Here is a 72089-nt window from a genome sequence, read left to right as displayed (position 1 = left end):
GATACTCCTTCTCTTTTCAATATTGCAGACTCTAAATAAGATTTTCCTTATATTATTTTTGTATGTAACATTTATGCAGCTTCAATTACTTACATGGCTAAATACGTTATTCTTCATAATGTTTTATCAAGCCAAACACAGAAAATAAAACTGTTTCTCTTTTTAAACCTATGTATACATGAAAAGCACAGCAGTGATCCTCAGATCATCTTAAAAATAGTTTCTTTTCATTTGGAATACAAAGATAAACAATTTTAAATGCCATATCCAGACTGTGGTGGGAATCAGGTATTTGCTATAATTACAATATTTTAAGCATTTAAACAATCTTTAATAAAATATTTAAAATATCAAATATATTATGGCTCTCATAAGCTTGTGATCATACACAATATGCATATTTGAGACATACAATTTCAGGTGAGACTGCTAATTTTTCAGTGAACAGATGTACGGAAATGAGGAGTACATTCTGGGTACATTTTTGCATTCAAATAAGTATTTCGAGTAATAATTTGAACAATAACAATTTTTTAAAATAGTACCTTGAACTGCATATATTTCATCTGACTTCTAAAACCAAATAAATATGATTTCATTCAAGTGAAATATGAGGCTCGGAGTTTAAGTTACATAGCCAGATTAAAAAAGACAGAATCAGGATTTTAATCTCCTTAAACTATTACTTCATACTTTTGGAAAGACTTGATGATTTTTCTTGCTGGACTTTTAGTAAGATGTGCGTTAAAATAACAGCCAAACGATACCATAAAAAATATTCAAAATTGTTCAAATTCTCTTTCAATTCATATTTACCATTTGCTTAGAGTAGCATACAATAATGGCATTCAAATTAAGTTATTGCTGTGCAGCTTGTTTATAGCACACCACATGTTCCCATAGCAACAACCGTATTCCGTTTCTCTGGTAACAGACACAGTAATGTAAACTGTGATACCAAAAAGCGGAAGTTACTAAGCAGAAGTTACTAATTCTAAGAAAAACTTGACTTAGTTAAATATTTCCTGTAACAAAAATCTATTTTATGTAACTGGGCAATTTTTATAAATCCCAGTTTCAACCTCAAATTTTCTGCAGGATCCAAGTTATTCACACAGGGAGTTTTGTTGATGTCAACAGTGCTGTATGTGTGGGGTGAGCATTGCCTCTGATCTCAGGGGCTGTGCTTGATTCACAAGTCACTAAGCACAGTTTGCGCACATCAGTCCACAAAGAAGTCCTGCTAAAGCAAAGAGTTTTATTTTACAATGTTGTGTAAGAAATACACAAAATTACTGCAGTTTTTTTCCTACATTTTACCCTCTCACTGAAAATTATTACAACACTTGAAAAAACTATGTATCACTGTAGAAGATATACTTAGATTAAATATTCTCTAAAGATATTCAGACAGGCCCCCTGGAGATATTGATTTGTTTCAATTAACAATAGGAAGAACTTAATTTTGTCAGTTTTGAGAATCTGAACCACATAAGTGCTTAAAATAGCCATTAAAAATACCATCTTCAAACCATTCAAAACCAGCACGCAATCTGAACACAAATTGAAATTTATTTTAGATTATTAAAAAACAACCAAAGAAAAATAAATATAACATACCTAGAACATTCCCTTATAAAAATACTTTTCTGGGCACTGATGGAGTTCAAGAATTCATGGGCTTTTTCTCCGTTAAGTTTTCCGCTGATGCATCCTGATCACAAGACCACACTGGAAAACTGATTACAGAAAGAAGATATAAAGGTCAAATTTTTGTTTTTGTGTGTAAATAAATAGTCTATATACTTTTATAAATGTCAGAAATATATTTATCCACAACTGACAACAATAAATGTGTTAGAACAAATAATGCATTTTGTGTTCAGACAATCTGTCAGAGATCAGTATGAGCTCTGGGGCCAAATTACTGCAGCTTTTTATCATTTCCTGTAACACTGGCTTTGATCCAAGGGAGGATAATGGCCTACATGAACTTTAGTCCATCAAAGATATGATTTTCTGTTTTCATATTTCCTGCCTAACTCCATTTTTTTTTTCTAACAAACTTTCAGTTTTCCAGCCTTAATTTTGGCAGTTGTAAATCTGGTGGCAACATACAGGATAAAAGATGGCAGGTTGAAAAAATATGGCTCTGAATTTACCTCTGGCTAAAAGCAGAATCCCTCCAGAGGTGCAGACTTTGGCTTTTTTTCTTACAGGAAAGCTTCAAAGAGGTGCTTGTATATCACTATATCACTCGATAAAGTTTGTGGACTCTTGACCATTCATATCAAACTAGATTGCCTCTCAGGGCACATTCCGCTCGTCTACAACAGGTAGTGAGAACAAACTCACATTTTTATTGGATGAAGAACATAAGGCCTTCAGCAAGTTTTGATTATAAAGGAATTATTTCAAAGTCTTAAAAAGTAGTTGTAAAGTTCCTTGCCTATGCCACAGACTAGGTGACTTTCAGGAAAAGTTTTGTTTTTGATTAACTTCAATACTGTGGGCAAAAAGAGTGAAATCATAACACAATTTTCCATTCTCTGTGATGCCATTGAATTTATTGAAGTACAATTCCCTAACAATTCAAAATTAGCTTATATTAGCACTAAAAAGTACTTTTACTATATGGAAGCACTGCTATCAGGGTAGCATTACAAACTCCTGCAATCTTTGAGAAGTTTTCTAGTTAACAGACTGGAAGTATGCATTGGATACCATTTTTTTTCACAGAATTTTCATTAACTATATGGATGAACACATCAGTTAAAGCTGAAGATATATTAAGATGTATTGCCAGACTCCAAAAGGACAGAAAAAAAAGAAAAATAATCCAAATAAAATTTCTGAATAAAGAGTTATGCATCCAAATGATACCAAGACAAGAAAACGTTTGGGGCTGGTAAAGTAAAAATAAGTCAGAAATGACATTGAAATGTTAGGTGCAAAATGTTTGGTTTTTTTTTCCCCACAGTTTCCATGCTTTTGTTTTGGTTTGTGTTATTTTACTTCTTTTGTGTTTTGGTTTTATTCTATGTGTATTTGGTTTGATTGCTACATCAAACATTAACAGATTCCAGAAAAAGTACATTTTGTTTTTGTTTCTGGGCATCACATTAAATCTGGCTCACCATCTATATTAGAGTTCCTTGACTTGTAGCGAATGACATATCTAATCAAAATGTTCATGAAGAAATGATACTTTTTTACTCTAGAAATATTTGATGAATAGTTTGGACAAATGATATGCAGCTGATGAGGTGTTTGCAAACTAACCATTCCAGTTGTTCATAACTTGGTCTTTGTTATTCACAGTTGGTCACTCACCTCACACTCTAAATTGTGATAACTGCTTTTGGAGTGAGAGAACAGTTTTGATGCTTTTTATTACCTGCTTGCATGGGATGATCAGAACAACAAATATTTTGTGCAATAAAAAATGATTTTCCATTTCTAAATGTTTATGGTTCCTGACTAGATGAACAAAAATGTTTTGTGAGTAAAAAAAGTGAATGAAATATGATATGTATTCAGTTCATTCGGAAGTCTTTGGAGTAAAATCTGTGAGTAGTTATTGAGGAAGAAGACATTTGTATCACTGTAGAATGAAGTTGGATTCTTATTTTGATCATACGGCAAGAAAATCATAATTAGAGTGTTTTAAGTCTAGAAAAAAATAAAAATAAAAAAAATCAAACAATGCATCTGAAGCATTTCAGTGAATAATCACTTGTTTGTATGAAAGTTTATGTATTAAAAAAAAAGATGAAGAGGATTTTTTCTTATTTTTTCTTATTTTTTTCTTATGATTTTTAATAACAAACCTCAAAATGCACATTCTTATAGTATGTTCTGAGATCTGTGATTGGAGAAGTCCATTTTTATCAGGACTATGCCTAATTTCATCTATGCATTTGTACTGTAACTGATCAAATGACTACAGCTTTATGAGTAACAACTGTTAATTAGCTATGTGTAGTTCTGTGAGCATATGTGTGCTGCTGTCCCGCTTCAGCTCCAAAGTGAAATACATTAGCTTTAAACACTGTTTGAAACACTCATCCATTGCTAAAGGTTAGGAGCACTTACATCACCAACTGCTATGGTTCAAATTCTAAACAGTAATTCTTTCAGCCATTATAGCCTGTTCACTTACAGCTATTATAAATAATTCTACATACTGAGGCGAGAATAAAATTATCCTTGTCTTCATTCATTTGTTCTTAATAGTTAAATGGGGACAGACTAGAAGACTGGTTTTTCCAGGTAACTACAGGAGTTAAGAAATTTGTTGAAATTGTTTTTCTTGTACTCCTCATCTGCTAAAAACAGTAAATATAACTGCTAATTTTTAAAGAGAAAAGTACCTGTTTCATTTTATTCTGAAAAAGGTATTTTATACAATAATTTTTCACTTCCCATTTGATGACACTGTTATCTTCCTCTGGTCTGCATCTCAAAATGCTTGTTTAAGACCTTGTGAATGAATATTTGATATGTTACAAATTATTTTTTAAAAGATGATTTGGGATAATGAATTTTGAGTAATAAACTTAATTTTAGGTTTGGACTTTTTAAAAGGGTTGTAAACATTAATAACTAATTAAAAATAGCAGAGTATTTTATATGCTGTCTAGAGAACATCAGCATTATGAAGTTTCATGTTAACACTTCCTTGCTTGTGCTTTAATCCAAAAATAGAAGAGGGAAGAACAGAATATGGACATCACGATTAATGAGGGATTTCAGCTCCAGGTTGACTGTGTTGTGCAGAGGGAGAACAAAGGAAAGGAGAAGAAAGAGTGGGTTTTGAAGTACTGCAGTGTTGAAAATGAAGAAATAAAAACTTGTCTTTATGGGTATTGAAAGGCACAAAATGCTGAATCTTCAAGATTTTTTTGTCAGCAGAGGTTGTTCCCAGGGGAGAACTGAAATGAGGGGATAGAGACTTCGGGATAGAAGAACAAATATCATAAATTACAGTATTCGATATTTGTATTAAGCTTTTCTTGGAAGTGATTGTGAAATCTGATTCTCACAGTTTTTGTTTTTGTTTTTTTTTCTTTCTATCATTTCATAGAAGAAGAAAAACAATAGATTACAATAAGGGTGGGAAATCTGAAAATTCTGATTTTATGTTACTTGGTGAAGAAGTTCAAATTCATCTAGACAAAGTTAGGAAGATAGAATACTTTTCGTGACTTTCAGATACACCAACCAATATACTATCATACATTAAGTGCATACAGACTTATCATTCCATTCGGTTGTACTGTGAGGCTGAGGAACTAAACATGTCAGTTACCTCCTTCTGAACTTAGTCAGAAATGGCACACACCTTATAGACATTTAATAATTCTGTTTAACAACATAACCCCTCAAAAAAAGACAAATTTATCCTCTATTTATTTTATTTTTTAAATTTAGCCTAATGTAGTTACGCACACAAAGAAAAATCTTTCTTCTTTGTTAAATGCTCCAAACAGACAAAAAGTTATATGAAACTTTTTATTTACTGAGTAAAAAACAAATAAATACATTAATAGATAAACAAACAAATAATAACGTCACATATTTTTTTACAAAATCAGAATGTTTGGTTGTATAGTCAGCACAAGCTGATACAGTGGCTCCTGTTAGTGACCTCCCGGTTCATTTATTTGGTAAATTTATTTTGCTGCTTTTGCAGGTAATAATAAATACACTTATATTATAAATGTAAGGACAAGGCTTTACCTGGTGTAAGCATGTATTTCCTCCAGACAAGCTTGAGATTGTTATAGCAATCATGGAATTTGTTTTTTTTTAAATGCAAAACACAAAACAAATCTCTACTGAGATTTGACTCATGGTCCGAGAAAGTGCGTCCTTTAATATCTCACAGTGTGATTTGACATGAGACACATAGATGTGTCTTTTTTTTTTGTGCTCTTTGTTTTCCTCTTTTATTTTTTTTTACAAAATCAAGAATCCCATGTCTTCATCTGAGCTATAATGCAAATACTTAATATGGCAAGATCTGCATTAAAATCACAGAAGCTGCTGACAGTGAAATTTAATTCAGCTTACAGTTTGGACTGATTATTATTTTTTCTTCCTTGAAAGATAATTCAGTTTCAAAATGCAGTCTCTTCTGTTGGTATATTTTTGTTTACTTTTTGTGAGAGATCTATTTTAAGATTTTAGTAATAAACATAGGAAGCAAGAAGCCATTTGGTTTGCTTTGAACAACATCTCGTGTGGAGAGACGCCTTTGTAGAACACATAGAAGAAACAATGCACTATTGTTTTCAATGTAAATTACTACATTAGAGGTTAATTATACAGATAATGCCATCAATATTTTTGAACTGTTGCTATGTTCTTACGGTGTTACAATGGAATTAAAGTGTACATCCATTGTGCAGAATTAGCTGGTTAATGAGGAGGTGGAGTTTTCCACATCATCAGTGACAGCTCAGTGTAATCTCTAATTCAGTTTCTCAAGCACGTGATGACAATGCTCACTTCTTAATAAAAGGAATAAAAATCCCATAATTAGAAACTATGATGCTGACTATAGATATCCTAAAAGCTTTAAACAAAAATGTTCTGAGATGTGGATTATCTACACTGGATGATTTTCAGAGCAGATTGGAATAACAACTGTAAGGAAGGATTTCATATTGATTATCCCATCGACAGAGAGGACAGTGAACTTGATACATTCCTGAGGTCTTTTCTAATCTTGTCACTAATAGTAGTCTACTTGCAGGTGGTCAGAGAGTAAAAGCAAACTTTTTTTTGCTTCAATGTTATCACATGTTTTTCTCCATTCTAATCTCACTTTGATCAAAATTTTATCTCAGAAACAAGAAAAAAAGGAACAGTATCTACTGAAAGAAGCACATTTCCAGAAGTTTCTTTTGATCCAAGTCAACATTTTACAGCCAAAGACAAGCAAGCCCTTAACCAAAGAATGTCAAAAACTGGAGAGACCATATTAATCTAGTAATCTGGATATTTGTACTAGTTTTGATACATACTATTTATTCAGACATGTTTTAATGAAAGTAAAAGACAGATATGTTCATTTTCTCTGAGAAAACTCAGAACTCTTACAGCCACAACTACTGTCAGTATTTTAAGGATTCAAAAAACAAACAGACAATCAAAAAACAACACAAAAAGTCGGAGTGCTATACATTGCATGGTTTAGGACACACCGTATTCTTTTTAAGTCTAGCTGTACATTGTTGTCAATGTAAAAAATAGAAACAAACAAACAAAAAATAAAAACAAACAACCAAAACCAGACAACAAAGAAATAGTGAGGGAAAAACAAAAAACAAAAACAAAAAAAAACAAACAAACAACAACAGCAACAAAATCGGCATAGATCCTGGAAATTGCTTTGGCCCAGGATAAGTAATAACTGCATCAGCTTTGACATTTTAGAAAAGTTTCCATTGTGGCTTTACACTAGAAGGGGATATAATTAGTTTTTGATGATCTTATTCTCATTTTAGAAGGAAACAAAACCTGATATAAGTTTTAAGGAGCGTATGGAGTACTCAGAAATTAAGAAGGGAAAATTGTGGATTTGTACTTGATGTAATAGTAACATGTGAAACCCAGTCTGGCTTCTGTTTCTTCAACATTTTGGAAAGGATAAGCTTTCACATGAAAAAATATCATACATAGTATGGGACATATACTCAATATCCAAATTCCACAGTCTTTCTGGGATTTGTCCCCAGCTTCTGACTTAACAAATCTATACAAAGATGAGAGCCAAGCATCTCAAGGACTTGATTCTATCCACCTGAGTTTTTCTTTTCACTGATTGTTGAGTAGAATTAATCAAACTTGGGAAATTCAGAAGGGCTCATATGAATGAGGCCTGAACTCCAATAACTGTTTTCTGTTGTATTTCAATATAATATTTTTCAAATTTATGAATGAAAGTGATAATGCAAATAGACGTATCTAGTGCCTCAAGCAAGATTTTGGTGTCAGTGCTCTTCAGAGGTTCCCTCCCATCCATGCTTCTACTCTGATTTCTGTGGTTCTGTGGAAATTTCTTCCTCCACTACCACAGCAGTGCTAAACAAGTGAATATGTAAAATTGGGTTATCACACCAAAAAGGATAATAAATATGTGTAGTTTTGAATTGTTTTAAAAATGTATCTCTTTAAAATATAATTTTAAAAAAGTTCTCCATCACAAGCAAATTTTTCTACTGTGTAGGACTTATTGTTTTTCCTCCTTTGTTCCATCTATTCTGTGCAATGGCTGTAGCAGTACTTCTGTATACTGGTGCCTGCTGGCACAAAGGCAATTTACAGCTAAGACGGCAAGGTAATATATCAGGCAGCACTTTATAATTTGCATACAACCCTTAAATTTCAGTCTGAAGATCTAATACATACTTCTGCAACTAGTTATGTGCAAATAGTCCCCATGTAGCATCTAAATCAGCATTGCATTGTTGTGACCTTTTGCCCAAGTGTTTTGCATTGGAAAAACAGACTTTGAATTGTAAGAAAGTCAGCTCATGCATTCAGTAAGAAGTCAGTTAATTGAAATAAATGTGAAAATCTTGCCTGGTAAGAGCTTTACTTTTCACAAGCATAGTCACCAAATACAGATCTTATATGTTATTTGAGCAAAGCATAGAGCAAAAGGTTATTTTGTAGCGGGGATTAAAAGCAGAAATAGAAGAGGAGAAAGCGATACTTTTTTTTTTTTTTCTGTGATGCATCTTACTGTTAGTTCTACTTTAAAAAGAATGGTTCAAAGTACTCAGGAAAAAAAAAAAAATCTGACAGAATTAAATTAGTCTCAGTACATGAAAAATCTACAAGTCAGGGGTTTGAAGAGCTGCTAGGAGTCACCATTTGACTATCAAAGAAAACACAGCATCTGCAGGGGTGAAAAGTCATTCCCTTTGGGCTCCAAGTTATTGAGAAAAAGGTTATTCCACAACAGCCTGTCAATCTTCAACCAAAACTACCACTGGTGCATTTCCCTCCTGGCATTTTTTTAGGAGATCCCATCTTCTGAGACTTCGAGAGGACTTCTAAGGCTTCTCACAGGTTTTGCCTCCAGGCATGACCACCTCACATCCTGCTAGCTCACTGCTGGTGAGAAGCTCTCATGTCTGACAGTCTGGGCAAATGAGACAAGGATTCAGTGAAACTTGACGGGAAAGCCCTAGCAGATTTCTGGTCTGTTTCTGAAATCTACACAAGCCCATCTTCCTAGGCTTTATCCTCAAGCAAAACTGAAGTTCCAGAAAGATGTCTCTGGAGTGCACTCTTATAGTCACTTTGCTCTCACAATTTCATGTGATATTCCATTGTAACATTTGAATGAATGCAATCTTGCCACCAAGGTTAAGCTCAGCAAAATTATTTCGAGCCCAGTTTTAGTCCATGACTTTCCGTTCCTTTTCTAAGCAGAGCCACAAGAGGCAAATAAAAAGCCAAGACTCAGGCTGAGCATAGAGCCTCTCTTGACAACCACTGTATTGCTGACTCATCACCCACTTCCCAATAGGAAATGGAATACCAAGAGGCCTGCACACATTCTGGAGGGCCGTACTGGCCTAAAGACTGGTCTGTGATGGAGGGAAAGGCATGGCATGAGAGCACACAAAACAAAAGCAAAGAGAAGCAAAGCAATGAATGAAGCCACTAGCTCTCAGGCAGCTGCTGACATGCACAGGAGTACAGGCTGCTGGAGATTTTCACTGCCAGGGATCTGGCAGCAATCACACTAAATGCTGTGAGCTGTTGACAGCTGAAGACGAGCAGCTTTTGCAGAAGGAGAAATCCTCTGGACTTACAGTAAATCCTGTGACACTGTATCATTTGACTCAATTAGCTCAAACAACTGGGGTATAATTGAACAAACTATAACATGAGTTGTGACTCATGCTGCGTCTCAAACTGCCCATGTCAGCGTGGTAAATTAATTCATAGTCTGCTAAGTGAAAGTTAATAGCCAACAGCAGTTCTTGGCATATCAGAGGGATATTTTGTATAAAGGCATAGTTAGGGAAGGAAAGCTCTTATGAAACTGTTGATCTGTTGACTGATTTCAAAACCAAAAGTGAATGAGAGCTAGAAACAAGAGACCAGAGTGGAGAAAAATGTTAGGTCAACAAAAATAACAGACAGGAGTTATTTCTGGCATTATATCTGGTAACCGTGTTTGAACGTTGATGATTAACGTATTAGTTATGTGTGCATGTGATGCAAGAGGCTTGGTAAGAGGTCTGCTTGCATATCCAGTCCTGTTCACTTTGTCCAGACAAAATCACAAGCATAAAGGGCTTATCACACAAATTAGCCAGCACAATCATTCCAGGATTTTATTTATTTTAAGTTGAGGGCCCCAGTGTGACAGACACACCCAGTTCAAAAATTACTGCCGTCTGCAATAGCACTTTTTTTTATCATGCTCTGAATCTTGCTCTTTTCACCCCCAGTGTGGCAAACAAATTAATGGATTCAATTTACTGGCAAGACTGACAGTAGGGGAATTTGACTCTCTTGAATACTGCTTTATGTCCAAGCAGAACTTGGCTCCAGCATTCAAATGCACAATGGTTATATGCAGGGGGAAGTATGAAGTGAAAGAAGGGCTGGAGAGAAGCTAAAGGACAACTAGAAGAACTCTGAGGATCAGAGAAGTGAAAAAACAAAGTGGTAAACAGTAGCAAAAAATCTGGAAGCTGAAAGGGAAAAGTAGAAAATAAAAGGAAATAAAAATAAGCACATTTTTGCAGGATAAGTGGTTCAAAGGAGAATAATGCAGAGTGTATTTCTGCACTTAATCCTATTAAAAATGCTTATCTGGATTCACTGTGGTGAGGTAGCAGAGTTGAGTACTGATATCCGGGGAGTTTGTAGAACAGTTGAGGCCCTGCAAGACGTGCTGATTTTTAAAGAGCTTTGCCTTTCTCAGAACTGCTTAATAACTGTAATTTTAAGTGGTCTGAAACACATGATAGTGTGAATCATGGTTCCTGTGGTAACGCTGTGGTAAAATGTTGTGGCAGAGGTAGTATAACAGCTTATTAGAAAGCGAACATACATTTTCCAACCAAACAAGGATATAGCAAAGATATTTTGAAGACTGAAAGTCAGTTATTCCAAAGAATATGTCTCTGTTTGAAACATAAAAACCTTTCACAAACCCCAAACACAAACTAGTCTACCTACTGCTTTCAGCCATTCCTATAAAACAAAGTGGTGTGTTTGTTGTTTGTTTGTTTGTTTTTTTTCTTTTTCTATATGGAGACAGAACTAGCAGTTCTGAAATACACTCAACACCAAAAATACTTTTTATTTGCATAACTGTGCCACTAAAAGGCTTTGAAACAATTTATAAGGTGACTAAGGTTTTCCTCAGATGGAGATAGAGTCACATTCCTAGCTAGTAAAAGAATGAGGTAGGTCCGGTCAGGTTATTTGAATTTGTGATTTTGATGCCTTTTTGAGATAGCATCCTGAAAGAGACTTGAGATACTTCTCCATTTGTCTTAGTTTCAGCTGGGGCAGAATTGTTGGATTTTTTTAGAGTGAATGATGCTACATTTCTAGTTCTAGGAGAAAAGCAATGTTGATAACACACTGATGTTTACAGCTGCTATTAAGCAGCATTGTGCAGAGCCAAGGCCATTCTCAGCAAAGGACCCAAGGAAATGTGAGGGAATAACATTAGGAGAGGTGACGTAAACTTGCCAAAGGGATATTCCATACCATATGATGTTGTGTGGGAGGAATTTTGAAGGGATGGGAGTTCATCTCTCTCTTCCACTGCTTGGGGGCTAAGGAGGCATCGGTTATGGGGTGGCAAGCAACTGCTTGTACACCACTTCTTATATATATACATTCATACACACACATATATATATAGTCATATCTAGTATACTTTTCTCTATCTTAGTGATTAGTTTTATCTCATCCCATGAATTCTGCTCTATTGTTTTTTTTTAATTCTCTTCCCCATCCCACTGGGAAGGAGGGCAGTGAGTGAACGACCGTGTGCTGCTAAGCCACATGCAGGGTTAAATCACAACACCATTAAAGACTTCTCTTCCAGGAAACTTAAAAATTAGTATAGATTTACTCCTTTTTTTTTTAAACTTAAAATATAAAAACAAGATTCTTAGCAGATGACTAAAAAGTAGTCTTTCACCCTAATGCATTTTCCAGTCTTAATTCAGACTTGATTTCACTTAAAAGCCCTTAGCCCTTATTCAGATTGTCTGGCTGCTGTAGTGTCCTCCAGCTTCCAGCAAGAAAACTTCAAGCTAGTAATGCCAGGCTCATGAAGAAAAACTCTCTGTTGGGAGAGCGGTAGACCAAAAGTGGAGGGGAAGTTACTGACAAGTCAGGTCAAAAAGCTGTTGTGTTCCTAGATGTTGCTGCTTCAGTTTCTAGGTGAAATACTAGAGATTTTCCTAAGTTCTGGTTGACTTAGATTTACGGATGATAGTTAATGTCTTTTGCACGGACAGCTTTCCTGGTTAGAAAGTCAGCTTGTAAATCAAGGGACAACCACCATTCTTTTCTCTTCACCAATATTCTCTTTTCTCAGTCTCTTCACAGAAATTCTGTCCTATTAAACAGTGAGTATGTACATCTAGGCCAAGGTCCAAAAGCCAAGCACCAGGTCTGTCAAGAGTGTCCTAATTATAACTTAAGATACCTTTCCATAAACAGTTTCCAAGATCTTTGGAAGAAACAGTAAGGATATAAATACTTATTTTCCTATGTGAAGAATTGCATCCACACATTGCCCGGCCAGAAATGTTTTTGTGGCAATCCTGTACTGACTCTTCTAGTGTTGTAAGTATTTGCTTTAATCTGCAATTTATCTCTCACTTCAAGGAGTCAAAATTCATTTTGCAAACTATGTAGGTATTCAGTAAAGTAGAAATGTGAACTGCAGCATGGTTTTCAGCCATAAGAGCTAAGGCATTAGCAAGGATGCCTGGATTTAAGCCTGACTTCTACATGGGGAAGGTGATTTCAACAATCAGTGAACATCAGCAGGCAAATTACTAGACTGCCTCTGGTTTGGTTTATGATCTTTAGTCCCAAGCTCTGCTCCAGTACCTCAGTTTTGGTGTCATTTTGTACCAGAGGAGTGGATAATGCAGTTGCTGAATTACTACTTTCTGATCTGGAGGGCACTTACTTGCCTGTCATGATGTAAAGCTGGCACTTAATGGCCTGCAAATAGAAGTCTACAGCACTGAATTCCCCACAGCCCTGAATCATCACAGTGCATTATTCCACTGACTGACTGGTACAAGCCAAATCACAGTGTTATCTAAAATCTCTATTTTCTGTCTGTTGTGAAAGCAGAATCCACGGCATGTGTCTGAGTAAAGAATTCTTGCTCAAAAAGATGTTTTGATATTTTTTAGCAATAATTGTACCATATAAATTGAGCAGGAGGAAGAAATAGGCCTGCTATCTAGATGCTGTGAGAGGTGTTTGTGCTATTATTACTGTAAAACAGAATTCTCATGGAAAGCTTTCTGTCTCAGAGGGTTTTACTTCTATGCAGTTCTATGTCTCTACCCAAAAGGTCTGAGCATCATCCCACAACGAATAAGATGCATGTCTTCTGGCTGCTAGAATAAGAGCCTTACCAAATCACAGACTGTACAGTCCACTTGGAAAAACAGTAGTACTGACTAAACAGGTCATAGGTATGGCTTTACCAAAACCATACAATTCACACTGACTGAAGGTTGACCTGCCATCAACAGAGTAGTGCAGCTTACACTGACTGAGGAAGGAAGAGAAACAACAATTTAAAAATCATTTCTCCCCCATGATCAGAAACAGTACACTGGAATTGTACAAGAATGTGACCACATTTAAGCATAGCTGTGGTCATTATAGCTTGAATTCTAATGTAGACAGTACCAAATTTTGGAAAGACATGGGAGAAGCTGAATGAAAATGCATGTAGGGAAATGTAAATGACTGGCAGTAGTATCACTTTCACTTTGTTATTAAAAGTAATCCCTATGCTCTGTAAGCAAACAGGCAGCAGAGTGGTAGAACTGGGCAGAGTTGCTCTCATTTTAACACTTAGTGAATGTAACATTTGAGTAAGGCACCCTGGTGGAAACTGGAAAGAAGTCTTTACATCTTGCCAACCTGGGCTGCTCCAGCTGAAATGATGCCATGTTCTGTTTTTAAGAAAGTCGCTTAGATTTTATGTCACACCAGTTCCTAGACAAAAGCCAATTTCTTCCCTGTGAGAACTGCTAGCTTTTTCACTGGGAGAAAAGCTGCAAAATGATCGCAGAACAAGTTTTAGGTGAGAGTCGTTGGCTGTTTGATGTCACTGTCATTTGCTGGAGAGCAGGAGGTTTTGGCAGTTGGTGTATTTTCACCATCATAGTATTGTACAGTGAATATTTTTCTGCCCAATGAAAAGTTGCCCAGAACATTAGGTCAGCTGTACCTTACTTACATCATTGCCTAATCCAAGGGATGGGAATCAAGCCCATGAGGCTATGTAGAACAGAGATGGACAATTCTACCTACACCTTAAACATCTCCTGCCACAGAGGGAGATGTGTCCAGAGCAGAGCGCTGCCAGTCCGCACTACACACCTCTAAGCAACCTGCATTTACTGCAGAGAGGTGATCCAGCTAAAACTGATGGTCAGGTGACGTAAAAGGCAGGTTTCATATCACAGCATTGCCTGCACTTGCCATGGATCTTTTCCAATGCAAAGACTTGGTCACATTTGTTTCTACACATAACAGTGCAATCTTTTCTTAAAATAACTAACTAACTAAATAAATAAATTACGACCTAGGCCTATTAGCAAAACGAACTCCTATGACTGTGTCATTTTTAGCATGGTGTTAGTAAGTGTACAGGTTGGCCTTGTTACTGCTTCTGAAATAAACTAGGGCTTCTTTTGTTGAAGCTTTTAATAGAACTTGGGATTGGAACAGTGCCGAGATGGTCACAAGATCACATGACTCAGAGGGCTACTGAGATTTAAAAGTGTTTTAAAAGTTTAAAACAATAAAAATAGCTCTACTGTGTCATTTTTAACAGGCACAAATATGCAATACACTATTCAGACCCAGAAACTCCTTTCGGTAATGAACAAAGATCACCATAATAGCTGACATTTCTGAAATGTCTGAGAAGTAAGTTCAAGGTCGTGTTTAAATGCAAACATGTTACACATAGTAATTATCATGAGTTTGTTATATTTACTCGTGCAAAGTATTCAGACAGTCATGCATCAAGTAAACTAATGGTCTGTTAGTGAGCAAAGTTTAACATCAAGCAATGTGCTATGAATTTTAAAACATTTTTTAATGTCAGACAGAGATTGTAATGAGAAAACTATCTCGATTATGAAAGATTTACGAAAGGGGAAAAGAGGGGAGAGGGAAAGGAGAGTAGAGAGAAATGTTTAAAAAGAATGACAAAAAAAGCCCCAACCCTTTTCTCAAAGCAGAGCATTTAGATTAATTTTCTAACAGAATGGGAACTATAGAAGTGATTCAAATCTGATAATCCATGTGCATCTCTTTAACTTCCCAAGCCAGGTGAAACTCCCCTCTTCATTTCCAAGCCTATACATTTTGACACAGAATCAGATTGGAACCGTGCAGCTGAAAGCTTGCGTGGCTTTTCCGGGAGCTCCTATGAGTAATGCATAGGTCTCATCTCCTGACACAGGATACCTGTGCTGGAGGCAGTTTCAGTATTAATCAGCCTGTTGTTGCTATGGGCTACAATCTGCTAACAAAAACCTAGGGCTCCTCATTGATTCACTGTCGCCAGTGCTGTTATTTAACAGGGTTTTAATTTAACCAATGTAATTGCCTCCAAGACTTTTTTCAGGCACTTTTTTTTTTTTTTTTTTAACAGAAGTTATTTATAGATCCCATGGTCTTTTTCTACTGCTTGATTCATATTTGCACTGTTATAAAATTTGGCTTGCCTTTCTTTGAAAATCCCTGGCAAAACATTACTGATTTCTTAGTGGGGACAAACCCTGGACATTTTTCCACAAAGACACACTGATGTTTGTGCTGGGGGCAGCCAGACCTGCAATCCAATTAATGAGGGTTGGGTTCAAGACTACACTTGTTCAAGTCACATTGACTTCATCAGTGTTTTGCAGTGTGGACCTACCACACAAAACTTAAGGTGGAAACTGATTTAAGTGCTTAGCCAAAATCACATTGCTGTGGTTATTAGAAACAAGGGCAATGGATAGGATTCAAAACTGAAGAGTTAGGAGTATTATTTATTTGGGTCTAGAAATGGAGCTCAGCAGTGAAATGCAAATCCAGCAGTGGGCTTCAGTCACTTCATCAATTAATTAGACAAAATATTAGTTTCCAATAAATATATTCAAAGTGTGTGATTCAGCAAAACATATCACTGCTACTTAAATATTTTTCTTGGCCAAGAATAGACAGAAGAGAGAGATACTCTAGCAAGCACAGGAAATGTTTCTAATTTGCAAATAAAGGGAGAAAGAGATTTGCCACCTAAGAGAAGCAACTGATACTTTTATAGCCAATGGGTGCCCATTTTGTGAAAGGATTTATTTCTGGATCAGTATCATCTTCGTTATTTCCAAAGCCATGGGAATGACTATTATAGTCATCACAACAGTCACTGCGTTTTTCCTGTGACAGTTTTAGTTGGCAGATCTCAGTGTACTTTACAAAAGAAGTCAAGATCATTCACCCCATATTACAAATAGGATATGTAAGGCACAAACAGATAGTGAGGGGACAAAATCTCTCCTGAGGTCAAACAAGGACTCAGACACAAACTTGCAGTCCCAGAGCACTGATCAGTTGTGGAAGTTGAACAGTTCAACTGCTTCTACTTGTCCTACTTGTCTGCTATGGATCTCTGTTTTTGTTATTGTTGATTGTTTGCTTGTTTTTAAGAAAACTTCAACACACGAATGTGAGACTAATAGAGAATGATTTGTGGTCTTGCAGAATCCAAAAAGTCTACAAAGTCTCATGGTTGTCACATGCCTCTCTATTTCCCTCTCCCAAATAGTAACATAATTTTGACACAACAAATTTTAATAAATTCTAGAGTCACATATGTCTTTTTATAAGTATTTCCTTCTGCAAAGCCATTCACAAGAACAGTGGGATAAATTTCATTTAAAAACAAAGCATTCAAGTTGGTGGTCACAGCCGCAATTTACTGGGGATGGCTTTTTTAGAGAAGCAGTTCCTGGAGCCATGGGAAAAGCACTGGGTCTCCACTTTATTAAACAACAGCAACAGCAACAAATTCCAGCACAGAATACTAATACGAGAAACTGGAAAATGCAAATTTGGAAGGCCTGATAATCTGTATGAATTAAGATAATAGAATACATATGAACTTTTACTTACTTATGTTTCTTTAAGACCTCCTGTTTCAGGAAAACTTGCTCATCGCTTCTGATGACTCAAGGCTAGTGATGCCATAGATTGGTGAGAGCAGGTTTTTTTCTAGACATTTTTCTCATGGGTTACTCATGCAGGATCATGGAGGGCAATAGATCTGGTAGGTAAAAATATGCTACGGACAGATTTACTGGGGAAAACACAATTAAAGTTTGATTATCTGTAGAACTTTCGTTAGCATATTTCCAGATTTCTACACCTAACTCAGGTAATAAACCCACCAAACACCTCCAAGAGATAGAACTGGATGTGAGGGAAGAAGATGGAGTACAAGGGAGTGCATTAATTTACGCACATCATAGATTTGAACAGTGAGTCACAGCTTTGTCAGAGGCAGAAGGTGGAAGTGGGGATACAATTACTTTGAAAACCAGTGGTCGAAGTATTAATCCTTAAATATATGCCATGTCTCTGAAAAGCTGTTTCTCTCATCCCTTACGTACTCATCAATACAATACGCTCTTCAGAGGAGTTAGATTGATAGCTTAATTCACTTTGCAAATCTATGGAAGCAATACTTTAATGCTTTGGCACAAGCTGTCTCTGACATTGAAAATTAGTAAAGAAAAGAAGTGGTGAAAATGTCAGGAGCAGGAGTACTTCATTTTTCTCTTGTTTAAAATGTCATCTGTTATCTGCAATCAATGCAAAGAGACAAATTCCCATACCATAATGATTTACAGTATGTTTATAGGCACAGATAGAAGTAATCACAGGGTTAGGAGAACAACTTTTGGTGAATTCCTCAAGTGTCAGAAGTGCTTAGTTCTGCATTTTCCTCTTCTTAAGAATGTGGGGGAGATAGACACACATATCTCTGTGATTTCTGTATTTCTATACACAAGCATACAAAATCCACCGCCTATTTGGCCTCAACTATTTATAAGCATATCCCCTAACTAGAAGTCTATGACTTTAAAAAAATGTTGCCTTTGCCACTAAAAATAAAATAAAATAGAATAAAAAGCAGGCAATAAATATTTTTCACTCTTTCCATATCTAAACAAACGCATATGAAAGGAAATACACTCTTGGTCGTGGTGCTAGATGTAATGTTTTAAACTTTCCATTGTTTGGAATTTCCTGTTTCAGATCTTGAAAGTAAAACTTCTATGACTGATTTTTGTCCTTTCCCAGCAAGTACATATTGTCCAAGTTTTTTAAATGGTATCAAGATGAATAAGTCTCCATTTATTCATTTCCTTTGTGTCCACCAGAATTTGGGATACTGTGGGATACAATAACTTCTCTGCCTCCAGAATTCCTGTTTAAAATTCCTTAGCAACAGAACTCTGGATTTTTGCCAGCTTTGGTGGCCATACAACTCCACTGTCATTGCTTGCACTTTTCCACCCAAAAAACTGTGTGAAGCAGGGAAGTGTTGCAGCTCAAGGGTGTAGGTGGTAAATTAAAATGAAAACAGGTCAGCTTTTAATACTTCTGGGAATTTTTTATCCTAGAGTCCAGAGCATAGAGATAGAGCACAAAATGAGTGCCAGGCCTTGCATGTCTTGGACCATTGCCCAAATAACCTTTCTTGCCCTTCCTGTCAGTGAGTGAATGATGATTTTTAATAAATGAAATGATTCCTGCATCTTGCAGCCACTCCCTGTCACATTAGCACAGTGATTCTCAGGAGTTACTCACATCATCCACACAGCTGCTGTACAGGCTCCAACATCCTACAGCAGGGAGTGAGGCCATGTTTATACAGCACTCAAAATAACATGCTCGAAAAATTTTGCATGAAGATTTGTTTGTTTGTTTAAATAAAGATGTGCTTATAAGTGCTATTTCTCGCAGAAGACATTCACCTCTAGTTATATTAGCGAAAAAGACAGAAGAAAAAAATGTTATACCTTCTAGAACAGTTCCTGAAAAGAAATCAGTTACAAAACTTCAGTCCAAATTGTATACACCTAAAAATACCTCTAGCAATGTCTCTATTTCCCTTCAGCAAGCTCTTTTGTCTGTGATGTGAGCAGTTATGCAGCACCTGAAGCGCACTGCAGGCAATTATCCCTCCACTGGCAGCCACTCTTGCAGTCAGCACATCTGCTTGGAATCCACCCCAGAGCCAGCTCCTGCCCAGCAGTTAGCAGGTAATGATCTATTCCACATCATCATTTTTCACCCAAAGCCTGGTATACTGTGAATGTTACATACACTAAGTTAGAGTGTGGATTTAATTATTCAGGTATGTCTACTCTACACATCCAGCAATTTCCTCCAAAATAAAACATATACTTTTGTCCTTGGCATTTTCTCAGAGCTCACTTGACATCTTAGTATTTATCTATTCCTGGCTTGCTACTTGCCTGCAAGGTGACCTTGAATAAGTCTCTTCATTTATCCATATTTGTATACTGTTTCTGCTGTCCTCAGACACTCCAGAACAAACATTAACCAGGAAAGTCATAAGGTGATTTTTATCTGTCTGCTAAAATTATGTTGTTGTAGTAAAATTATACATTAATTTTATTAGGGAAAAATAATATGAGCAATAAGCAGAAAATAAGTGGCATGGCCTGAGTTATAAATGGTGAGGTCCTGCTCTCTGCTTGTTTTACTACTTCAGTCTGCTTTTGAATAGATTCTCAACTGACTTCCCAAAATAGACTATATGAACACAGTGTACAAATCTAAGGGTAAAAAAGAAGAGTATACACTGATGCAATATAAAAATAAGGATATCTTCACAACTATAGATAGTATCTCAAATGTCTATGTACTTTATTCAGCATACAAATACTAATAAAATCTAGATTAGTTATTTTTTTGTGGAAATACAAAAGCTGCTCTGGAAGTAATGGCCCACGACTTTAGAGGTGAGTGTTGGTGGTATGGCTGTAGAAGATGAGCCTTCCCAATAATATTCCTTTACATTTTGTTGCTGTGTAACAGATGGCAGAAGACGAGCAATCTGACACAATGGCATCTGATATGGAAGTGTGTATGAAGCAAAGGTGTGGAACCGAATTTTCACATGCAGAAAGAATTGCACCCATTGACACTCACTGATACTTACAGAACATTTACTGTGTTGGGTGGGTGCATTTCAGTAGTGATGACAGCAACGTGAAAGACAAGCCACGTTCTGGATGGCCATGCACAGCTGTCACATCACAAAATGAAGAGTGTCTCAATCAGCTCATCTGCACAAATTGGCAGATTACAACCAGGGAACTGTGTACAGAGCTGAATATTGGCTTCAATGCATTGGAAATGATGGTGGCAATGTTGGAATATCACAAAGTTTACACCAGATGGATCCCAAGAATACTCACAGAAGAGAAGAAAGAACACTATGCAAGTTTTTCAGGATATACTGAATCAAGACGGGGCTGAAGGTGACAGTTTCCTGAACTGCATCAAGTGGTATAACCACTTAGAACTGAAGTCAAAGCAGTAGTCCATGGAGTGGCGAGATATGAATTCCCCATCAAACTAAAGTTTCAAGACATAGCTTTCAGTGGATAAAATGATGTGTGCTGTCTTTTGGGATAAGAGAGAGATAATCATTCTGGATTTTCTGGAAACTGGATAAACCATCAGTTCTGACTGCTACATTGCAATGCTGACTAAGCTGAAGGTTCAGATCTCCAGAGCCCGATTGGAGAAGAGGACTACCTTTCTCTTGCAACATAATAAGGTTTACCAGTTTGAAAGTGGAGCACACTGCCAGTCTTGGCTGGATTGTTGTACTGCACTCACTCTGTTGTCCAGATTTGACACCTTCTGACTTTTATCTGTTGTTTTCCTAGCAATAGTACTATCATAGCAGCTGTGAAACAGTGGGTGACGTCCACTGGGGCAGATTTTGACGAGTGTGGCATGCAGGTCCTTGCTCATCACTGGTGAAAATGTATAGCTGATGGTGATGAATGTGTTAAAAAGTAGTATTTTGTAGCTGATAATTCGCTCTAACAAGTATTGGTGTTGTGCTCTCTGTGTCTGGTGTAGTTTCCATATAAATCAGAAGGAGGCATTACTTTTGGAACAACATATATTGTTATGTATCTAGAAATTATTAGCTACTAACATTTTGTGGGGAAAAAAAAAACAAACGAAAAAACTGAAGTGGAGGATCATTTTCATTCTGTTACAGTAAGAGCTTCAGGCTTTCAAATGGATAAACATTTCTGCAATTTGAGCTATGTGAGTCATGTTTAACAAGGCAGAAGTGTACAAAGAATTAGCTATCTACAATGCATGTGCTTCCCTAGACTTACTGCACTAACTTAAGAAAGACAAAGCAGTCATGAAATGCAAAGACTCAAGATACAACTTGTTACTTTCTGTCCGAGGACTGAGATCACTCGAAATCATCACACACAGAAGGCTACTGTGGAAAAGAGGAGCTTTTCACTCACAGTGCAAACAGGGCACAAGAATCTTTCACAAGGACAAGGAACCAGGACTAGGTCCTGGGAGAGCCTAGAAATTGGCTCTGAGATCAGACTGAAGGCTGAGCCTGCAAATCATTGCATCTCTGAGCCACACATATGTACAGATTTCTCTGCAGTTGGTATGAAAGAAAATTAAATTAAAGAGATTACTCACCTGTGCAAAACCTACATCCAAGTGAAGGAAGGAAACAGCACTGCATGTACCAGAGAAGCAGCCCTATCCAACCATTCCTGACTTACAAAATCAAGCTTCAAGTATAGCTTTACCTCTTTGTCCTCTGCATTTCATCCTTGATTCTGAACTTTCCTCAGCTGCTATTTTTCTTCTATTAATCTGCCACCTTTGTTTAAATTCTCATATACATCACTCTTCTCTCACCTTGACTTCTGCAGTTCATTTTTCTGTGATGTTCGAAACTCCAGCATGCAGCACCTGTGCAATTATGCTGCCTTACTTCCAGAACGTCCAGAAAGCTCCGCTTTTTCTAGTCTCAATTCCACATATCTCTGTATCAATTTCAACTTCCCTGTCCCTCTACTAATGTACTGCCCAGTTTAGAATTTTCACCTCTTTATTGTGACCCATTCCTTCCTTATCTATTTCTTTTTTTAATAAATAAACAAATAAATAAATAAAAAGGAAAGATATTACTGTTTAGAAAATTCAGTTCTATTTGGAATTACTTTTCTGTCTATTGCCATCTCACTGAAATTTTAGCCAATTTTTATCTCCTTATTTATTTATTTGATTGAAATCAAGGAGGATATATCCATTTGCTATTATTTGGCCCATAAATGCTTCCCCACCATATTTTAATTCTTAGTTTTGTTTGTTTGTTTTGTTTTCACACATACATATATAGTGGTTTATTCCATCATGTGCTTTAAAAAAGACACATATGAAATTGTTGATATAAATTGAAATTGCTCTGCATCTCTACTTCTGGAAATCCTTGTGTTATCTCTGGATATATGATACATCTTAATCACAGAATCATGGCTGAATTGTAAGTATTTCTACATGTAAGCCCCAAAGACTACTAAATTTCTTTTTTTTTCCTTTTAACTAGGCATGCTATTAATTAATGCGTACCTAAATGATTAAAACTATTTTTCAAATAATGAACAATACAAAAGCAGACAAGTTAATTGATTGATTGGTGTATGAGCAGAGTCCTAATGGATTAGCATTTGCATATTAACATAGATCCAATCTCTCTTAATGAGCTGCTTGCCACATTTTGTCTTCTTTTAAACAGCAGTGAGCATGATAAAACAAATAAACCCACTGGACTGCTCCCTCTCAAGGGACAAAAAGACAAATTTTAAACAGCCTCTCTCCAGCACTGATTTATATAAACATTTTGTGCAGTGGTGTCAGGTCCCTGTGTACCTTGGTGCACAGGGCTAATCATATTGTATTTCAGGTTCCTTCTGAAAAGGGGCATCCTGCAAATTCTAGAATTTACAGCCACTGCTTGCAAAATGCTTTTAACGTGACTTTTCTTGCAGTGGTCTGGAATTTGCCTCAGCTGGTTTTGCTGCACAACACAGACTGGGATGTCACTGATGACTCCATCAGAGGCCTTTCTGCTGCCATCAGCAACAGGGCTGTGCATAGTCTGTCTGACATAGCCTTCCTCAAGGAACAAACATGAATTTCAGTTAAGTAAAAAGTAATTTCTAATCACTGGGCTCGCTGAAAAGGATTTCAAATCTTCTAGCCTCCTCAGTATGCAAGTGCTAGGTATAGGCGGTGAAGACAAAAGCATCTGATGCATTTTGCATCAGGAGCTGTTCACTATTACAGGGAAAATCTATTTTCCTCTCCAAAGCAGGGTCAGCGCCTGCTTATTCAAGCTTAACTAGAAAACAAAGCATTTTCACTTTTTGGGGTATAAAAAGCTTCTGTTGCTGTCACCGGGTAGTGCTGTTTGAATTTGGGTTTAATATCATGAAACGCTGCAGGGAAAAGCAATCTCCTTAACACCATACATACACAGCAGTAACCAAGACTTCTAGTAGCTGAGTTAGCTGGCAGTCCAAGGGGCTTCTGAGAGCCAACTCAATATCACAGTATGGAACTACACTGCTGCACCATATACCAAAAGCTCCTAAGTCAGCGCAGAGATCTGTAACACACCACTGGTCTGAGCTGTGTAGACGTGCCCTTTGAGTCCTTGGCCCACAGCCTTCATTAGAGACATTGGCATAGATGCATTTCAGCCGCTTCCCTGTTTACACAGGATGAGGATCTGTGTTTTGGCCATGGAGCACAGCTCTGCCTTCTGCTCAGCTGGCTGGCTGTGTAGACAGCCATTTCTGGGTTTTGAACTTGGCATGCAGGGTCAGGCAGGGGCAATACTTCAAAGCTGCCAGGCTTGGGCAAGTTTCTGAGGTTTCTAGGAAACCCATGTGACCTTCTGCTACCTGACACTTCCTTGCATTGTTTTACTAACCTCCCACAGCTTCCAAGGTCAACATTTGCTATGGGTGCATGGAAGGACTCATGCAGGCTCGAACCCAAAAGGTACAGTATCAGCAAAAGGCAATATGAGCACCCAGGTGCTGGGAGAAGAAGTGAGAAGCCAGAAGCTTGGGTGGGATGCGGTCTTCAGGCTGAACTGCCTTACAATGAACTAGCTGCAGATTTTGAATGACTTCTGTATTCAGCCATGAGGAAATTGTGCTGCTGCTTGGATTGACATGGCTCATTACATAAGAAAGGTGTTCTTGTCTAAGACATACTGTTTAAAGCATCTTTTAGAAAATGTCATCATTTGTGTACCCTACACCAAATGCATTTTAGTCTCTCATTGAAAAATACAGGAACTAATTCATGTAGGGATTTTTAAATTTTTTTTTACTCAAATACATTATTTTAAATTTGTTGCCCTAAGCTTAGCACTTAAGCATTTTTTGCTTATTTATCTTAACACAGAACCTTTTCTTTCCTGTACAGAGGCTTAATTTCAGACTGCAGCAGCCTCTCCTAATTATTTCAGCTCTAAAAGAAATGGGAATAAAAATCTCAGGAAAAAAAAATCTAATAAGTTTCATAATATAAACTATAATTACAAGTCTTGCACTCGTGATTAATGGAAGCCATCAAGAAATTTTGGAAATTGAGGCTAAAGCACTTTGTTACTGTAATAGCATCTGTAAATATCTGTCACATTTTCATGGAAAAAGTATTCCAGGCATGTGCAGTTTTCTATCTATCACCTGTCTATCTGGGCATGATAAATGCAACAACAAAAAGGAAACCATACAGAAGCATTGACATTGATAGGAGTTTTCCATTGACTTCTATCAAACAAGAAACAAACTCAGTACAGGGGCTTGATCAAGGACTCTGCTTGTAATAAAATTTCCAGCCTTACTTTCTTTTAAAAAAGTCATTGTAAGATAGAGAGAGGTATAAACATTCTTAATCACACTGAAATGCCATATATATAATATATAAAAATCAAATACAGAAGTAGGAAAACTACAGTTTACAAACTTCTTGGCTTTCATTTCCTAATCTTCTTAAAATAACTGCTCAAAAAATGGAGACCTATTAAGAATTTGATTCTTGTTTTCCTGAATTTTGCAAGTCATAAAAATGTGACCAGTCTGTGTACACTTCCATTTCTCTCCATCTTTGTTTTTAACCTGCAAAAACATCAAATATTTCTGATGACATGTTTAGACTGGAGACTTAAGATGTTAAGGAGGTGGGTGGATAAATTCCCACAGTATGATGCAATCATATTTCTTCCTGGGTCTTCTTCTCCCTCCAACCTCCCCCATGCCTGAATTACATCTGTGTATAGTCTGGTCTTCAGTGGGGAGAGTAGAAACCTTTTTATTTTTTTTTTTTCATTTATTTTTTCTTTTTCTTTTTCAGTTTTTTGTTTTGTTTAGTTTTGTTGTTTTTTCCTCTACACTGTGCTACCTCTGTATCCTTTGCTCATGCCAAGTCACAGCTTAGAAGTGCCAGATGCTTTTCTCTATGTCAGTCTCACAAAGGTTATGTTTTTCAGTTCCAGGAGGAAAGACATCTAATTCCCAAATAATTGGAGAGATTTTTATGTGAAGACAAACAAATAAAAGCCATTCATAGCAAACATGGAAAACATTTTTCTCCAGACCTGGAGTTCCTGCAAACAGCTGGAGCCTGGAGGGCTGTTCAGTGTTCAGCTCTGGAGCTAACTTCAGATGGTGGGAAAGCATATCTGGGGGTTTCAGGTAGTGCACAGCAGCAGAATATAGTCCATCCTTCTGTTTCTGCTGTTGCTGGGACAGGTAACATTGAGAAGGGGTGAAAAGCTATTGGAAAATCTTCCTGCTGCTACCTGTTCATCCCAAAAGTTGCTAGATGAGCAGGATGCAAGGGAGAAGCTGAGGTCAGCAGTAGGTATTTGCAGGTTTGGAGCTATTTGTCGGAAGGGAGTCATGCATGTTAATGGGAATCAGCTGTTCAGTCTCACTAAGGTAAGTGGGTGTTTGTGAAGCCTAAGAGCATCACCCTTACGCAGGTGTCTGATGATATTTCTTTCCACTTTCAAACTCTTTCTCAAGCCAAGTCTTTCTGGTGTTATCCTCAACTCACAACTTAATTCTTTGCCTTTCTATTTGTGAAATCTTATTTTTTATAATGTCATTTCCCTTCTCTTTGCACTTTTTATTACACAGAGAGGACCACAGACTTGACATGGATCACCGTTCTCAGATACATTTCTGTGTTGATTCCTCACAGACTTTTAAATGATACTACTCCCTGCTGTGTGGTCCATTAGCCACTAGAAGTGTATGTGCAGTTTTGCCAGTGTGACTTCTCTCCAGTGGCAATTAGATTTTAATTGCATTCTGTATATACAGAGTTTCAGAAATACAAACTATGTAGCCATAAACAAGCAGAGTTTAGCTAAATTTAATTTTATATTCACTCTGAGGTACAGAATACATTAAACACTTAGGAAACCTCTGATAAACAAATTCATTGCAAGTGTACAAGTTTACAACTTAATGTCTAATTACAAATCTAATCTTACAGCCAGTTCCTTGGGTCATAGTATGTACCATTTCTTTTCTGTGAAGTGTCCAGAACTTTTGCTGTAGGTGGAGTGCCTAAACCTTCTGAGTAACAAACTGCTTCTCCAGTGTGTTCACTGAAAACAAGATGGGGCTGTAAACAGCACAACCATGTAATGTCCCACCTCAGCCCTGCAGATAGGAAATATGAAGTATTAAACAAGAGTAAGAAGCTGCCAAAACAATTGTCATTAAATAATTAGTTCTTGCAGGGAAGACTCAAAGCTGTGTAACTGAAGTGATTTATATAGTGATACGCTGACTGAAATGCTCTAGCAATGTATCCTTCAGTCTGACAGCCTTTATTTTAGAGGGGATATTTTGTTGTCCTTTTATGTACCACATTACAGGCTATTCTATCTGACGGATATCCTCTGTGTTGTGGCATTATCATTCTGTCAGCTCCCAAGACAGGGACTCATCATTTCACAATGCTTATAGATTCAATACTCTGCTTTTTTGGGGAGAAACAGTGAGAACTAACTGAGTAAGAGAACCTGGCACTTTGTTCCTCTGTTGATGGTCATAATCTATTCTGTACATAGATGACACAATTAGACAATACAGCTTGTTTCCTACCATATCTTCTCACCAGTAAAATACAACATTAACCAGTCCATATGAAAATAAAAGTGTCAAAGACAGAACTATTTTGCTACAGTAAAAGAGGCAGCATATAATAATATATATATAATATATATAATATAAAGCTGAGTGCAGCTCTAAATGTAAACACTGTTTACTTTGGGATGCAAATGCTCATGGAAGTGAAAGGTGTGATTTAGCTCCTGTGGATCTGCGGAGCTTTCTATGACTGGTGGTGCTCTCTGGGGTAATTTATAAACGAATATTCCCTGCTGTGAGAACTATGGCAGGCTTGAGGAGAGAATAGCTCCAATCTTCACTCTAACACGGCTGGCTCACATCCAGAAACTGCAGAAGGAATTTGCCACAGAAATGAGATTTAAGGGGAATTCTTGCACAAATAGTGTTAGTGACACTGTGCAAAAAAAAAAAAAGAAAAACAAACCAAACAACAACAACAACAAAAAACAACAGCAAAAGACACCCCCAACATTTTGAGCAGAAAGATATAAAAGAGATATATACATATATATCTCATATATATACCATATAGCTGATCACATAGCTGATAAATAAAATGCATTATATGGATTAGCAAGGTGAAATTGTTTAGATTATAGCCACGAACAATTTGTACAATGTAACAAAATAAATAAATAAATAAAATGAATAGGAAAAAAAAAAAAAAGAAAGAAAAGAAAAGAAAAGGATAATGAAATGATATGAATGAGAAGAACAGCTTGTTAAACCATAGCACCACAGCACTAAGTGGACCCTGAAAGCTGTGTGAATTCCCTTCTTAAATATTGGATTTTTTTTTTTTTTATCTAGGTCAAAGGTTTCACAAGCTGCATGAATCGACAGATAGAGCTGGGCTGAAGTTGTATGCTGAAGCTCTTTGGAACTTCTAAAAATAGAACAACTGTTTAAACAAGATACAGTAGCGTTACTGGCTGCCTAGACTCCATTCTATTTTAATAAGCGTCAGGGATGCTTTGGGGCATATCAAAAATAAATGGCATTAAGTAGGTAGGAAACCAAGCTTCTGTGACTTCCAGTAGAACTGCAATGCAAATAAACTCCGGTGAAGTCTTTCTCAACCTCTCCAGGGTTATCTGTGCACCATTGTTTCCAGTCAACCATTTATAAACTCGGATTTGCTGATTATCCTTGTCTGGACAATATACTCCAGTTGCTAATGCTTTATGCAGTGTCAGAATTCAACAAGTGATAAACTAACTAAACTTACTCGTTTCAGCTTCTCAAAAGAACTGCAGTAGGTTTTCCTTGAAAGGTTTAATTTTCTTCTATCGGTTTTACCTCTGTATGGTTCCACTGACTTCAATGGAGTCGAATACTGTTATTCTGTATACGTGAGAAAAGCAAATTAGGACCAAGGGATTTAAACTACAGACAAAAATAAATAAATAAATCACCTTCCAAAATCCTGAGCAGGTTGGATTTCAAAATCAATCTTCATGAATGAGGGGAAAAGAAATTACATCAGGCACTTTTCCTGTCTTCCACACTTCTAGTCTTGTCCTTCACTTCACATTGAAAATAAAAATCTTGTTAAAAAATCAGTGGTCCCAACAAGACAAATATACTGATATATATAAGGGTTAGAATTCCACATGACTTAATAAAATTTTCATATTATTTAAACTCTTTGCAATTTTTCAAATTCTTGATTTCTTTACATAATGTGCAATAGAGTAACTATATATACATTACATTAACCACATGAAATGCTTAATTTCTATATAGATACATGCAAAAGAGATTTTACACGGCAATGTGTTAAAAAAAACAGGGAAGACATATATTCAAGAGGAAATCTTTCAGTAACAGTGAAGTGAGATAGAGAAATTCAAAACCTCTTGTACGATCACAATAACATTGATTTGTTTTTATCCAGGAGATTGTGACTTGGCAGCCCTATAGAGAAAAGTTAAACACATGGACAGATCTTCTTTGAGGAACATTTTGTTATGTACATGAAAGATATTTTATGAGAAGAAAGTTGTTGTAGTCACAGACTAGCAAACCAAACTTACTAATTAACTACAGTCTACACCATTTGCACTTAGCTACGTGCACTGGCTGACAACACAGCACTCAGTGCTGGTTTGCAAACAAATTTGAATATTCAGTGCACAGCTTCTGGGAAAGAGGCCATCTTTCTTCATGCTGTAGCTTTGGGATGTAACATTTATTAGTGACTTATGTTTATTTCTTCTGTCTTTGTGATGACAGGAGAGTTAGCAGCATTTTGAGTTCTCTAAATGTGTGTATAGGAATGTGGAAGGGAAAGGACTAACAGGAGGGAGGCAGCAGGGGAGGAATGTGAAGTGATGCCTGTGCAATGTTGGTTAGCAGTACAGCTGTCTGAAAAAAACAAACTGTTCTGTGGAAAATGCAAAGGTTTTATAATCTCTTTATGCTCTGTATTGAAATGAAAATGAACTCCATTGATAGAGTTCACCAAAATTAATAGAAGAAAAGCTTATCACGTTCTTAATATTTAATAATGAACCTCAAACTCTCATTTTTATTTCCTTGAAAATTCAATGATTAGTATGAATGGCTGATTAATTAATGAATTAGATGCCTTTTTTTTGCTGTTTCTTTTTGTTTGATTGTTTGTTTGTTTTGCCTTATCATTTAACAAAAAGTGAAGAAATTTCTCAAACAGTTTATTGAGCAAATAATTGGTAGTTGAAAGCTACTATATATTAAATGTCTAATTCATGCTTTCTAAAGGACATTAGACAGATACGTAGAAGTACTGTCAGTGTCGTGCTTGGTTAGATATGCAGAAGAAAAGTCCAAAAGATATCAAATTTAAAGAATGCAAATATTAACTATGGTCTTCTTGGGACTTTCTGTGTAATTAAATAAATGTTTGAAGACAATGTTTAGGATGTCACCAGATATACAATTGGGCCTATAACAAAAAAAAAAAAAAAAGCCATTTTTATTAGTCACCACTGGAAGACAATCTGTACAGCCTCAACTTCAGCCACATGCTCACATGCTTAAAGATACACCCACTATTAAGCCTTTGCTTCTTTAGATAAATATCTGCATATGTTTGTTATAGGAAGACCACACACTTACTGCAGACATATGCTATGACAATAATCTGCATGGAAAAAAAAAAAAAAAGATATTAAAAAAAAACAACAACAACAACAAAAACAAAACAGTAAATCCTTTTAAACAAAAAAATATTGCATCATTAATAACGTTAAGTGGAGAAAAATTTTGCTATTTTGCTTGTCACTTTCATTTACAACTTAAATTTTATACTTTAGCCTTACATGTTAGTTCAGTGCATTGCACATCTCTCATGCAATTCCCCTCTGGCCCCAGCAATCATGAGTTACTGTGGTTTCAAAAAGTGGTGAACTGCGTAAAATGAAACTGATTTTCAAGGATGAAAGAATGGCCTAATTCAAGATTGTAGTATTTTTAAAGGAAACGCAGTTGAGATAGAGAGATGGCAAAGAATTGATGATGTGGAGGTTAAAACTACAAGTCCTCATGGATGTGGGAGACAAACTGAAAGGAACTTGAGGGGAATATTTAAACTGTCCTGAGATTATTCATTCATGAGTTTGCATAGGCCACTGATAATGGCTACAAATAGCAGTGCTCTTGACCTTCCCAGTGATCCAGAGAATAAATCCATTCTATGTTCTAACTTTAAAAGATCACTCAAGAGACTTGTCAAATTCAAATAAATGGATGAAAAATTAGGTACAAACATCACTTGAAACCATCGCATGGTTCCAAGAAAAAAAGAATATGGAAGAAATTGTGGTGAATTATCTCATAATCATTTATGCAGCATAAGAGGCTGGTCTATCAGTGGTGTTAGTGAAGACAAATCTCAGTAATGGCTGTCTTGCATCTTATCCTGTAAATTTTAGTATATATCTCATTAAACACCCAATCAAAGGAGATTTACAGGGATTCAGTATAACAAGTCCTTCAGGCATTAACTGAATCCGAAGACATTTGAGGAAGAGTAAGGGAACAGAGGAAGACAAAATGCCTATCATTACCAGCTTCATGTGGAACTAAAAACTCACCTGTAAGCTTCAAAGGAAACTGACATTAATAAATACAAAAACATTTATTTATCAAGCTTCATGTTAATCTTCCCCTGAGATCTTCATTCTGACCATTATAGAAACTAATAATGATTACTAACTCTTGTTCTTTCACTCATCTGCAAGAATACAGCATGTCTGTTAGAACCAGGCACTGGTTTTATACGATGTTATGAGTGAGTGACCAGTGAATTGCATCTTTTAATATTTCACTGCACTTATTTTCTAGCTCTATGCTTTTATGTGAGGGCAGTTTATGAACACCTTGTTGTAAACTGCAGAGTCATTTACAGTTTATTCCCTGATATGTTTCATACTGAAGTTGAGAACTCTGTTTCAGTAGATGAAATTCAATCTAAGGAAGGGAGAAGTCTAGAAATAAAAGTGAAAAGAAAAATAGCAGGAAGAAATTCACAACAGCTGCAGACAAAAGAGGTGGTAAAGATTCTGAGGAGTTTTACATCTATTGTCCAAGGCAGTGATTGGAAGTGTTGCTCATGATTTTGGGATTCTGCACTGGCACCTCATAATGTCTTTCATTTATCCAGTAGCAAAAGAACTTTCTCATAATATTCCAAAGCAAAGATCGTGCAAACATCTGTGTAATTCACACATCCATAAACAGTGCTAGCAGTACTTCTTTGTTTGAAATTTCTGTATACACATATGCTGTAGCTACATTCATTTGCAGCTGTAATTGTTTCCAGATTCCTAGTGGTTCCCAGTATCATTGCTTCTATTCGCTCCCAGCCTTCTTTATTTAAGCTGTGACTACAATAAGTGAGGCTTCCTTGGATCAAGAAAGATTGATAAAGGCAGGCTGGGGATCAAAAGGAAATATTCATTACAAAAGCAAATAATTGCACTTCTCACCTGGACCATCTGAACCAATCAAGATTATAAGAAACTGGATTTAGATCTTTTGGTTACTGTTACTGTTAGCCACATCTACTAATTAATTGATTTCATTTTTGCATTATAGACAACAGGCATTCCCTTGCCTATTGCCTGGCATAAGTGGCATCTTAAAGCACTATCAGACTACAAGAAAATAATCTATCACATTATGTAAGTATATAGTGGGGTTTGTCCTTCTACCATAAAATATGCATATAGATAAACTTTAATCTAATCTTAAATCTTTTTAGTAAATATTTACATGTACCTTTGTATTTACCTAATGAGAACTGTTTATAAATCCTGAAGACATAAACCTCACTATGAAAAAATTAATAATTCAGTTACTGACGGATACTTTCATTTGGGATTACTATTGATTTCAGTGGTTGTATATTGAACCATTAGAAAGCTGCAGGAAAATTAGATATTTGAATAAATCTGAATTTGATTAAATTTGAATTTCTTTGAAAAAACCTTTTCTGATTGAAACCTTATTATTTGGAATACATTATATATCAATATATCTGTTAGTGGATTTTGTATCTTTAAAAGTTGGAATTTTGTGATCTGTAGGATTAAACACTTTATAATGATTCCCCATCTTAGTCTCTTTGTCTAATAAATAGTTTGTCAGATAGATACAAAAACTGTTTTCTGGCATTACGTGTTATTGATTTTTAGCTAATTTTCAGTGAACTACAGTTCTACACACTGAGGAGAAAAATGTTCTCCTTTTCACTCTGTTTTTCTTATCATTAATCAAGACCAGCTGTAATTGCGTTTGTTTCTTCATAATGGAGAAACATGTCTGAGCTACAGAGTAACTGATCCAACACAATCTTCAAAATGGGTTCTCCAGGCCACCTGCAGTTCTTTAATTCTCTTGATATAATGGATTGTGATAGAAGCTCTGCTCTTGTTAAAGCAGAACCCAGCATTTCTGTAACAAAAAGCAACTCGGTGGAAAGTCACCCACTCGTGAATGACTGGCTGAGATGATGTTTTTGGTTGTCATTGATTTATGGACCAAGCTATCACTGTTGAGCTGTGCTGATGCTCCTTTACTGACTTCCAACAAACACATTTCTGAATGATCTTTGCTGTCTTTATGGACACGTAGCTGAAGGCAATAACCACAGGAAATAATCACAAGGGAACTATTAAACAAGAGCCGCAAAAAGAAATAATTATCAAGCCTGAACACAATATACTGCATAAGCTCCATAGAATATTGTTTTGGTCCTAGATTCAGTCCATATACCTGTCAGTTTATCATGGAAAAAAAAGCATTTTGAAAAATGTACAAAATATCTCATTTTCAAACTATCTGAAATCTCTCTCTTAAGGACTATCCTGTGTCTAGTCCAGTACAATTCAATTTCATCTGAACTTTTCAATGGCAATAACATCTTATATAACCTCACATTGTCTTATTTTCAGTGTATGAGTTAATTTAACATTTATTTAATATTTTCTTTCATCATTTCAATCCATCCTTTCTGTTTTCCATTTTTTTTTTCTTTTTCCTTATGAGTCCTCAATCCTCTTTTAGCAGATACTCACAATCTCACATAACAAAGATGTCTCAAAAGACTTTCCTGTGCTGGCAATTTACCTGCATCATGGCTTACATCATTTTCATCAGTGCCTGTCTCTCTTGACCATTCCAGCATCCACATAAGCATTTTGCTCCAGCTGCGCAAAATATATATTGTCCTTTCTTCCACTCTGGCCAGCAGTCTGGAACAGCCAAATGGCCTATTCATGGGCCTATATAATTTGCAAATTAGTACCACATCATATCCTTGCAGATTGTTCTCATCATCTCTGTGATTTGCCTGTACTTTTCTTGATAAGACTCATTAGATTTCCACAGTTCAGGATGCAGAGTCCAGTTTCCCAGGGTTAATGGAGTCAGTAGATATCTAGTAAACATAGTCAGCAGATCATAGGATGCCACACCTCCTCTCCTGAAACAAACATCTAAAATATGTTAGAGATAATACACTCTGAAAATGTTTCTGCCTCCCCATTGACTTTAAAAGTAATTCACCCACCCACTCAGCTTCAGACTTTTATTATGCTGAATACTAAATTATGTGATTTGTGTTCCCCCCTTAATAACCACATCCTCGTTTCCCTCAGAGGTCAACAATGAAAAGAGTAAATATCACTGTGTAAACAGTAAGTTATAAAGATCTCTAATCAAAATACTGACTGTGAAATAATCTTCTCAGAGAAGTAATGAAAAACTATTAGCAACATTAGATGCTAGCAAGGGAAAAGATATATTTCCAAGATTAAAAACATTTGCCATTGAAAAGGCTTCACATAAAGCAGATCCTTGCTACTATCTAAACAAAAATTACCAAAGTAGTTGAAACCCACAAATCTTCCAAAAAGAAGTAATTTCCATGTTTCTATTCCATATCTTCATATAACCATAGGGTAGTTCTGCTGATATTATTGCGTAATGCAACTGAAGCGGTGTAAGGAAAAAAAAAAAAAACGGAAAATGAAACTACAATACTGAATGCTGACTTAACATTTTTTTTCTGAAAGCTTTTGTTAGATTGGCAACAGTTATTTTTAATTGGAGACACAAAGTATTTTATATTTCTTTTCCCTCCAGGCAGTTAAGCATGAACACTATTAGGATGAGTTTTCTGTCTTATGAGCATCTTGAATGAAAAATGGTTGGTTTTGATAAATGTGCAGTAATTTCTCTGGCTGAAAACCCTTCAGTTTCTTAAAAACAGTTTCCTACTTTGGACCTTAAAAGAAAAAAAGGTTTTAAATCAGTCTCAATGATAAACGAAGAAAACAATGCAGAGGGTGTTTTAAAACTCATACTTCTAGAAAAGCAAAACAAAACAAAACAAAAAGTTTTCCCTCCCCAAAGTGAAACAACATGACTACTCATTTTACTTTATATCTTTTCTTGGAAGGATTTATTCCCATGCCCCTAAGACTACTAATTGTGGTGGTCATTTCAGTTCAGTGAAAATAGTTAAGCAATACACAGGAGAAATATGTTCTTATTTATAGCAGTACTGAAATAGTAACCACACCAATAATCCAGTAATATTCCAGTAGTACTTATTCCTCACAGTCTTTTAGCTACAGCTTCAATGAAAGGAAAGACTGCACTATGCTGCAATTAAACATGCATCTAACTACAAGAAATTAACAAATTGTAATTGAGTTTTTTTAGCTTATGGTCTCAAAATCATGCAATATTATTTCTGCAATTGATTTGATGCACTACTCTAGCATTATTTAAAAAAAAATAAGATCCTTAAACTACTTTTTTGTTTTTTTGTCAAGAAAAATATAATTTTTTGCTTGAAATTTAACAGTCAAATGGCAATGGATGCTAAGGGTCACTGATGTGCCAAAATAAGCAAGGAATGAGCCGCCCTCTAGAAATGATACTCATTGGAGATGATAAAAATGTGCAGGTTAAGAGATCAGAAGAACACTTTTTAGATGTTACTACAGCCTTTTCTGAAATGCTGATGGCGGTGAAGTAAGCAAAGAGCTATCTCAGAAACACAATAAGCTGTTAAGGAGACATAGAAAGTGAAATGAAAACAAAGTGTAACAGAAGAGAAGCAATTACTGAAATCACTGAGAAAAATCTTGATAAAATGCAGTACTCACCCAAAATAAATTATTCTTGTTAACTTTTGACCTCATATTAAGGTTCTTTGTATGTAATACTTTTCTTACAGAAATTCATAGACATCACAGCAGCTAATAGAAGAAAATTCTGGAAGCTCTTTCACATTATGGCAATTAAAGGATTAATCATATCCAGTCAGTGACTGTGTGGCTGTGTATTCCCATGCAGCAGTATCACATCTTTACCAGATTGTAACACTGCGATCTGCTCCACCTTTTTGAGAGCTCATCTTTGCTACTTGGCCTTTATTTAATTAATAATGGCTAGACTAGAAAACACAGTGGTGTCTCTAACAAAGACAAGGTGGTCTAAAGATATAGACTGAAGTACTATCATGATTCAGTCTGATTTCTATTATTCAGTAGGCTAAGGCACACAAACTCGTATTCGCTGAACTGCAAATACAACTGTGGCAGGCTCAAAAGCAGCATAGTATGGCTCTGTGCCTGACTAGAGTTCTCAAAAACAGAAAGAGAGAATTTAAATAATGTATGACAACATCAGGAGTATTTTCTTTGGCCAAAGTGTATAAAAGAGCGTTCATGAAAATAAGGAGCAGAATCAAAATCTCTTACTATATATGTGTGTACAATGCTACCAATCTCCAAAATAAACAGAGATTTTTAATGACACCTATCAAATTCCATTCCCTTTGATTTAAATAGTAACCAGAAGACTCCTACCAAAATGCTCAAATACCCTAATGTACTATTAGCAATACAATTAAATCACAGCAGCGATAAACATCTCATAAAGAGCTCAGCCAACCTACAAAATTACTTTTTTATCCTTTCATTCCCTAGAAAGCTTCCACTCAGCTCCTGTCCATCTAATTTCCATAGCCATTTTTGAGAGTCCCTTAGCAACTGTGATGAAACCATGGAGGACTGACAGCACTGACAGAAACCTTGCTCAGTATAGCAAAAGAATTTGTCAGTGCAAGTTCATGAAGAGGCACAGAGCTATAGGGCTTTTTAGACAAGTCAGATAAGAGAGAAAGAACAGACCTTGCAGCTGTATAAGTACTCTCCTGCACATTGACTTACTTTGGATAAAGCAAAGTCCTGCTCATTACATGTAATTTATTTCCCTCCCAGTTCTCAAGAACTCCAGGCAAACAATGCTAACCCTGAATCATATTTATCAGAGATTACTTCTCTCCTGGAGAACGAGGGCAGAACAAACACAATCATGAGTCACAGTTCTTTCTCCAGTTGGTTCTGAGGTTTCTCACTGTTGGCCCAAAGCGAAGTCCATAGAGCATTTGCTCTACAGTTGTAAAGAGGCAAAATCACTTCTTTGCTGTGCCTTTTTCCCAGCCAGTGGACAAGTTCCAGGCAACAAACCTCTCTGGAGCACTCCATCTGCTAACGCAGCTTCACTCTCGCCCCACTGACACAATCTCAGAAGGATCTATAAATAACCAAAAGAATTCACTCAGTGCTGAAATAAACACAAGGGGACAGATTGTATTGGTGTAACTGAGACAAGGAATGTGTTTGTGCTGATGGCGTTCATCTTACAATTGGATTGCAGCAATGGGCAGATGTCTGTAACACACTGACCTAGAATACCAAGGAGAGGCAGAAGTCAGCCACTATGATCTGCACTTGCAATTGGCAATTACAAATACAACACATCTGTATTCTTTAGCACACAGCAATGTTAATACTGGCTTCTGATCTGTCTCTCTGAAAGTCACAAACAACGTTTAATTGTCAAGGTTTCTTTATTTTCTTGCATTTGTATTCATCTACTCTGAAGACCACGCAGATGAAGCATTGTGTCGATCTTCAGCACTGGCCATCTGTCTGCTCAGCCTCCCCAGTACTGCTTGCATCATCATTTTTGGTAAAGAAGATCCAGGAAAAGAGTGGCTGAACACCCCTGAATAAAATAATAAATGCTTCACATTCCCTCTGTTCAAACAATGCCTGCAGCCATAGAGTGGGTGAAATTACTGAGAACAACAACATCTATTCAAATTTGTGAAGCAAGCCTGCTTCCTCCAACACAATAACTACACTGAATGAGCTGTTAGCTTAGCTAGCTTCTATGCTTCGATGTATACAGTTAGAAAAAGTCAAGCACATACCAGTAGTCCTAGAATTGAGTTTATTAGCTCAAGAAATGTTTTCAGTTTCACACAGAAAAGAACCAAAGAATATGACAGCTTATTTTATTTACTCAGCTTTGGCTGATTGAAAGAAGTGACAGTGAGCATTAATTTATCTTACGGTTACAAGGAAATCTGCAGAGAGCTCTGAATGCCTAAGAGTGATCTCTAATAGTCCACATTACGTAGTCTTATTCTTTGTCATATTCACGGTTGACATCACACAACACTTAATTCTATGGAAGATGTCACCTAACACGGATACATCATGTTCATTTTTCTGAAAGATCAGGGCATGCGATACTTATCTCACTATATTTAGGCCTGCAGCTGAGGTTGAAACCACTCAAAATAATTTTGTCAAGTAAATCAGTCACTGAAATGATGCTGGCTGTGACAGAATTCTGGTGTGACAGAACAACTCACAAAGAATAAGTGAACAAGAAAAAGCTTTATTTCAAGTTATTCAGCTACCCAGAAATTACTGTCTTAAATGGAGAAAAGAAGGAAGGAACTGAAAAAAAAAAAAACCAAAACAAAACAAAACAAAGCAGACCTTAGCTGAACCAGACCAGATTTGCTTTGTGAAGGAAGATGCTTTTCTGGGTAGCACATTTAGATTGTACTCATTGAAGCTAAAAAATATCCTTGCTGCAATAGGTAGTAATAGGCACAGAAAATTTAAATTCTCAAAAAATATATATTTTTCCCTGTAAACTTCAAATACTTTTCAAACAAATGTTGCCATTGGATGTTCAATGTTTCCAGGTCAATTGTTATGAAGTAAGCACAGCAACTCCATAAAAATACAGGGATACAAACATATATATCCAATCCTGTTAAATATTTATTCAATCACTCCTTAAGAATTTCTTTAAAATTTTCCTAATCTCTAATCAGCTATGGAATAGTAGTTTACAGTACTTTTGAACTTTTAATAAAAAATATTTATTACTATGTTGTGATATAGGTAATTTCTTCATGTACCATTCAACAATGGTCTCATATTTAATGTGATTTTACAATATTTTGAGCTGATTTTTACTGTTCAATTTTGGTATTGGGACAAATATAGGAATATATGTTATATTAGATAGTGAAGACAAAATTCTTATTTTGTGAAGAAGCTACAGCTCTATTAGCGTTTTCAGAATCCAGAATTCAGCATTTCCAGATATTTTCAAAGGTTTGACTTTTTTTTTTTTTTTTTTTTTTTTTTTTTCATGCAGAATGGGCCATTTACCAATTGAATGCATATTCTTTCAAAGTATTTTGATTATTCCATATTTTAGATTATATGAGAATCAACTTCCAGCTGTCTGGTATTTGACCAGTAATGAAAATGCATTACTGAGTCAATTAGAAATCTGCTGATGTCTGTTGCAAAGTTTGCCTTGATAACATTTGGTTTTCTGCAGCTAAAGATCTTTTAGAGAACAAGAGGAAAATTAGTGCCACATAGGAGAACCAAATTGTTTTATACAGTATGACAAGAGCTGAACATCACAGTAATGCCAGATTCAGCTTTCCAAGGTGGACATAGGCAATGCATACACTAGAACAAATCACGAAAACACCACATGAGCTGCTCATGCATTTTCACTAAACAGAAGGAAAACAATGGATTCAAGCACCTATACGTATAAATCATTAAAATCTAGACAGCTGTAATATCTGTATTTGAAGAAAAGTAATAGTTTTGAATGGTATCTTTGTTATTTTTATTTAGCATATTGCAGAGAGCTTTCAGCAAGCCTGCAGATACGTAAGTAATCATTACCTACACACAGAAGGTCAAGAACCATCCAAACCACAGGGGTTCATACAATCCAAATGTTTTAGCTATTAAATGGCTGATGATGTCATTACGGAGCATATTATCAACTGAGTCAGTTGAGCAGGAAATCAAGAATTTTTCAACTTAAACAACCACTTAGCAAGAGCTGACCTGTTCAGAAATTCTGCATAATGAACTGGTTAACTGTGCTGTAAAGTGAAAAGAAAAACTTTCTGCTTGTTTTCCCTGTTAATATCTTCCTTAGGAAACATCTGCAAGCTGTTTTGCTGTTTCTTCCCTCTCTTTTTTTTTTTTTTTCTCTTGTTACTATTGTTTATTTGCATTGCTATTGATTATGGAATTGAAGGTTTAGATAATCTCTTAGACTTTAAAACTAGCTTTTCTGGGTTTACTTGAGGTCACCTAAGCAATGAAGAAACCAACTGTTTGTTGGAATGTAAACAGGGGAAATTGTTTTTTCCCCAGGTGGCAGAGTTGTGAGCTGGTCATAGAGACAGGAGAGTGCATTTTTGGAATGTTTTACCTCTCCTGCAGTGGTACCACCACAGGTAAAAAGTCCTGAGCTGAAAACGCAATATGAGAGATCAACGCAAGTCTGACTGTTACAAAGCTGACATTTTATTAACAAGTGCTACATTGGCAAGTTGTGCAGCCCCAGCTTTACTCTGGAATTTAAAAGGTCATTGCAGACACCAAAAAAGGCTTCAAACTTTTAAGACCTGCTGTGAAGGACAGCTGGCACGACATGCAGAACCCTGCCACAGGGTGATAAAAGAATGAAGTGAATATTTTAGCAGTGAGCTGTCACTAATTAACACAAAATTTATTTACTTGAAAGATAAACATATTTGGAAATAGTAAATGCTCAAGAAGGAATGTTTGGCCATCAGTTGTGCAAGTGCTAGTTAAGTAGGAAACACGTGGGACGTGCCTTGGCAAGCATCTGAAGCATCAAGCCTGAGTATCTTCAGACTCAGGGACGTGAAGTTGTTGAATCAGATGATTTCACACCGACTGCAGAAAATCTGCTGGTTACAGTGCAATGACCTCTGATTTACAGTCTTTTAAAACAAGAGCAGAGCAGCGTTTTCTGAGTATAACACCTAACACTCACGCTTCTCTGCAACACTGCAGGCTTGTATCACTGACCTGCAGGTGCTACGAAATGTCAGCACTCAAAAACAGCAATAATAGGGATTTTTAATCCAGTGGATAACAAATATGAGGTTTTTCTCCTACACTTGACAGCACTGATGGTACTGCTTTGCCCCTCCAGCAGGGCAGGGCATGCTGGCTCTGAAGGGATGTTTAACCTAAAGAATTATTTCCCATTCAATGATATTTCATATTTGTACCTTGCTCACTCAGATTTTTGATACCTTAAACTCTGTGAGTTCTGTATTTTTTCTCTCATATGAATGCAAAATAAAGCAGGACTGAGGCCTTTTCCACTAATACAACATAATCTTACATGTTTTCTACCCACTCTACTGGCACTTTAAAAAAGCTGCTAAAAAACTAAAGTCCATGGAAAATCCAGCACAGACATGGGGGATCACAGAAATACAAATAATTAGTTATTCACATTTAAAAGTATTTCTTTTAGAATAATTATAAGAGCTTCAAATGTGACCTCAGGGAATTCCTCTTGAAACAAGTTCAAGATGGCTGTGTTGCATCCGTGTTAAGTGAAAAATGTCTCCCATAGTATGAAATAAATTTGAACATCGCAGTAACATAGGGACAACTTACTGTAGACTGGTTCAGGAAGATTACAATTTATGCCAGCAAATCGCAAGCCATGTGTGCAGCCATGAAGAACATTGTGTGTGGCCGCCACACCAGCCCACGTTCTCAAACCAGAAACTAGCACAATGCTTTAACAGGCACTGTTAGCGCGGAGTGGCCATATCTCAGTAAAAATGCCTTTGAGAACTGCCATCCAAGGATGCATACACAACATCAAACCTACCCAAGCTACTCAGTAAGAAGTTAAATTGCCGGATAAGTGGGCCACACAGTAAGAAGCTATCTGCCAGCATACATCATTCACACTTGCAAATTACCAAAGCCTTGCAGGCAGTGGAAGACAATCACTTTAAACTGTCTTGACGTGCTGCCTAGCCAGTCTTCAGAGGAAGTGGGAAGCAGATACACAGGGACTCCAGGAAGGCATCTGAGCCAGTGAAGGACACATGGAGCTTATCAAGGTGCTGACTGAATGGATTCTACTGTTCACTAAGAATCCATATGCTTTTGCCAGATGTTAAATAATTAACCTAATCTCAGCATGACATAATGTATTCTTAATATATCCTTTTTTATTCTGACTCCTGTTTCAGTTTACACAATTAAATGAAAGCCAAGAAATGAATGCGAGCCTTTCCATATGGCATCACACTTTGTTCACAAGTGAAAATGCATATGGGAACTGTATACTAAAAAGCCTACCAGTAAGGTTACTTCAGTTCTTTGGGCCACTGGGTTCAACTGGAATCTATTTGGCGCAAAGCCATTGTAAATGATTGTAAATGGAGGTAAACCTAAAACACTGTAACAGTACCTCAGATGGTCTACAACTCTGGGACCATTTAGTAAAGCTTTTGGATGTTTAGAGACCATTCAACAAAGAAAATCCACTGGCACTTGTCAGTGCTCTAGAGCTTCCTCTCCTCTGGAAGCCCTGTGAAAGAGAATATTTAAAAAAAAAAAAAAAAAAAGTAATGTCACCTTAAGATATCCCGTAACAATGAAATTCAGTGGCCACAAAATCTCCTAGACAATATTGAATGGAAACATGAGATTATTCTTTTGTCTGCTTTTCCCTTACACATCTTAAATTCTAAGCACATTCTGTACAGTATAATAAAACCTCAGAAGGACTAACGAATAGTCTATAGGAATGAAAAGAGAAGCAAAGAAGTGGGCAGTCTCAGAATGGTTTTCTTTGTGATTGCCTACTATAGTTGGAATGAAACTTTCTTCTTAAATTATGCCACAGTCTCTCTTTTTTCTTTTTTTTTTTTTTTTTTTTTTTAATTTTTTTAAATTTTCTTACGTTTCAAAAGTGGAAAGACACTGCTGAAATGAAACATTCAGATTTCTGTTGGTGCTAAATGACTAAGATGATGTGTTTCCATGTAGTACAGTATCTCATTAAATCATGGTCTAATCAAGCCATAAATGAAACATTTCAAGTCACTGGCTAGCCCAACTGTCTCATTATCCAATCTCCACTTTCAGAAAATCTCCATACAGACCAACTTTCAAAGCAGGAATATTTTTACTTCATACAGATCATGGTGAATAATGCACAGTTATGATAGCAGGTTACTTCAGTATCCTCAGGAAGGGTTTGAAGTTTAATTCTACAAGACGCACTGTACTTCAGAGCATTTTCAACTTCAATTAGGTTAGCAGAAATTGAAAAAGCAATGAATCTACTAAAAGGTAGAAACCATCCTACCTATTGATCTGTGTTCTGTAGAACCAGTGCTTGATTTCAGCAGTCATCAACCTCTGACACTCAGCTTGCAAATACGATGTTGAGCCTGCTACTGTGAGGGTGTTATTCTGTCCTGCGTTTGCTAGTATATTTGTAACAATGATGCTGACAACTGAATCTAGGAAATCCACTAGAAGCAACTCCACAATTCCTTGAAGCTTCCTTCCATACCTTCTGAAACTTGCTCTTCTTCTCCTTTACTTCTTAACAAGGCATTTTCTATATTTAAAGGGAACTTATGAACATAATGAAGATTGACTTTTCATAGCCTCATACTGATAGGACATGGGGAAGGGTTTTATACTAAAAAAGGGAAGATTCAGATAATAGAATGATTTCTTTCCTCAGAAAGCAGTGAGGCAGTGGCACAGCTGCCCAGAGAAGCTGTGGGTATCCCATCTCTAGAGATGTTCAGTACCTGCCTGGATGGGGCCTAGGCCAGCCTGAGCTGCTGGGAGACAACCCTGTCTACAGCAGGGGGCTGGAACTAGGTGATCTTTAAGGTCCCTTCCAACTCGAGGACTTCTGTGATTTAATGATTCTATGGTTCTCTGATTCTATTCTATTAAATGAGAGGCTTACATAACATTTATATTTAGTTAATTTAAAGCTAATAAATTCATCTGACATGATGGGTGGTGACCAAAAATTATAAAATGCATTCATCAGAAATATTAGATAGCATTATTGGCTTTCTGGTATTGCTAAGTAGATCCACAGTTGGCTTTATTTTTAAATTAATTGAAGCTTTCTCCCCTCAAAATTAGAAATAAGAAAACCAGTATTCCCAGACTTCATCAAAATGTGGTCATTTTGTAGGGCTTTTCCAAGACAGATCTCGTTTTGAAAAAAAAAAAAATAAAAAAAAAATTAGAAAAAAAAATAGAAAAATAAAAAATTCTGCTGCTTTTTTTACTCATTAAATGGTGCCAGGGAAGGTTGCTCAGAATTAGTTCTAAGAAAAATAAAAGAATCATACAAAGTAAAAGAAACAGAATTTAAAAAAATATGCACAACAATTAATATATGTAATATATTATATTTTTCTATTTTCAGAACTAATTCCGTCTTTTAATAAGAAAAAAAGTACAAAATGACAGTTTCCTCAGCTTCCAAGAGCAAGGGGTGATATATTTAATCTCCATATTAGGCCAACAGTAATAATATATTTCATTCCTGGGAAGTGGTGGGAGTCAATCAAAACAAAGTGCTGCTATTGTAGGCACTGATGCATATCCCTGACTTTAAGGACTGTGTTCATGCATGTGCCGCATGTCCATGAGCTTAGCTGCATGCCCAAGATGTATGTTTCAGTAAGTATTGCCCATATGCATTGCTTTCATCCTGCTACTATGACACAGAGCAGCTGCAGATTTCCAGAGGTACATATGAAATGTAGCATAGGGGGAAAAAAAAAGAAAAAAAAAAAAAAGAAAGAAAAAAGCAAAACACTGCATTTAAGGAAATAAAATGCCCTTCTTAATGTCCAATATCATATCAGCCACTACATATATCAGACAGCTTTACTGCCTTTTTATCACCACTGTACTCCTTATCATGTTTGAATACTGTCTCTTCCTGTCAATGTAGTTCTGCAGTTTATTCCCTGGCTCTGTCTTTGTTGCCTTGCTGTGTAACTACAATAAATGCGTAACAAGACTGGTATTTCAGCCAGCGAAACCAGCAACCCTTCCCTTGTGCTGGCATTTCACCTCTGACTCAGTGCCCCGCGGTGCTGCTGGTTGCACAGCTCCAGCTGTCTCAGGCTGCGGCTGAGCAAGTGATAGGTGTGAGATGTCACTGGTGACATCACCGGTGGCTGCTGTGCACCAATGGCTATTACTAAACATTACTTGTTTTCAGCTACCCTGTTGCACTAAGCTGACTGTGAGTACTAGGGAGAGTTTTAAAATAGGTTCCAAACATCCTTATCACATTTTTAAACTTTTGCACATGAAACTAAATGTTCCGTTCTTCCCTTCTCCCTTCTCTCACTGAGTCATGTCACAGATCAAGTGACATGGGAGTGATCATTTGGCTGTACTAATCACATTTAGATTGCCTGATGAAGATCTTCTGTAAAGAACAAAAAAAAAAAAAAAAAAAAAAAAAAAAAAAAAAAAAAAAAGAGCAAAAAATTAAAGTAAAATATTTTACAAGATTGTTCTGAAATGGTTTATTTCCATGTTTTTAGAATATTATTTCTAGAAAAAGGCTGAATCTTCAGAGCTCTGTCAAGCACTGGTGTTGTACGCTTCTATGATGTTATCAGGAGTCTTGTGATACTTGTGTCCTGCTCAAAACCTCATGGAAAATTGCAGAGAACCCCAAGCCAGACTAAACAAACCAAACTTGTGCTTCAGGATGGGAAGAAAACTCACAACAAGTAGGTCCTAAAACTCAAAAAGCTGCATTCATAATTTTGAGATGGAGAAGTGGGAGGCAACTTAAAGGTTTATGAGTGCCACTGGCATTGCTGGCACACACTCTGGCTCTGTGGATCAAGATTTCATGTTGGATAGTAGGAAAAACTTCTTATCCAAAAGAGTGGTCAAGCACTGGATCAGGCTAGCCTAAGAGGTGGTGGTCACTGTCCCTGGAGGTGTTCAAGAAACCTGTAAAAGTGGTACTTATGGATATGGTTTAGTGGGTACTATTGATGGAAGGTGGATAGTTGAACTAGATGATCTTAGAAGCCTTTCCCAGACTTAATTTTTTTATGATCTTGCTACAGTAGCACAGGCCAGAAACAGATCTCAGACACAAACATATATCAGACTTCATGTGTCCCCAAGGCATAGCTTGGCCCTGGGAGACCATGGCTAGCGATAGTGTGAGGCTGCCTGTCACCAGAACAAGCAAGACAAAGCCCAGCAGAGCTGGCAGGCTTGAAAAAGCTAAGTGATCGCTCACTTCCCCATGTTATAGGCAAGATGTGAGAGGAGTCATGATGTTGCATCACTCAACCCTCCCTTATCCAAGAAGTAGGATGGGCATCTTGCCAGAACCTTTCACTCTGTTTCCTTCTAGCTGTACGTGTTGAAAAGAAGAATGAGGAATTGGGCCTCCAGGTTTCGATTGTTAATAAGTTATCACAGTCACTAGTGAAAAGCATGCCTGAGAACATCAACATTGGCACCTACTTCTTTGTTTTGCAAAGGGTTTCATCCTGTCTCACCCCTCTACGTGTACACTCACACGCGCACACACACACATCTGTCATTTTTTGTTCCTGTATTTGTTTCCATTTGTGATATAAAAATGCATCCAGCTTCAGTTTCAAGACATTTTCATCAAGAGTGCAAATACAGACATTTTTCAACATGCCCTTCACTTTCATTCTAGCTAAAAACACTGGTAAAGAAATTTTGAGAAAAAGACAGAAAAATTACCTCTATCCCACAGCAACTGTGATAGCAAGGGTTGTTTTTGGTGTTTTGTTGTTTTTTTTGTTTTGTTTTGTTTTGTTTTTTGTTTTTTATTTTCCAGTCCTTAGAGGTCCCCAGAGAACTTTGAGCACATTTACTAGTATCAAAGCAGGGCAATAGCTTTTCAATGACATCATCTTCCCACTCCCTGTAACTGAGAACTCACCGTTCCCTGAAATAGATCAAGGCAGGAGGTTTGAGTGCCAAAGGTCTTACACCATAGTTTCACCCACAAGGATTAGGATTTTCAGGCAATCAGTAGCTGACCTGTTGCCTTCAATGTAATTTGCTAGTGGCAAAACTGTGCTGTTCTCACTTCAGTAATCAAAATTTATCCATGTCAGGCTGTAAGACAGACCTAAGAGGCTTGAATCCAATATTAAAATGATATGTGTTCTTAAGAAATGCATGAGATTCTTAATATCCAAATTTAGGGCTTGATTTTATTTACAGATATATTCTGGGAGTGAATCAGTGCATGTATGGGGAAAGTTGCCCACAGTAGAATTAATGTTCAGGGTACGCAGCAGCAAAACCTGAAAAATGAAGCTTTATGCAACAGTGATACTCTCAGCATTGGACACGTTACACTGAAGACAAGGGAGATCTCAGACAAATAAAATCTTTTCCGCTGATATAGCTTGGAACACTGCAAACACAGCTAACAGCCAACATTTGTTCTGTTTTAGGAAAAAAAGAAATGTATACAAACAACTGTTCTTTTCCATCCTGAAACAATGGAATAACTCATGATAGATCCTTTGCAATGGTGAAATTCTGACAGTGACCTCAACAGCTGCTTAGACACCAACCACAGCATTTACAACTGCTTCGTTACAGACACCCAAATGCTTGCAACACATTTTGCTTTCATGGCCCAAACAGTATAATCAGTGACTTTATCCAGGACAGCACAATAATGCCACTGTTTATCAGAGAACAGAGCATAGCAACTTATCCTCAGATTCATCATGATCAACTTAAACATGTCAACTTGTGTTTTCTGTTTTGCTGTTTAAGCTAGCAAGAAAGAGAAAAAGGAATTTTAAATAAAAAAAAAAAGTGTATATATATTTTCATTTCTTTTTCTTCCTTTTTATTTATTTATTTATTTATTTGCCAAATACGGAAGGAAGAGAACTGTAGATTAAGCTTGGCTGGCCCCTAGTAGGATCCTCGTTCTGCATCTTGATTATAACAATTTGATTTTGAAAGTTGGAGTGGCAGAAAAGGATGCCCAAATTGACACACTTGGGAGCAGCATGATGCCCTTCCTCTTCTGAACAGCTGCTCTCAGATACTTCTATTCATCTGGACTCCTCTGGATGTGGTTGAAGAACTGAGGCATAAGAGATGCCAGGTGCCCAGGACTACCCGCCACATGGCTCTTGGGAAGAACTAGCATAAATGATCCTGCAGGAAGGATATTAATCACAGTAAACAGAGTTAAAACCAGAACCCAGGCAGACCAGACTTTTGTTTATCCAAAAGGATGAGAGATCTCTGTGTAAAAAGAGCTGCACATCTGTGCATACCCAGTGAATTTACAAGTTTTATCATTTCTCCTTTTTGGGAGTGAAATGGAGGCACTATATATATATATATATATATATATATACATACATACATATATATATATATATATATTGATTTTTAGGAAAAAAACAAAAGCAAAAACAAAAACACAAAACAGGGACTGAAACATGAAAAGAGGTTTAAGCCCCTCCTCCCCTTTCCCCCCCCCACTCCCCCAGCCCTCCCCATCCCAACCCCCCATTCTTATCCATAGGCACAGGGTGAGTCACAGAGTATGAGTCAGGGTTAGGATTCACATACAGGTCTGACCGTCATCCTGAGCACTGGCGTACCAGACACCACTCCCAGATAGCAACCCTTCAGACTTGGGGGCAGAGGGGGGTGGGGAACAAGACTAGTACTGAAAGTGAACACTGGATTGTGCTTTTATTTTCTAGTTGCTCTAATGGAAGAAAGGGATTTTGTCAGTTTACTTTGCCCGGGAATTTAACACCTGTTGTGTAAAAGCCAACCTCTACCCCCATGCCAGCCCTGCCTGAACACAGAAGGATGACTGAAACCACAGCGGGCTGAACAGTTTGGGAGATGACTGCAACACAGCTTTAAGAGCTACCACAGTTGAGAAAACACTGGAGGATATCTACTAGGTGACAAAAGGAATGAACTTCCGGATGTTTTTCAAATCTTATTCCTGTAAATAAGAAACAGCTGACTGTGATCCTGCAAATTCCAGTTGAGAAAGCCACGCTGATACTAATGCATTATGCTGCGTCCAGAATCCCTTGATAGAATTACAGCATAACTGTACACAGCTGGGTGGATATGATCATGTTGCACCAATAGATCATACTATCAGGAATAAGAGAAACTGAGATCCAGCACTAACATGCTACTACAACGCTGTGTCTCCAAATTTAGTACGGTGTGTTTTTCAACACTAACTTTCTAACAACATGGACAAATAAAGCCATGCATACGCTGGCAAACCGTGGCAAGAGAAGTTTGCTGATGACAGTCTTGTTATTGTAACAGGAAGTGACTCAGCCTTGGCAACAAGAGATCAGATATTTTATTCAGAAGCATTAGGTCATTTTTTTTTCCCCTAACCAACCAACAGTTTCACAAGGCAACTGGTTTTGTTTGAAAATAAATATCTATTTTGAAAGTGATTCGCTGAGGGAGTGGAGTTAAACATTTATGGTTAGGAATAACTACTTGGTTTAATTTAAAGCATCTGGAAACTTCTTGTCCTGTTAACCCTCTTAATGTGCTGTTTGTACAAAATTCCTCCCCCTCAGGCAGGAATTCTCCCACATGGGTGAGTATTGCCAGTTACATTATTACCACGAGAGTGAAGATGAGTGAGGAGATTTGTGCTCAGACGGGTAACTTTCCATGACAATTATTTATGACTGATGTCATCATTACAGCCAAAGCAAAACTACTTCACACAGACATTACAGCCGAAGCAAATATGTGCCTTGATATAACGGCATACTGCATGCATCAGTTATTTATAAAAAGCATATGATGTGATGTTGTTTCACTAAAAATCAGCGTTAAGAAAAGAAAAAATCTCCCAAGATTTGGCATCCAGTCTCACCTATTACAGTTTTTTTCCTTCCCAGATTCTGTACTGTTAGATATTGTGTATATCATTTGCATTACATATAAGTTCACATAACTCTGTGGAGATTGGATAGTTTCTCTATTAATGCAACACTGGTGTTACTCATTTTTGCTTCAGATAGCTTTTAGCATAGATCATAGCCACATAAATGTTATACCAAAGAAACTAGTTGTTCAAACCAACTTACATTTATCCCTGTGATGATAAGGAGTAAGCATGCCACCAGCTGCAGCACACTTAGAACAGGATTTTGTCATCTTCCTAATATTTTCCTGATTCTTTGTCAGTTTTGTATTTTTAAAATACCAAGGAAGTATAATTATCCACATCATAATGACTCAGATGTCCCATGAAAACATAGAAATAACATAAATAACAATGCCAGCCTTTTATCATGGGCATGGAGCAAGCAAAAAAAGAGAAGGTTCTCATGGATATCTTAAAAACTCTCAAGCAACAGTGTTTATCTGTTGCCTCCATGCTGTGACCAAAACCTAATTTTAGGTATTAAAATAAAACTCCAGACAATTTCCCCGCATCAGGCACTGCAAGAACACAATAAGGCCTCAAGCATTCTATTTTGACATCAAAACACTTTTTTTTTTTTTTTAAATATGCAAAAAATTAAACTTCTTTGAAAAGCCATTGCAGTGACTAAGAATTTACAAGCCAGTGTTAAATGTAACATATCCTAAGAAACCTCAGAACCCCACATTATTTCACTGTTATCTTCCTTGTGACACAAGCAGTATTTTATAATTCCAGCCCATTAAAACAGATTTTGTAATTTTGCTGCTAAAGCAACATGGTTTTCTGTGCTTTCGCAAATATTATTTATGTCTTCTAGAGGGAAAAAAAACAGTTATCTTGTTCCACCATCTGCCAAAAACAACTCAGAGCACTGCTTCTGTGATTTCACATGGAGGAAGCTCAAGTAACTTAAATGCTGTACCTGTTTAATACACTGACAATCAGACCCTAACACTTTTAAAGTAGCCTGGCATGTTAAGAAAAGTATTTCTACCATTTTGTTTCAGGGTTTAACTGCTAACATGGGTGGCACTTCAGTAGCAGTCCTTGCTGAGCAACATTATACATCAGGTGATTTTAACTAGATAGTCATCTTGACAAAGGCTCACAATCTATTCATAGCTCAGCACTAAATTTGAGAAGCCACATTTCTTTGTCCAAATGTGTAACCATTGAATAAAATATGAACATAATTTCAGCTCCGCTGCAGAACTTCCTATTCTGTATCTGGTCTCTTATCAAAAAAGAGATTGCAGTGCATGACTGCAATTGTCTGACAATACTTTACTTTCTGCTCCAGAATTGCAATTTCGTAAATGAACACACATATACACACGTTAATTTTATATGTATCTTATATTTGTTCAGATGGATTGGAAAACACAAGTCCTCAGTGTTTTAACACTTAAAGTTTCATAAAAGGAACTTATATTTCTTATAATCCACATTTTGCTATTCCAAAACCAATGTGGGTTGTTTTTTTTTTTGTTTTTTGTTTTTTTTTTTTCCTGGGACCAGATCTTAATATATGAATGTTTGATGTCAGCTTCCTCTGTGTTACATTCAACATGCACAAATATATTTCCATCTTCCATTGGCACCATGTCAGTTTTACGATTATAAATCCTCCATTTGCATGTGTTCTTTTCAAAAGTGTTTGTATTTTAATGGGTTCCCATCATACACAAAGCCTCCATCTTGGAACAGACAAGTTACAACCCTGATGTTATATTTCTTAAAGTAGAGATCCAGAGCTCTGGTTTAGCATGTTCAATTGGGAGAAGCAATTGCCAGGAACAGATAAATTCCTATCCTGCTTTCTACTTCCTGCAGCTCTCAGCTTCATCTATGGCTGGACTGACCCAAGAATCTAGGGATGTAGAAGGCATTTGCGGTTTTTCAGATAAATGGCTTAAATTTTTGAGGGGCAGGGTATTAGTATGAGGTACAGAAGTAACTAACAATATTCATGAATTGTAAAGCTGGAATTTTCAAAAGGACAAGTATTTTTCCAGTAGGAAACATTTGTGATGCTGCTGTAATGCATTTTAATAGACTCAAGTTCTCAAATTAAATATTCTAAAAATAAATTTTAGGCATGCAAAATGAATTCCCTATAAAATGCACAAGCTTTTGGTGGAATATGTGTATCAAAGGCACATACAGAGCATTAAATTATTTTCTGGTATTTTTTTCTTCTTACTATGTATTACAACATTTAAAATAACGGGAAAAAAAATACAGAAATTGCACAGAAACTGTGTAAAATAAAACAGTGGATAGGAAAAATGTTCCTGAAACTAAAGAAAGACACAGAGACTATGATCAAAAAGTGTTTCAGAAAGATATCTTCAAAACCCATCCTAAAAGTGATCTAACACAGCCACTGAAGTAGTAGCCAGGAGGGGAGAAAAACGAAGCCTTATGAATCACAAAAATGAATAGAGAAAATGAACCATAATGAGAGTATATCCTAATCTAACTGTAGTGAAATTACGTGTTTCCTAATGTTCTCCATTTGCCTGAAGATTTCACTGTATTTTGTAACTATAAAACCTTCAAGGCATTTCAAGCATATGCGTCCTGTGAAGATGCATTTCTTAAATGTTTTTACAAAGATTGTGCTCTTCCTCTGTATTTATCCTCACTGTTTTTTTTGTTGGTGTTTTTCTTTCATTTTTTGAATATATAACTATATTTTACAGTGAAGTTGTATGGGATATATGACCTCTTAGAGATCTTATGGGAGTCTTGCCAAGCCATGTAGATTTTTTTTGCATTTGGATTTCAGGGTCATGAAGATGACTGTTGTAAAGGAGCATCTTTAAGAGAAGATATGCTGAGAGAGCTGTCATTTTTCAACCTGGAAAACTGAAGGCTCAGAGGGACCTCATCAATTTGTATACATACCTGACAACATGCAACCAAGAGGGAGCCAGGCTCTTGTAAGTAGCGGACACTGACAGGACAGGAGGCAATAGGTACAAAGTAAAGAATATCAAATTCAATCTGAACACTTTTTCACTCTAAGGGTAGTCAAAGACTGGCACAGATTTCTCATAGAGATTTTGGAGTCTCCATCTGCAGAGATATACAGAACTCAAAAGAACATGGGCTTGTGCAACCTGCTCCAGCTGAACCTTGTCAATCCACACAGTTCTGTGATTCAACAAATATTTTTGTATTTCTTTCAGGGCATTTACAATACCTGACTGTTTTCCTAGATTTATGTGTGCAGAAGTCTTGCCTTCCTAAGTGACTTCCACAGCAATAAAGGTCATAAGGCAACCCTTTTAAGCAAGTAATCTACTTCATGTGATGCTAGTAGGAGCTCACCTTCCACTGCACCTACAGTATTTTCCAATTCTTGAGCATTCTAAGTAGGACTTTCTGTAGTATTGAGCTTCCTTCTTTAATCCATTTGCCAAGGCTATTTTCCTAGCCAAATCAGACTAATATAGGGCATTCTGGTACTACTATGAAGTCAGCACACAACTAGGTTGCACTGTTGAATACTGAAAACTCAGAAACTGTCTTGATCTCTCTCAGTTTACATGCAGGGTTTATGAGACTCTCTAACAAAAAAGTGCATATGATATTTAGCTGAAATCTTCCCTTGCCTCAGTTCCTGATGTGACTCTGATCTGAGGTTGGATATATCTAGAAAAGGTCATAATTTCTTCCAAATATAGGACTTATTTGTAGGTAAATCCAAAATTTTGTATCAATCAAGTGCTCTTCTGGGACTCAATGAAGTAAATCTCAAAGATCCTTCACTTAAATCACACTTGGAATAGTGAAAATTGCTGAAGGTTGAAGGAAATCAGAAATGCAGGAGTTCTGCAGATCAAGTGACGGTTATAGAAGTAAGAATGACTTGAGATATACTGTTGATTTAAACTCTGTTGACAGTAACAGTGCAATCTTCCATAGAAACATGACTAATAATACTTTAATAGTGTATATTATTCCAGTACAGTTATCTTCATTTAATATGTTCCTTTCAGAATGTAGAGAAGGAGGCATATTTATTTAACTTGAAGTTCTATTAATTCAAGTACTTCAAGGTAAAAAGTAGCATTGTAGTATTTTTTCATGAATTCTAAACTTAACACTACATATTGTTAATGTTTAATCAATGCTACAAAATGATAACATTTATGAAACAGGCTTTCCTGTTCCCTTGGCACTTCTAAGTTGTCTGTTTCTTGCTCTGCACTTTAAACTTTTTTCCTTTTAGCCATAAAACAGTCATTAGTCATCATACATAGCTCTTAACAGGAGTGACATGTTTGCAGTTCTGAAGTGTAAAGGGCTGTGGACTAGGTACTATAATCCTAATAAATGTCTGTTGTGAAACAGTTTGATAAATTCAATATACTTCTTGTTAAAACAATTGGAAGAAAAGATACTTAAAGAAAGTGAAAGTGAATAACCTTTCTGCTTATTTATCAAAGTTTTCGTGGTTTCAGTTTGAGGAAAGTGATATATTACAGACCAAAGAGAGAAGTGAATCTTATTTAGGAATAGTTAAACAAATAAAAGAATGAATGGGGACAAGAAGAAAGGAGGGAAGGGGAGGGGAGATATGAGGGGAAAGGAGGGAGGGGGGGGTGGGGATGGGGGAAGAGAAGAGGAGGGAGAAGAGGGGGGAAGGAATGGGAAGGGAGAGGGGAGGGGAAAGGAGCTGAGAGGAGATCAACTTTTGAACAAGTATTTGGGAGTTCCCAGAGAGACTAGATGGTTCCTGAGTTCTCTATGACTAAATTAAGCACACAAATAGTGAGAGTCATAGCTTTAAAAGTAATGCTGAATAAACACAAATTATCACAGGAAATGTGACATCCAAGGACACCTGGCAGGTAAAGTTAAAATGCCAGTGATGATGCAGAACAATCACCCTTAACACACCAGTAGTCCTGTCAAAGACAACATGCCAGACAGAGATAGACTCCCACAAGAGTCTGAAAATTAAGGTGTGTTGGAGGTGACTAAGTGCCAGCTCAGATCTACCTTCAGCCCCACTGTCTGTAAGTCTGCAAGGACAATCTTGACAGTCTTTTAAACAGCAATCCTATAAACTACTTAAAACTCCTCTTCCTGTTCTGTGCTGTATAATATGCAAATGCAGAACAGTCATCACTGGTCATTGCTTTTTAACAGAACTTGAAATTGAGAATTTTACTAACACTTCTAGTGAAGTGTTCACTTCAAAAGGCAAAAGCCTGTTTAAAGCCTGAAATATGTCTGCTATGAATCTTCAAAAGTGAGTGAATACATATTTGTTTCAGATATTGCTCGATGACTTAAGAATGTGATATAATAATCAGAAAACTAGTTTCTATGCTACAGATACACAATGTTTCGCTCTTAACAGTCTAAACATATCTTAACAGTAAAAGGTCACATATCTGAGAATTTTTATTATGCAAAGAGTGACATAAGCAATCACAGGAGTCCAGTAGGTGTAGATATTTATTTCTGCTCAGAGCTAAGAACAGGTGATGTTTGGAAAGGACATATCCACAAACAGTGTCTAAACCCCTATCATCATAGACAAAAGACAACTGTCAGTAAAAATTAACTGAATATATAAGGGAGAACAACAGGTCTGTATAGAGAATTTGTAAGGCACAGATACAGCATCTAAAACCACTAAGAAAATGGTAGGAGAATTAAAAGGCAACTGATTGCAGAAAGTGGCTAGGCTTACACAGTCCCCTACTTTAAACTATTGCCACCAAATTTTTGTCTCTGTAAATTTTGAAAGGACAATGAGAATCTAGTACATCTTTCCACAAGATCTGAACTTGAACTTCTCTCATTTCTGTATAAATTTTATTATTGTTGGAGGGAGAATTTGGAGCTTGATAGACCAATAAAGCCAATAAAGCCAATGCTTTATCCAGTAAGGCCACTCTTAATTCTCTGTAATAATTAATAGGACTTCTGGTCCACAGTTCCTATTGCAAGACTTCATATATATCTTTGTTCTCAATAAAAAACAAAACCCTAAAACAGCAGAATATCCAGTCCGTGTCTTTCTATAATCTCTTATTTTGCCTGTGCTGTTTTTGTTAAATGGTTCTCTTCAAATGTTGTTTGTGGTTTTATTGTTTTTTGTTGTTTGTTTTGTTTTTTTGTTATTTTTTTTTACTCAAATCATTCACAGAATAAATATATGCCCTCTCAGGTGGTCCTCTTTTGGTTAAATGAGCGTTTTTTTGGTTTTTTTTTACTTTCTGTGTCTTCCAGCAGACTTACTCTACATCATGTGTCTTGCTTCTCTGCAGTCTTTTGCAGGCAACCTATTTCCTAAACATGATGCAACACAGCTAAGTACAATAATCCAGATGTGATTCAACTGAGGACTCTGAAAATTAGCATCTATTCCTGGAAATTCCTACTGCATCCCGTGATCTCATTTACTGTCTTGATACTGGCTGAAAGTCCTTCTGTGAGCCAGGTGATCTCATGATCAGGTGATCTCATCATCAGTGGTTAAATGGCCAGTTTGTTCTTTTGTCAAGATAACTGATGACCTCCTGCAGTGCAAAATCAATTCTCGGTGTTGGTACGCAAGTGCACGATCCCAAATTTCGTATTATTTTTTCTTTCCACTGACATTACTCCAGCCCACAGGGCCATTCCTTTTTCTGTGATATTACAGTACAATCCATCTCTGTATCAGCAATATCTCCCACCATCAAACCATCATTATATTTCATTACTTCTTTCCTATTTCTTGTGCCAAGGTCAGGAATGGAAATATCAGTTCAAATATTTTCATGAAGTCCAGAAAAATTAGATCTGTCGCAGTTCTCTTGAGAAAATCTATTGATAAGAGAAAATCTATTCTCTTATCAGTGAAATGTCTAATTAATGATATCACGTTAGCCTAATGAAATCTAAATTAGACACCGGAGGAGTTTCTATGGGAGCTAGCAGAAGGATCATAACTCTGTATTTTTAATTTGATTGAGATCCTAATGCAATCTCAAAAAATATCCAAGGATTTCAGAAGAACTGCAGTAAAATATCTAGCATGATGATAAAACCATGACAATATGTAATAGAAAAACGGCACCCAACACATAAGTTAGATCTTAAATATTATTTGTCATGCTTCTTAAAATTCCTTGTACTATTTTAAAAGCCATTATTTTAAAAATAACACTGTCATATAAATGTTTTGGAGTTTGGACTTCCAATTTTTGAGTCAGTGAAAGTCACTTTGGTTGCAGCTTTAGGATTTTTTTCAAACATAAAAAGGCAGCAAGAGCCTATTTTTCTCATGGAACTCAGATTTTGACCTATTCACATGCCTACAGGATAAAAAAAAAAAAAGTCTTAAAATTAAAACTAAATATCATTATATGTTTTACAGTTGTGCGAGCATCAGTTGTAGTTAGGCACAAGCAGAACTTTTGAGGCACTAGGGAAAGAGGGAATTTTAAAAATAATTACATATCGGGTTAAATGTTGCCATCATATTGAAATTTCACAAGAAAGGTCATTTCACAAAGTGATTGTTGCTCCAGAGATTTTATATAAGTGGTCTGTACTATTGCAATTGTACTGAAATAGGAGAACATCCACTGAGATTATGATGGAGAGAGGAATTACATATATCGTGTATTTATTCAACTCTGTCCGAGTGTGTGAGAATGAACATTCTACATACCGTATCAAGACTGAAGTGTGAATGACGGATATGTGGATGTGTGACAAGCTTGAAAAAAATAAATAAAGCAATGCTAAAACACTATAGGAAATAACTGAATGGAGTGGAATGGATTCTGCTTTGGGTGACACTTTGACTAGAAAGGCTGTCTTACAGGGCACAATTTAGACCATGGCGTGCACTCTGGGGGTTAAATAACAGTTGTGGTGAAGACCTCTCTCCTTGATTAGATGAGTGAAAACATTTATCCTGATTGATATTTGGCAATATACAAACTAAGCTAGTAATGCTGGTTTTCCTATGTGAAGGTACACCAATAATTGTTCAGACATGAGAGCTATTATCATAGAATCATAGAACGGTCTGACCTTTAAGATCATCTAGTTCCAATCTCACTGCGATATGCAGGGACACCTCCCTCTAGACCATGTTGCTCAAAGCCCCATCCAGCCTGGCCTTGAATGCTTTCAGAGAGGGAGCATCCACAGCCCCGCTGGGCTTAGTGCTGAATGCAGCTGTCTTGTAATGTGGGATTTAATGAATCAAGCTTTTTACACCTGAACATAGCGTTTGCAGGAAATACTTACATGTGACTTATATTCACAGTACTATCTTTCAGTGACGTAGGCAGTAGCTAACAAAAACAAACAAACAAAAAAAGTCTTTTCTCCAAGTAGAACCATTGTCATAAGTCACACAAGTGCTCAGGCTATGCCCTCTCTTTTAAAATCTTTCCATAACACATTTTCAGCAAGATATCTTTCACCCTGAGACTGTATCCAGTGTCCACATTCATTAACCTTCCAAGCATGCCACAAGACTCATCTTTTCATTCCACAGGGATCTGGGAAGATCGAAAGCAACTGGCTTAAAAGAAATTTTACTTGAGCAAGAAGCATTTCTATTTCCAAAAAAAAAAAAAAGAGCTATTTTATATTTAAGTGCATCTTTTTGAATTTTTCAATTTTTATGTCATTTTAATCTGCAAAGCAGAATCTACAGCACTGTGTAATACTTAACAGATGTACAGAGATGTCACATATCCTGAGCCTGTGGATGCAGGGAACTGATGGCATTTTAACTATCTGTATACAAGCACCATTGTGTGCAGGGGGCTTTAAACACTCAGATAAGAACTTATTTTACCATCCTTCAAAAAAAAAGTCACCTTAAGAGATTTAACAGTTTTGTTCAACTCTTTCCATGCAGCTTTCCATGATGTTCTGACCATCTATTTCTTCTATGACTTCTTTCCCTTGCAATCATGTTGAGGCATATCATCTTTCAAATTATGAGATAATCTCTCTAAAAGAAACATGGCCTTTTCCAGAGTTGCTGCCTACATAGCTAAAAACTAACACTACTAGCACCAGGAAAAAAAAGCTAGTGAGCAATTCTGAAAATCTTTGGGCCAAGCAACAACACAAAAAGCAAAGGATAGAAACACCCAAAGCTTGTACTTCAGAGGACATTCCCACCATGTAGCAATAATGAGTCACTGCAAAGCAAAAACCATCTGTTGATCTGGACACCGATACCACATGTCAGTTAACAGGAAACAGTTCCACTGAAGAATCTCACTGCAGTGTTAATCTCTGCATAGTCAAATTTCCAGACCTCCTAGTCTGTAAACCAGGAGTACCAAGGCTTCTTTTATTTATTTATTTACTTACTTACCCACTTACTTTTGTCTTTTTTGAAACCATGCAAGAATTTTCCTGTTTGGATACATCTATCTGTACAGATTGGCCAGTACCATGAGGCTTCCAAATAATGAGTCTAGATGTTCTCATCAACATCTAAGCACTCATATAGCCAGTGACACACAACGCCCCCATCTTTTCAGTAGGCAGTGCCTTCCCGCTCCTCCTTTTCATTCCCACTGCTACATAATTTAGCCAAGTTTGTACACCTCTTAATCCTGGGAAGCTGTCATATTACATTGTTGCCTGTAATGATATCCCAGCCATCAGCTATTGATTAAAGGGACAAAGGTGCAGTCATAATTAACACACTATCTTGAAATATTCAGGCTCTTGGAAAGGGACCCATCAGCCTTAATTAAAGCTATGCTTAACTAAGCTTTTTAGGACAGGGTCTATTATTTGCTGTGCTCCTGACACATGTAGTTCAATAGGATTCAGTATTACTGTGGCCTTTAGGTGTTTTTAAAACATAAAGAATGCATAATAACTATATAAGTAAAAAACCCTTTTTCCTAGCCTCTGAAGACATTACATTTCAATTCCCTTGATGACCACACAGTTTGGGTTATCAGTGTATAAATGTTTTGCTCCACTGGAGTAACACACATTTTCTGTATAGGTAGATAATTCACTTCATGGGTGTAATGTTTTGGATCAAAGCATTTCCAAATTCATGTTGATGGATTAGGTGGACAACACCCGCACCCCACCCCCCCTAAAAAAAAAGCAGGGAAGACATTCTTAATAATTTAAAATGAGACAGTACTTTTTCTTAAATAATGTAATCCTTTTAGGTAAAATTATCTCAAAACATTATTTTTTTCTCGAACCATCGGCATTCTTTAAAATGAAAGAGTGATTTTATATTGAGTCAGCTGTTACCGAAAAGATCACCTGATTAAGGACTTTCTGCCTCAAGTTGAAGCAACAAGGCAATGTTGTTTGTTGCAGAAAATCTGATTCTTTATTTCCATCATGAGTCTGAAATTCATGATTTAAAATTAATGCCAAATGAGATTAAAAAATCCTCACACAAATTAATTTTGTATACCGCAGGAGAAATAAGGATTTTGGCTTTTATGCATGCATATTAACTTAATTGTTTGCCCCTTGAAAACAGCAAGTAGCCTGGAGCATTTGAACTCTAAATGTGCTCATTTAAAGCAAAATATTATATTTGGCAATAATCATTTAGGAAATCTCTAAAAAAGGTCTGCAAATTTTTCAGGGAAAAGGATTAGGCAGAAAAAGTGGGAAAAGAAGACAAAGAAGACCATGTAATTAAAAAATGCTAATAGGTGACTCCACCACCAGGTAAAAATCACATAGCATTCATTTCCAAATAAGACGGGCTAGCTTTCCTGGTGATATCTTGAAGGAAACGGCTTATCTCCTGGAAAAAAAAAAAAAAAAAAGAAAAAAGAAAGAAAAAACTAGGGGGGTGGAGGGGAAGCTTTGAAAAGCTTGTGAAATTGCCAGCAGGAAATGAAATGACCACCATAGATAAGAACTCCATCAGGTTGTAAACGTATAGGAATAGGGTTAACGCTTTGGTTGTTATTCAAAAGCAAATGAAAGATGAGCTTATGATAACAAGCTTGGATTAGGACTCAGAAGATCTGAGTTCATTTCTTGGCTCTGCCATAATCTCTATTTGTGATTTTGGGCCAAAGCTTACATTTGGCATAGACTGAAGAAAGAAAGCAGTATCCTCTTTGTATTGTTAGGGAACTGAGACCCAGAGATAATACTAGCCAAAGATTCGTGACATTTTATAGGCATTTGTATTTCCAATAAATTTCCCTGCAGAGAAAGGTGACTGAGAGCTGAGAGGTATCTTTGTGGGTGTGATCCTCCAATTACCTCTGTGTTTCTGATTCCTCATTATAGCATTCAGACAATAAATCCTTTCTCCCCTGAGCAAGGGCTGTTTTTTTCAGGTTGCTATTTTTTAATTCTTACTAGGCTGATATATAAACTCTCTTTTTTCACAGCCATTTATATATTTCTTACAATTTTACAGTCTCATACAGAGAAGCCAAGAAGTTTCTATGAACCAACCATTAACTAGACATTACGTGTTTATACATGGATAAGCATATACTCATTCATCTCAGATACTTACGGAGTACATCTCCGTATTACTGCCATCAGACTAGAACACAATAGCAATAATGAAAATAATGTGACTATATCGATGGGTTACTGTCAGGTCTTACACAACAATTCACAACTTCCCATGACATGGGCTAAGTTTTGACACAGACTGGAACTGAACCCAGAGTACTTCAGTCGAAACTCAGCATTACTTCATCTGTCCCTTGCTTTTTATTTCCTTTCCCCCACTGATATTCCTAAGCTACTAGAGTTACACTCATGTGAATGAGATCTGAATCCTGTCCATTGGCAACAGTTACTCAAAACAGGAAATGGGATCTTTCAAATAACAATAGGTGGGAACAGTAAGTAAAGGTTCACTATGTGGTAATGGTGCTGAGTCTTTAACGACTGTGTTTACTTCACTGTGTTCCAAAGAAGGGCAAGGTGCTGAAAGGCCACAGTTCATTTTGCTCTCCAATGTGTTTGCCCGGGTGTATATCAGATGCAGTATCTAATTTTGCAGCTGATGGTAATGGAGAGTAAAAAAATAAAATAAAATAAGCACTGGCTCCCATTTCTGAAGGTAAGAAGGCAGAGTTTGATTGCTATCCTATGCCAGGGCACTGAAGGAACAAGTCAAATTACAAGGGCCAGAAGGATCATCCCATGCCTTGTTGATTGGAAAGCCCCCTATTTTTGCAGCAACATACTAGGTGCTTTGTTTTCCTCCCATGCACCATAGAAAGGAGAACTGTAATGCAAAGAGAAACCCTTTGCAAAACTTAACAACCCACATAACACGTGTAGAATATGGTAAGAGCAGAGATGTGATGAGCTGGAAAAAGGATCCTGGGCCATGCGGTTCACTTCTAGTAAAGTTCTGTCATTCTTGGCAGGGGCTTCCACATAACTCCTTGCCTAGTCTTGCCTTGACTAATTCCCAGAAAAGACTTTCACGATGACTTCAAGCAAGCCATTCCTACTTCTATTTGGAATCACTGCTTAGAAATAATTATTTGCATTATTCTTTGAAAGTTCACAGTTATAATCTAACTATAGATACTTGTACTAATCCATACTTGAACAGACATGAGCCACAAGGGAGACTGCTAACCATCCTCAGCCTTCCAGTCTCCTGCTTCACAGAATGATTGGTATACATTGGGTTCCTGGTCTCATTACTTCCTAAATCTGGCTGAATTAAGTTTCCCAGCACAATGTACTGCTAGATAATGGTCACTAATTAGCAATGGTAAAAAAAATAAAATAAAATAATAATAATAATAATAATAATAATAATAAAATAAAAAAGAATCAGACAATCAGCCATAAGTAAATAAGAAAATGCCCAGCAACGCTGTTTATTTCCCTAGCTCAAACTGCTTTTTCACCACTAATCATAGCAGGTTCTGGTCCTGCACCTCAGGGTGTAGCCAGTAACTTTCTGAAAGCAGCCAGTAGCTTGGTATCAACCAAGTCTCATTTGCTTCTATTGGTTACTTCTTATGAGGGTGCTTACCCTAAAACCCACATCTTTTTCTAAGCATGCTTTGCAAAGAATGTTCCTATTATTTTATATTTGTTTTTAAGATTAGAAACTCATCTCTTTTAAAACTCCAAAGATTTTATAGACAGATGCTACAGAAGTAGACATACTGAAGTTCATACACAATAAGAAGTGCTAACATTTTTGAAGTGGAATTTTAATTTACCCTATATGGTACCAGAGCTTTTAAATACTTAAGACATATAAGTGATATTTGCTATATTACAAACCACAAAACATCTATCTGGCTGGAACTTATAACTAGTAATACAGTTGTGTACTACTGAGTGGACTGCTCAGCTGAGGATTGTGTTAGAAATTCAGTCTGACACTTTGCTAATGCTGTCACCTAGGGAAAAAAAGAAAGAAAGTGGTCATGTTTTCATGATAAACATGTTCAGTATCTACATATCAGGGAGAAAAGAAGAAGAAGAAAAAAAAAAAAAAAAAGGAATAAAAAATTACTTAAAACAGAAAGACAGCACTAGCATGTGAGGAAATAGGTCTAATAACTTGGTTGAGAATAGGCCTGGAATTAAGGACTGTCACCAGTAATTACAGCACTGACAGATTTTTGTTCCAGTGCCCGCTATGGGAGCAGAAAATGTACCTGCCTTCAAGGTGAAGGTACACAGACTTGAGGAAGATGTGCTGCAGTCCACATGCCTGAAAAAGGATTGTACGTCACCACTGCTTGTTCTAATAAAGCTTCTGAGTGCTAATAGAGCTCACATACCAATTCCCAGTGTTAAGTTCTCAGCAACAGTTTATGCGCATCTAGGAGTATAAAATAAGCACAAGGGTTTAAAGGAATGAACTCCAAGGTTGTGAGGCGGGTGAACTACAGACAGGACATAGCTTTGGTCTTGGTATGAGGAGTGAAAAGTAAAAAGGAGAAAAACAAAACTAAGCAAATATAACATAACCTCTTTGATTTTTTACTTAGTTGTGGGTCATTGGTTCACCTTCTGTTCACATTAGCTAATGGCATTTTTTTCTCCCCCATTCTAGTTAATTCTTTACCAGTATTTGCAGGGAAACAACTCATCTAGCCTAACGCATTACTGTATCTGCTGAACAAGTTCTGGTTATGTTTATTAAAATGTTTACTTACTGTATTCTTGTGATTATTTCTTTTTTAACTCTTTTAGCTATCACTGCCTTATGCTTGTGGTCTGCAATGTAATTCTCTAATTTTGCTACTGCCAGGGTGACAGATCAGGAAACACCCCACTTGCTTGCTTATTCATAACTGTTCTATTTATATGTCCTCAAAGAGCATTTACTTTATCTGTGCTAGAATCACATTGCACGCTAGTTTTCCATTTAGCAACTTACCACCTCAGAAGCAGAGCATTTTAAGTAGTGCTCTCTGCTAACTGACAATGCTTTCATGCACTTGACACACTTTCTCTCTCTTTTCCCCCAAATAAAGCCCATTTATCCTAATCAAACCACTAGCTATTGATTTCTGTCCATTCCACATAACCTCCCCGCATCTGGCACACATGAAGCATTTTCAGGAGGTTTCCTCCTCTTCTTACTCTTAGCACTGAGTACAGCATGGAGCAATCTAATGTGCCCTCTAAAATTGCATGAATATTCTCAGAACAGAACAGGTGCTCCCCCTGCCTCACACAGAGCTCAGCCCACCTGGAAAACACAGTCTGTCGCTAGCTACGCCTGCTCACAGATTTTCCAGGAACGTTCCACCAGCCCTAACAAAGTGGTGGGGGCATTTAATGTGGTAATGCAGCTTTTCAGACAGAGGCCGATCAAAATTAATGAGCCAAAAACACAAAAACAAAAATAAAGTACACAAGGTTGTTTATTTTTAGTTTTAGTTTTATTTATTTTTTCTCTACACCTGTTTGTAAATCAGTGACATCAGAGGGATAAATTGGCTGATTACCTTAACTGTTGGACAGTCTTAAAAGCCATTGTGGAACTCTGCAAGCAGAGCACTGGTATTTGGCGTAACCCTGTATCACACGTACATACTCATTTTTGCTACTTTTATAGATGACTTAGATCATACAGAGTTAAAAACACACCAATGGAAGGTAAGTCTGTGACTACTTCCGCATAATCAGAGGCACACATCCTGATTCAGCTGTAAGGCAGTCACAAGAAATCTATCCAAGGAACTAAATAGCTGTATTCCTTCCCTGCTCATTAGCACTGCCTGTTCTGTACACATGCTTCGACACCCTTCAGCACTACCGTCAATGAACTGCCCTCGGCTCTAAATCAAGATGCCACTGTCCCTGCTTGGCACATCTAAATAAAGTGCTGCGGTCCCAAGGGACTGCCTGTTTTTTCTTTCCCCTTTCTTTTTACTTAGAACATGTTTTCATTTAAAGTTTGCAAGGTAAATTCCATCCTGGCTCATGACTCAAAACAATTCCAGTAATATAAAATGGATATCTGAAACTTTACTACTATGCAAAGGCTAAAGAAAGCCATTAATATCAAATTGTATTTTTAATTAATTTTCTTTTATTTTTAGTCCTATTAAAATTTGTCCTCATAATTAATACCCTCCACAGACAGTAATAAATTCCTTTTAATTCATACTCCATCCCTTCATTCAGACTGGCAATTGTTGGCACCTCTCCCTTCAGCTTAATTCTGTGGAAGTGCCTCTCAAACATCAGCATTTTATTGACTCACTATTTCATTTTAATTCCTGATAAAAGTACACTGACTAAGAACACCAAATTTCCTCATGCTGCACAGTCTTACCTATTCTTTCACACTTAGGGTCGAAGCCCTTATGCTTCAAACTCCACACAGAGTCCACTCCGCACAGTAAACCTCACCCAGCCTGCAAGGAGCCCAGACCTCTGGCACACGAAGCGCAGCTAAAAACAGGTGAGCTTAAAATAAACAAATAAATAAATAGCAGACAGTGGCATTCACTGCCCCTTTGTCTGAAACTAAAAGCTTACCCAAAGGAAAGGGTCAGTTGTACAAACACCAAAAATTTCCAGAGTTACATTACTGAATTACATATGACTAGAACACACATTGCAGCCCAGGCCACAACGCTTTACACAGCTAAAAGTATACTCAAATTAGGTGCATAATTCACTTTCTTAAGCAGGTTTTATTATTATTATTGGTGGAGGTTTGTTTCTTCCTGTACGTTTCTTTGGAGGATATGGTTTCGGTCAGAAGCTGACCCAAACTTTCTGGACTATCTGGGGGGTTAGAAAGGTAGTTCTGGAAATATATTCATGTGATTGGCCACGTGAATCCAAATTTATACTTATATATATATATATATACACACACACACTAAATAAGCTTAGTTATCTGAGTTTAAGTTCTGGATCTTCAGTATCACTTAGTATTTGTGACCATACAATAACGTTGTTATTGACCTCAGTTTTTCTTTTTTTCTACATAGACAGAGGAAAACACGAGCAGGGACGTAAGTTGCGTGCTTACAAAATAGCTGTATTAATGGACTGGGGAGCGGAATGTTTAGTTCCAATGCTTTGAGCCCTATGACCACTCATAAGACAGCAGGCAGAAGAGCCAAACAAGAACTTCAGTTACCATTTGTAGGTAACTAGCAACAGGGAAGTGGAAATAACAGAAGAGACAGAAACATCACTGGAAAATTAGATGCCTTTTTATTCAAGAAGCTCACGAGGAGCATTTATTCCTCCAACTTAACCCAACTTCAGAAAGCGAAGTGTTTTGTTGCTGTTAATTGTACAAAGAGATCCAAATCACTGATAAGGACCAGTGTTAAGGATGCGTGTACCCCGATATCAACACAAAAAACACTTGTTCTGGTGGTGGTAGTGAATGGGATGAACTTCCATAGGATGCTGCCTGCGGTGGAGCCTGGGAGCTCAAGGCAGGTCCCTATCACAGAAATGCTCTTTGGAGATCCTCATTCAAGCAAGAGTCTCCTCGCAACAAAAGTATGGCTTTATTCCTGCTCACAAAACGAGAGGGAGCAGAGCTGCAAGCAAGGCTGAGAATATCACCAGATATCACAGAATGACCGGGTTGGAAGGACCTCAAGGATCACGTAGTTCCAACCCCCGCTGCCTAACAAGGCCACCAAACATACACCTTGTACTAGATCAGGTTGCCCCAAGCCCTGTCCAACCCTGGTCTTGAACACCTCCAAGGACGGGGCATCCACAACCTCCCTGGGCAGCCTGTTCCAGGCCTAACCACTCTCCTAGTAAAGAACTCCCCCTAGCACTCAACCTAAATCTTCCCTCTTTCAACTTAAAACCATTTCCCCGTGTTCCTACTATTGTCAACCCCTTGAAGAGTTTACTCCCCTCCTGAGTCCTAATTCCCTTCATGGTATTGAAAGGCTGCAATGGGGTCACCCCAAACCTTCTCTTCTCCAGGTGAACAAACCCAGACTCCCTCAGCCTTCCTCATAGTGGCGAGGTTGTCAGCCCCCTGATCATCTTCGTGAAAAATAGCAACCTATGGAACCCGCCTCAAAGGGGAAAGGTCTTCAGAGTGAGGCCGCTCACGAAGCCACCCCAACACTCGAACACTGGCACCCCCCGCTCAGCTCAGCGCAGCTCACGGCCCGCTCGGCTCCGCAGCGCCCCCCCCGCCGGGCTCCGGCAGCACCACGCGCAGCCGCTTCCCCTCCCCCGCACGAGGAACTCACTCACACACTCACTCTCCAAACTCACACACACCTCCCTCCCACAAAAAGCAGCCGCTTCCCTGCTTTATATACCCTGCTAAAAATAGCCCGCAGCCGAGCCCTCCAATCAGGAAGGGGCGAATTTCGAATCGGACCAATGGTTGGAGCCGTCACGGCCAGGCTCGGTCACGCCAGGAGGAGCCGCGATGCTTGCCGTGAGCCGATTGGGCTGCTCTGACATCATTGGCACGCGGGGCGCGGAGTGAGTGGCGGAGATTGGGCCGTGCCGGCGGGCGGCGTCATGGGATCACGCGGGGCGGGGGAGGTTCGCGGGGGCGGGGGCGGCGGATCGGCCGGGCTCAGCTTTGAATAGGGAAGTTTTGCAGGGGGTTACATTTGCAGCCAGCGCCGTGTTTGCAAATATTGAGTCCGCTCCTGCGCAAGTGTCCGCCGCCGGCCGCGGGAGGAGAGTGCGGCCGCCTCGGGAGACGTCGTGCTTTGCTGTGCAATTAAACTTTGCATGAAACTTCGGGTCTTTTTTCCTCCCTAAGCTCGCCAAGGAATTAATTTCTATCTATTTGTATATATACATATATATATATACAATTTATTTTTATTTTTTTTTCGTCTCTGGAGGAAGGGGGGGGGCTTGGAGACTGAGAGCAGAGGGCTGACACCCCCCGCACACACCCCTCGAGCCCCGCACACAGGAGGCAGCTGTCCGTGTCCACGGCCGCCAGCACGGACTTTGTTGTTGCAACTTGAGACATGGATGTGCTCCCCATGTGCAGCATCTTCCAGGAACTGCAGATTGTGCACGACACGGGCTACTTCTCTGCCTTGCCGTCCCTGGAGGAATATTGGCAACAGGTAAAGCAGGATGTCGGTGTTGTTTTTGTTGTTGTTGTCGGTTTTCTTTTTTTTTTCTCTCTCTCTTAAAGCCGTATTAAAGGATGAGAGGATTTAAAGAAAGGAGGAAAAAAAAAAAAAGAGGAAACAAACCCAAGTGTCAGCAGCGAGTTGAGGCAGAATTAAACACGAATGTACAGAGGTGCTGGGAAGCAGGTGTCTCGCTTTGCAATCAGACGGCGCTTTTTCGGGCGGAGAGTCCCGCTGCGGCCGCACGGAGCGGCGCATCCCCGGGCTCCGTCCTTCCACGGCCGCTCCGAGCCCCGCCGTTGCGTTGTGCGGGGCTGTGCTGCGGGGCTGGGGGTCGGCACGGGCCCGTCCGAACCGGCCGCGTTTCTGTTCTTGTCATTTTATTATTGGTTGTTTGTGACGACGATGGGAAAAGCTTACAGCGGTGTACGTGCACATCTGTATGTATTATTTCATATATATGTGTATACACAGCATACAAACACATATATGCAATGTATATATATGTATACACGCATATATACAATGTATCCATACACATATTTATATATACACAGTGTAGCCGTTTCCCAGCACGGAGAGCTGCGCAGAGTTGTCAGTCATATGACAGTGCTGATTGCCTCGGTCGGAAAGGAGGAAGAACGGAGGCTCCTTCCCTTTAATGGACATATTTCGTTGGGTTGCTTTCTTTATTATTTTTTCCCCCTTTGTGCCGTAATCAGATCCAAGCAAGGCGGTGCTCTCCGCTGCCGTACCCCGGTCCCGGGGACCGAGCCCAAAATCTGCTACAACCTTCCAATTCCTGAGAAGACCGAAATGCAAAGTGTAACAAACCTTCACATGCCTACTAATTGTATGCAATGCTAATTGTATGCAACCCTATGTGGGGTTTTTGTTGTTTTTTTTTCTTTCTTTCTTTTTTATCCCTCCCCCCCTTCCCCTTTCAGAGAGGCAGCTCCATAGTACGTGATTGAAATGGAGCTAAGTAGTTTCCTTCAGGCATTCGGGCTCTTGGCGAAGGGCCAGCGCTCTTTCCCAGTAGCCTTCAGAGGCATTTAAACTCGGAGAGAGCTTCTCTCCGGCCCCCATTACTAATCTACCTAATGAGGAATTCAAATTAGCCCGGAATATTAAACTTTAACAAGGTCTTAATAAATGCATTTCCTCCCATTTTCCTGGAAAATCAATACACTATTGTGTCATCCCTCTAGAAACCCTTTTTGTTTCCAGCGTGTGTTGCAAACCAATTATAGGCAAACACATGAGTAATGTGTGCAGCGGTGGGCTTGTTTTTGTGTTGTTTGTTTCTATTTTTCCCTTTTTTGTCCACACTCCTGGCCAGGCCATGACATGTGGCCCAGTTTAGTAAAGCAGTGCTCCTGTAGACAGATGGGAAGGGGCTGCGAGGGGAATGTATGGCATTTGGGATCAGGTTTTGCTACCGTGATGATCTTGCTAAAATAAGTAGAGTTTGGTATGGAAACTTGGTGTGCCTTTTTTTTTTGTGTAATGCTTCCGTATGGATCGTTTCCTATAGTGGAAAGAAAAATCCCCAAACATCAGCTTGTTGCCACAACAGTTCGTACCCTTTTTGTTCTCTTCTGAAAACAGCTAGAAAGTCAGCGAGGTGGGTTGCAACTGAAAGCCACAGCTTTACCCATTTAGGGTGGTTTTGTTTTTTGTTTTGTTTCGTTTCATGGAGAAGAGGGGAATGCAGTTGGGGGGGAGGGAGGGGGGGAAGCTTTCCATGTACTGTTGCATGTATGTTTGAACAGAGGACTTTTCTTGGCAGCTGGACAGGATTTTATAAGGAAGTCTCCTTTGGCATTGCGTGAAAGAAAGAGAGCGATGACTCATGCAGTTGTACTCTTGGCCAGTAGATAAAGTTCTTGTTCATTGTGGGACTCCCAGCAGGACCTCAGAGTAATTTCCCGTTTTGCATCGTATAGAATAGGACATTTTTGTTCTGAAACTTTTTCTCACTTCTGTTGTTGAAGTTCCCCGTGCTTCTCCAGCCATGCACGGAGCAGTGTGAGCAATGTAGCTTGCATGCCAGTATGCTTGGAAGTGACATTCTTTGAAAGTCGGGCGTGCTGTGTTCTCATGCACAGGAAATGGGAGGATGTCTGCAGCTCTACTGATGTCCCCACAGGACAGACAGCAGCTCTGCGGCCATGCTGAAACAGGGCTTTGTTTTCTGCCAGGGCGTTGGGGTTTCAGCACATTGTGTTCACTTGGGTTCTTACAGCCTTGTGTTTGTGCAAGAGGGATGCAAACAACTTGACATTAGACAGGGAGTGAGAGTGCAGGGTGACTGTTTGTTGTGGTTCTCTATGGTCCTTTTCAATGTCAGCCTCCTAAAAACATGGATTTATGATGAGAGCGAAGATAATTTGAGTGACTCATTAGAATGCTATTTTGAAAACTAAAGCTGACTTGCACCTTCAGCTGTGTGTTTGAACTCCTGCCCAGGTCTCTAGAACCGATTTCTTTTCATCGTGGCAGTCACCTAGTTACGGCTGGAGGAGCCTGTAATTTGTTTTGAACCTAGAAACCTCACATCGAATGCGCTACATTCCTATATGCTTTTGAAGTGTAAAATACAACTGGTTTTATTTTTAAGCAAGCTTCTAACTTACCCCTTTTTTACCCTTCTCTTTCACGTAGACGTGTTTGGAGCTGGAACGGTATCTTCAAAGCGAACCTTGCTATGTGTCTGCATCTGAAATCAAATTTGATAACCAAGAGGATCTCTGGACCAAAATTATTCTGGCACGTGAGAAAAAGGAGGAATCTGAACTGAAGATTGCATGTGTCCCAAAGGAGGACAGCCCTACCAGTCAGAACTTAGAGACCAATAGTTTGAATTCGGATGTGAGCAGCGAATCTTCAGACAGCTCTGAGGAGCTCTCGCCCACCACCAAGTTTACCTCTGACCCTATAAGTGACGTTTTGACCAATTCAGGAAACTTATGTTCATCTGTTACTTCCACTCCCCCATCGTCTCCTGAGCTGAGCAAGGAGCCTTCTTCCCAGTTATGGAATTGTACGCCGGGTGAGTTGCATTCACCGGGGAAAATTCGTACCGGTACCGCTGGAAAGACTGCAGAAAAAGGTACACCCGCCAATGGGGACACCTCGCCAGATGGCAGAAGGCGTGTTCACAGGTGTCATTTTAACGGTTGCAGGAAAGTTTACACCAAAAGTTCACATCTGAAAGCACATCAGCGCACTC

General features: G+C 37.6%; 1 protein-coding gene and 3 long non-coding RNA genes across 6 annotated transcripts in view; 3 read left to right on the top strand and 1 right to left on the bottom strand.

The window, feature by feature from the left end:
• Positions 1-201: 201 nt before the first annotated feature.
• On the bottom strand, positions 202-17544 carry LOC107308872. Its single transcript, XR_001552958.2, has 3 exons — positions 17431-17544; positions 1621-1739; positions 202-1240 (listed from the first exon to the last, which is right to left on the bottom strand). It is a non-coding gene; the product is annotated as an uncharacterized LOC107308872 (long non-coding RNA).
• On the top strand, positions 9552-22572 carry LOC107308873. 2 transcript variants are annotated; one of them, XR_001552959.2, is made up of 3 exons: positions 9552-9837; positions 19442-19586; positions 20389-22571. It is a non-coding gene; the product is annotated as an uncharacterized LOC107308873 (long non-coding RNA). The 2 variants fall into 2 exon arrangements; XR_001552960.2 differs by lacking the exon at positions 9552-9837 and adding an exon at positions 17531-17584 and having other exon boundaries at positions 20389-22572.
• Positions 22573-48852: 26280 nt separating this feature from the next.
• Positions 48853-58169, top strand: LOC107308878. Its single transcript, XR_001552969.2, has 3 exons — positions 48853-49961; positions 53095-53248; positions 56597-58169. It is a non-coding gene; the product is annotated as an uncharacterized LOC107308878 (long non-coding RNA).
• A 10148-nt stretch (positions 58170-68317) lies between these two features.
• The window catches only part of KLF6 (Kruppel like factor 6), an 8786-nt gene continuing 5014 nt past the window's right edge, over positions 68318-72089 (top strand). Inside the window, exons 1-2 of one of the 2 annotated variants that reach the window (XM_015853115.2) lie at positions 68318-68845; positions 71522-71909. In XM_015853115.2, the coding sequence (XP_015708601.1) occupies positions 68744-68845; positions 71522-71909 (490 nt within the window). In that variant the 5' untranslated portion in view covers positions 68318-68743. Of the gene's footprint in view, positions 68846-71521 lie in introns of both variants that reach the window. The other variant, XM_015853114.2, reaches the window with a different exon arrangement.

This window comes from Coturnix japonica, chromosome 2 (assembly GCF_001577835.2).
Source record: "Coturnix japonica isolate 7356 chromosome 2, Coturnix japonica 2.1, whole genome shotgun sequence".
NCBI classification, from domain to species: domain Eukaryota; kingdom Metazoa; phylum Chordata; class Aves; order Galliformes; family Phasianidae; genus Coturnix; species Coturnix japonica.
This window is presented reverse-complemented; position numbering and strand designations above follow the sequence as displayed.